This window comes from Prosopis cineraria, unplaced genomic scaffold (assembly GCF_029017545.1).
Source record: "Prosopis cineraria cultivar Desert tree isolate PC_DT_omini unplaced genomic scaffold, ASM2901754v1 PC1, whole genome shotgun sequence".
NCBI classification, from domain to species: Eukaryota; Viridiplantae; Streptophyta; class Magnoliopsida; order Fabales; family Fabaceae; genus Prosopis; species Prosopis cineraria.
The window spans coordinates 3,618,046-3,669,364 of record NW_026555332.1 but is presented as its reverse complement, the minus strand read 5'-3'; the positions used below and the strand labels follow the sequence as shown (position 1 = coordinate 3,669,364).

General features: G+C 32.9%; 5 protein-coding genes across 7 annotated transcripts in view; 2 read left to right on the top strand and 3 right to left on the bottom strand.

Moving 5' to 3' along the window:
* Window positions 1-354: 354 nt before the first annotated feature.
* On the bottom strand, window positions 355-9,798 carry LOC129313642 (CASP-like protein 5A2). The gene is made up of 3 exons (XM_054956921.1): window positions 9,325-9,798; window positions 8,041-8,173; window positions 355-679 (listed from the first exon to the last, which is right to left on the bottom strand). Exons 1-3 carry the CDS (start codon window positions 9,528-9,530, stop codon window positions 488-490), a joined length of 531 nt encoding a protein of 176 aa, XP_054812896.1. The 5' UTR covers window positions 9,531-9,798; the 3' UTR covers window positions 355-487.
* Window positions 9,799-12,354: 2,556 nt separating this feature from the next.
* LOC129314846 (uncharacterized) lies at window positions 12,355-24,301 on the top strand. 3 transcript variants are annotated; one of them, XM_054958308.1, is made up of 14 exons: window positions 12,355-12,477; window positions 13,084-13,449; window positions 14,566-14,804; window positions 16,119-16,275; window positions 16,771-16,848; window positions 17,835-17,909; window positions 18,027-18,146; window positions 19,238-19,402; window positions 19,563-20,085; window positions 20,171-20,327; window positions 20,659-20,768; window positions 21,745-21,857; window positions 23,021-23,381; window positions 23,699-24,301. In XM_054958308.1, exons 2-14 carry the CDS (start codon window positions 13,114-13,116, stop codon window positions 24,046-24,048), a joined length of 2,784 nt encoding a protein of 927 aa, XP_054814283.1. In that variant the 5' UTR covers window positions 12,355-12,477; window positions 13,084-13,113; the 3' UTR covers window positions 24,049-24,301. The 3 variants fall into 3 exon arrangements, with proteins under 3 accessions (XP_054814283.1, XP_054814274.1, XP_054814266.1); XM_054958299.1 differs by having other exon boundaries at window positions 12,358-12,514; XM_054958291.1 differs by having other exon boundaries at window positions 12,362-12,521.
* A 2,441-nt stretch (window positions 24,302-26,742) lies between these two features.
* LOC129309524 (uncharacterized) lies at window positions 26,743-29,780 on the top strand. Its single transcript, XM_054951131.1, has 3 exons — window positions 26,743-27,125; window positions 27,713-28,109; window positions 29,277-29,780. The coding sequence occupies exons 1-3, from the start codon at window positions 26,984-26,986 to the stop codon at window positions 29,563-29,565; spliced, it is 828 nt and encodes a 275-aa protein (XP_054807106.1). The 5' UTR covers window positions 26,743-26,983; the 3' UTR covers window positions 29,566-29,780.
* Window positions 29,781-35,637: 5,857 nt separating this feature from the next.
* Window positions 35,638-38,860, bottom strand: LOC129295362 (auxin response factor 18-like). The gene is made up of 2 exons (XM_054933878.1): window positions 37,363-38,860; window positions 35,638-36,784 (listed from the first exon to the last, which is right to left on the bottom strand). Exons 1-2 carry the CDS (start codon window positions 38,455-38,457, stop codon window positions 36,047-36,049), a joined length of 1,833 nt encoding a protein of 610 aa, XP_054789853.1. The 5' UTR covers window positions 38,458-38,860; the 3' UTR covers window positions 35,638-36,046.
* Window positions 38,861-50,768: 11,908 nt separating this feature from the next.
* The window catches only part of LOC129284995 (GATA transcription factor 8-like), a 2,574-nt gene continuing 2,023 nt past the window's right edge, over window positions 50,769-51,319 (bottom strand). Inside the window, exon 4 of the mRNA XM_054920563.1 lies at window positions 50,769-51,319. This exon is cut by the window's right edge and continues 674 nt beyond it. Coding sequence (XP_054776538.1) covers window positions 51,223-51,319 — 97 coding nt within the window. The 3' untranslated portion in view covers window positions 50,769-51,222.

Sequence of the window (51,319 nt, the reverse complement as noted above, 5' to 3'; positions counted from 1 at the left end):
AATAATAATAGGTAAAATGGGAAAAATGTGATGAAAGTAAGCAAGTCCTTTTTCATTTGTTCGAAGCTGCTTTATCTTTAACATGGACTCCTTTATTGGTCTTTTATTAGGTGCCTTCTCAGTTGTCATAATTTGTATAAATCACCATTTTTTTTTTAGTGGATATAAATCACCACTTTTCACCAATCCAATTGCCCCCCATTAAAAAGCTGCGTCCATTTTAGCGACAATGTACCCACAAAGACAATACCTCTCATTCTCAAACCTAGTTAACATTAAAAAGCAAACATCTATGGAGCCACGCTCACAGGTGCTATGCTATGTCAGAATCCAAAAGAGTTCCCACACGTAGAGTTTTCAAGTTCACATGTATTGAATCGAACAGAGGCTATAGTTCAAGGGATCGATGAGGGCCAGGAATGTGAATTATACATATGGCCAATCATTACACACAGTTCATACCATAAATACATGCAAAAGCCACCTACTACTTGGCAGCCAGTGTCCAGAAATTCAAAAGAAAGGAAGGGGAAGCAGCAAACCAACTCATAAATGCCATGGCTGTTGCTATCTCAAACCTGCTGCAGTGATTCTGTGCACAATCATTCAGATCGTTACCAATAAGGACTGTGATACCAGCAGAAGCACACGAGGCAGCAAAAGTGAGTGTTGAAGTAATCTGTAATAAAAGGAAAATTTCTCAGGTTAAACGTAAAGGTACGTATAATTCAATAAAATCATCACCAGATACCAAATAGGTAATTTTCTCAATTTTTCTCTCCATTTAGAATTCTTTTGAGGGAACTAAGGTACATATTCTCTTCATTTTTATCCTGTCATATTCACCTTAGTTTCCCAAACTAGGAAATGCGGATTTCACAGTAAATTTTCATGTTCCCCAAAAGGGTGTGAGAACATGTCTTTTTGGTTATGAAAACAACACATATATGAGGGTTCTGCATTGATTTCATGGCTTTTGGAGCCTGACAACAAAAGTCCTTCAACAATCTAAAAGACAATAATGGTTTCCAAATTAACTTCCATTTTACACAGATTATAGATATATATAGCTAATTTTAAGTTACTTCTACCAATATGCATTTTGACAAGGTAAAATTGTACACAAGTAATCTTGAGAAGCCAAAAGCTTAGTCATTTGGTTGTTTGTAACAAATAGAGGCTATGACCACCTTACCCGGTAGTAAATAAAGGGTTAATGGAGAATCTTATAATTATCTTAGAAGAGAATAATGAGTAATGTGTTCTGATAACTCAGGAATTATCATGCGCAAATCCATTGGAATGAAAAAGAGATGAAAGCTCATCATCGGTTCAGAGAATTGGATGAAAAGCTAGATCAAACTCACACTCATGTAGTTATGTTACAAAACTCTGAAATTTGATGACAAGAATGGGTAATATTGTAGCAAAGATCTTGGCAAAGGTTTTGCAAACAGGGGTGAGCATCAATGTTTAAGTTGCAGGTTCGTCCATGGATAAGATACACTAAGGGGAAAGAACCTATGGGCAATTCACGACAGGGTTATGGATTCTCAACAGATTTTACAAGCACTGACTCCTAATTTGATGGAAGTAATTTAGAAGTGTGGGTTTGTTGCTGCAAGCAATTTATTGATGTGGATGCTACACCAGATGATTAGAGGGTCATTTATTAGTATGCACTATGCATAAAAAAGGGAAAGCCAGAAAGCATTTCAGTGGCATCAAAACAAGACAAGAAAGAACTTCATGCTATATTGATTGGACCATAATGAGACCCAGCCAGAAAATACAGTATTAAGTGCAGAAATACAGTGACTGTTATATGAGTGGGGAAAATCCTGAGGTTTTGATATTAATGAACCAAAAGAGAACCGAATCAGTGTTACAAAGACACTCACTGACTCTAGCCAAAACCCTATCTCCCCTTACAGATAAATTACAGCAATAACAGACCCAAAACACATTCACAGTGGTCTCACTCTCTCTGGCATTCGAGGGCCAAGCTCTCCCTCACTATTCCATTATCAAAGACATGCCAGCCCAAAACAAGCAAAAGACTACTAATACCATAGTAAGGCTTACACACAGCCCCTACTACTAAAAATAGATTCTATATATAACATAGGATCATAATTTTACTGTTCCTTACAGCCAGGGACTGAAGGATAATCATCTTGACCAGTCAAAGCTTTTCCATCTAAGTCATTCTTCCTCTTTGACGTCCTCTTGTAGGTATGAGTAAAATTACAGGCTCTATCATCACCCTCCCCAAAAAGTTTTACCTTGTCCTCAAGGGAAAAGGCTGGAAATTGTTTACTAATCAGATCTGCATCTTCCCAAGAATTCTTGAAACTGAGTAAATCTTGCCATTTAACTAACAACTCTCGCTGTCCATTTAAAAGCTTGCGAACCCTTCTAATGTCTTGAGGCTGCACCTGTAACTCGAATTCATCAGAAAGTGTTGGAGGGATGGTAGGATTTATCACAGCAGAATGAACAGATTGCTTTAGCTGAGAAACATGAAACACCGGAAGGATGCAAGCAGTAGGTGGAAGTTCAAGTCTGTAAGCCACTATTCCAACCTTCTCAAAAACCTTGAAAGGACCATAAAAACACGGGATGAGCTTCTCATTAAACTTCCTAGCCAAGGTTTTCATCCTATAAGGTCAAAGTTCCACATAAACAAATCCCCAATCTCAAAATGCACATCTCTCCAATGCTCGTCCGCTTGTGCTTTCACTTTGCTTGGAGCCTTAGCCAAATTGTCCGTTAGAAGCGAAATGATCTGATTTCGAACATGAACATTCACATCTTCTATAGCAGAAGGTTCATCACTAAGCTTCAAGAATGTAAGGAGATCCCTACTATACATTGCTTTAAAGGGTGTCATGCCAACTGCACCATGATATGAAGTGTTATACCAATATTCAACTCATGATAACCATTTAGCACATTAAGTAGCCTTCTTGTTGGCAAAACAATGCAAATAAGTCTCCAAGCTCTTGTTTAGCACCTCAGTCTGTCCATCAGATTCTAGATGGTAAGATTAGCTAAGGCAAAGTTGAGATCCAGCCTATTTGAACAATTCTTGGCAAAAGTGGCTAATGATAACCTTGTCTCGGTCCAAAACTATCTTTTTAGGGAAACCATGTAATTTCAAAACCTTCGCTACAAACTTTTCAGCAACATCCTTCGTAAGAAAAGAATGAGCAGGAGGGAAAAAATGAGCATATTTTGTAAGTCTATCCACAACTACTAATATGGTATCATACCTCCTTGATTTGGGAAACCTAGTGATGAAATCCATGCTAATATCTTCCCAAATACTTTGTGGAATAATTAATGGTTGTAACAGGCCAGCAGGAGACAAAGCTTGGTACTTATTCTTTTGACACACCTCACAACTCGCCGCATGTTGCTGGACATCTCTTTTCATTCCCTCCCAATACACCGGATTGGACAGTCTCTGGTAGATGCGTAAATAGCTTGAATGCCCCCTGATTGGAGAGTCATGGTACTCCTTGAGTAACAAAGGAATTCTGGTGGAACCCTTTGGTAGCACTAACCTTGTTTTATAGTGTAGACAGCCATGTACTAAGTTGTACCCTTCCACCCTTTTTTTATGAGTGACGAGTTGCTGCAGAATTTTGCTCAAATTTGGATCAGTTTGCACTTCTTTCTCCCATTCTTCCACATCATTGTACTGCCATAAAGAAAATCCCATTAACTCCAGCGATTCTTCTTGTCCGAATAGAGCATTAGCAGCCCTATTCTCTTTGCCAGACTTATACACAATCTCAAATTTTGAATCCCATTAATTTAGAGACCCTTTTTTTTGGTTTTCATCAACTACCCTTTGCTCTAGCAAGTACTTCAAGGCCTTCTGATCAGTACGGATGATGAATTTGTGTCCCCAAAGATAATGTTGCCACTTCTTGATTGCCGTAACAATAGCTATGAGTTCCCTTTCATAAATAGAGCATTGTTGAGCCCTCTTTGAGAGTTTTTGGCTAAAATATGCCATAGGTCTGTTCCACTACAACAAGATTGCCCCTACACTAGTACCGGAGGCATTGGTTTCTAACTCAAAGGGGATGGTAAAATCAGGCATTACAAGCACAAGAAGTGTAGTCATTGTTGTCTTAAGTTGCTCAAAAGCCTATTCTGCTTCCAATGACCACTTAGAATCTTCCCATAATTCTTGACAAATCAAGAGTAGTACCTGGTCAGCCTTAGGAATCCCTTTAAGGATGTCACATTCTTAGGCTTTGGCCACTTCACCATGCTTTCTATCTTGGCCGGATCTACTTGAACCCCTTCCTTTGATATAAGATGACCTAGATACTCAATCTTTGGTTGCACCAAACTGCATTTCTTTAAATTAATCACAAGCTGGTTTTGTTTGAAAATAGAAAATACAGCCTCCAAATGTTTTAAATGTGAGGTTAGATCATTGCTATATATAAGAATATTATCAAAAAAATACTTATGCAAATTTGCGTAAGTATTCTATAAATACCTCATTCATCAAGGACTGAAAAGTTGAGGGGGCATTTGTTAATCCAAAGGGCATCATCTTAAACTCATAATGTCCCTCGTGTGTTCTAAATGCTGTTTTGTGCTCATCCCCGACCTTAATTCGAATCTAATGATACCCAGACTTCAAATCCAACTAGGAAAAAATTGTGACCCACTTCAATTCATCCAATAACTCATCAATGGCTGAAATGGGAAACTTATCCAGAACTATAATCTTGTTTAAAGCCCTGTAGTCAACACAGAACCTCCAAGTTCCAACTTTTTCTTCACCAGCAATATCAAGCTTAAGTAAGGGTTGTTGCTTGGTTGAATAATTCCAGCTTTCAATTTCACCATGTTTTTTGTTTCATTCCTCCACAAATGAGGGTACCGACAGCGTCCAATGTTCGGTGATTGTTCTCCTAACTTAATAATAATGGCATGATCCTTGGCACAGGGCGGAGGTAGAACCTCATGAACCTAGCAAACCATAGGGAATTTTTCCAGTAATTTCTGAATTTCCAGACTCAAAATTGTTGTGCCTTCATCGCTGCCCGTCAATCCATTATACTCAATCAAAAACCCTTTTCCTTTCTTCCCCACAGATCGAATCAAAGGTCTAAAAGTAGTTTGAGCCTGAGTAAGAGAACAATCGCCTTGCAAGCAAACTTTCTTTTCTTTATTGCCAATCTTCATTGTTAATTGGGTCCCATTAATCTTCACATCATCCAATAACCTCAGCCATTCCATTCCCAAGACTACATCAACATCTCTTAACCTAAAAGGCTAGAAGGTTTGAATTATATTGAGACCCTGAATGCTTAAACGAAGGTCCTTACATCGCTTCTTCCCTTTCACAGTAAACCCATCGCCTATTGTAATAGTATATTCAGAAATTTCATCAAAATGTAATTTTAGCTTACTCTACAAATCTTCCACAATAAATTTATGGGTGGCACTACTATCACCACCTTAATGCCCCTAATCTTCCCTTTTACCTTCATGGTGTGGTTATCACCAAACCTAGCCATGGAATTGAAAGATAATCCCATCTACATCCCCCCTTCAATAGTTTCAAAATTCCCTTCCTTGGCTTCAAGCACTGCATGTTCTTCTTCTTTGGCATTCTACCCATCTCCATTATCAACACTTGAAGAGTCTTTTTCCTACACTGGGGGGTTAGGCTATATTTGTCACCACATTTAAAGCATAGTCCAACCTCCCTTCATTGTGTGATTTCAGTGTTAGAAAGTCATTGGGAATTGCTGAATTTCTTTGTCACAGGTATAGAGTTCGAAGTGCTCCCTACTTTCGATTGATCTGTTCTTGTCTCCGTGCATTTTGCATTTCTTGTAGGCATCACTACACAAGAGGTCGCATTCTTGCTAGCTTCAGCCACGTGCATCACTCGTGCAAAATAAGTAGGAAACAAGTTGGGACGGTTTGTTTCTGGGCTCGAAATGAGTCTGTGGGTTTCAAGTAAACCTAGCCTCTTTGCATTCCACCAACATCTAAGTTCTCCCACCGATACAAACAGCCATCTCCATTAGTTTACGCAAAGTGGTGGTCTTGTTTAGCTGTAAATAACCTCTCATAGTCCCCTTGGTTAGAAGGAATGGAATCGGCATAACAGTTCTCTTTTAAACTCTACCCAGTTGCATAGAGGCGTTCTCGTGTCAAACCACTGATACCAATTCAACGCTTTGCCTCCCAAACATAACATAGCTATTTCAAGCTTCTCTTGCTCTGTTATGGAATTCATTTGGAAGTATCACTCCACTCGAAAAGGCCATCCAAGAGGATCTTCAACTGAGAAGATAGGTAACTCTAACTTCTTGTATTTACTCATCTCAAGTCCACCTCCTAGATCAATCTCAAAGGTCTCTTCATGATGAGTACCTTCCTATTCATCCCCTACCACTTTTTTCTGTATCTATTCCAAGGCGACATTTATACCTTTCAACACTTCTTCGATGTTGCTCACATCCTTTATCAACACTCCAACCATCTTCAATTCCCATACTTCCAGATCAAAATATTGTACTCTCTCTACCATAACCCCTTACTTCAACTACCCAAGAATCGTATTGCTCTGATACCAAATAATGAGACCCAACCAGGAAATATAGCATAAGTGCAGAAATATAGTGACAGCATCATATGAGAGGGGAAAATCCTGATGTTTTGATATTAGTGAACCAAAAGAGAATCAAATCAGTATTATGAAGACACTCACTGATTTTGGCCAAAATCTTATCTCTCCTTACAGATAAATTACAGCAATAATAGAACCAAAACACACTCACAGTGGTCTCACTCCCTCTGGCATTCGAGAGGCTAGGCCCTCCCTTTCTATTCCATTACCAAAGACATACCAGCCCAAACAAGCAAAAGACTACTAACACCATAGTAAGGCTTACACAAAGCCCCTGCTACTCAAAATATCTTCTGAATATAACATAGGATCATAATTTTACTATACCTTATGGTCAAGGACTGAAGGATAATCATCTTGACCAGTCAATGCCCTTCCATCTAAGTCATCCTTCCTCTCTATCCTCCTCTTATAGGTATGAGTAAATTTACGAGCTCTATCAAACCACATAATTGACAGGGAATTGTTAACAGGAGGGAAAAGTGACTGATTGTCAACAATTGATTTATTGATTAAAGTTGGTAGAGGAGCCGGCCATAAAATCCTCCTTGAGAGGACTAGAAAAATAGAAGCACCCATGAGGATGATTAACCCAAAAGGCCAATTAATTGCCATGTACTTGGTTAGATTACAAGCCACCGTTCCAACCATCTTTTAATGCCAGCCTTTTAGCCAACAATTCTCCCATTTGTCTCAAGAAACCAGGCTCTTGTTTTCATGCCAGCCTTCCAAAACCTAGGGTCTAACACCTTTCATAAATAACTATTCACCAAAATATTTCCAAGTGATTGATAACTTTCAGCAATAATACCTAAGAAACCCTCAACTAACCCTATTTTGAATGCAATACAAGAAAAACCACTAAACAGTTGACAAGATGGGAGATGGAGAGAAGTAGGAGGAAGGGGTTATACTATCCTGTTGGATTAACAGCATTAAGTTATTTAATTGGAAGTAACTAATAGAGGTTACAATTTGCTTAGCCTTGAGAGAGAGAAAAGGTTAAATGGAAATCCTGTAAATGTCTCAGAAGCAAAAAAAAAAAATGATAAGTCTATTCAGAAAGCTAAGGAGTTATCTTGTTCACTTCACTCTGTTCATTCTTTCTTTGACATGTCTTAGGTGTATCATAATTCATAATGTCCCAGGCTTTCTTCAACCAAACGAACAAGTGCAGAAAGTATCAGTGTTAATAAATTTTCTCCTTAGTGACATCTTGCATGGATAACAAATTAACCTAAATGGGAGCAATGCTCCAGACACCAGAGTACTGCTGGCAAGAATAGTGAGACACAAACGAGATACAAATCCTACAGAAACTTTAATTGCACAAGTTAACTAAGTTTGGCAGCATGTTGTCTTACTCCATCACCAATAGAGAATAAGCTGACAATTCTGGAATTTCGGAAGCTACGCTGCACTAAAATGGCATATACATCAGCAATCGCTAGAGTGAGGCTCCACAAGCTTTGCAAGCTCACAGCAGCAACTAGGTAGCTGGTACAGCAAATATCAGAAAGCCTGTCATGCTAAATGGAAAAAATGAAGACTCTAAGATAAACAAGGTTATCAGTCCCATGGATCACCTCCTTTTTTATTTCTTTTTTAGGCCAAAATGAATCACCTTCAATAACAGTACAATTAATAGGACAACTCATCCCAATGCCCCTCCCTTGTAGCCTTTTCCTTCCATAAAATTTTGCTCTTATCAGATAATTTGGCAATTAAAAGAACTTCTCCCAACCAATGGAAACATGAATAAAGCACACCTACAACACTTCTTGCATGGCTCGCTCAAAATACTAAGCTACTTCTGGCAAGCCCAAAATTCATCGAAGCATAATTTGTAGAGACAGAAATGTACAACAACGAAATAGGCACTCAATCAGAGGCAGAAGAAATAAAGCTATACGTTCAAACAAACAAAAACCAAGTAAAACAACATCAACAAGAGATTTGAACAACCAAAAAGTTCCTTTCCAGCACACTATTGCTAGCAGGTCAACACGGTTCCAAAAGGAGAAAAATAAAGAATTAAGCCATTAGCCCTTATAGAATTCATATTTTTTTTTTTTTGGCCTTTGCTCCAAACTACTACACCGTAAAAAAGTACAAGGATAACTGCTCCCATCAACATGTAAACAAGCAAGACATCCTTTGAAACTGAATTCAGTGTTTAAGAAAGTAGTAAGCAACATTTGAAACTGATGTTTTGGAGATTATAATCGAGCCATTATATTACAATTTTAAAAATGTTTTCCCCTACCATAAAACTCCTGTTAATATGGTATTAAATTCTACTCTCATGATATATGTTGTGTTGGCACTCTGCCTATGTATGATTGAATCACGCCAATTCACCGAAACCTCATCACACACCACACTAGGGTGATTTTTACTACGTATACTTTTATCTTTAATCCCTTTAGCAGCCATGAATTATGCATATTCCAAGTGTCTGACAGCGTAATTTACAATCATCGCGACCAGTTTAATGACAGAATCGAAAAGATAACAAAGACAGAGTCACTAACTTTTAAACGATATATATCGAATTAAAAATTGAATAAAATTCTGACTATGAACCAATTAAAACGCATATTGCAGACTAGCATAAAAAGTTAAGACAACAAAAACCATCGGAATACCGGAAAGCGGTGACAGAAGGGAAATCGCTGGTGGTGGCCATGACAACCAGGGCAAGGGCAGCGAAAACAAACTGAAGCAAGCGCAAGGCAAGACCTCCCAATGTGCCCGGCATGCCCTGTACGTCTTTCATCCTTGCCCTAGGCAAAGCATTATCTGTGAGCGGCGGGGCTTCAATTGGGTGAATTGAAGGGTGAACCATGGACATGATGATGAAGCTTCTGGCAAAACACAAACTACCATAAAAAAGGGGAAAATCAGAACTGTAGTCGAGTGCTAGAAGGAGAGGGAAAGGAGAGTGGAAGCTGAAGAGAATGATTCCTTTTGGCGTTTCCTGAGGAGAGAGAAAGAGGAACGGCTGGTACTGCTGAAGCTACTGGCAAACATTGGCAGAAGTAGAAGGCTAACGAAGGAGAGCTTCAAAAATGGTAAAATTGGGAAACAGAAATTCAGTTCTGCGTTATGCGTAGTTGCGCGCTGATCAATTTATGCATTAACACCGGACATTAACCCTTGTTTACTTTGGGGGTTGGCAGGAAAAATTAGAAAGAATTGGTTTTAGGGAAAACATCTAATGATATAGTTGTATGATCAATTCAACTCTACCTCAATTATAAAAAATTAAAATAATAATTTTAAATTATTAATGATGTTAAATTTTGTTAATAATACATGATTAATTTAATTATTAAATATATAAAGTTGTAATGATAAGATGTCAGTAATTGTAAATTATTAATAAGATTATTATATATAATTATATTAAATTTATAATGCATTATTAATTTTATTATCAAAAATGTAAAAATTATAATTATACAAAATTAAAATAATAATTATAAATTATTGATGATTTGATTGTAAATTATTTAATTGATATAATATATTTTTAATAAAAATATTATTTTTATATCATAATTTTAAGTTACAATTGAATTTTAAAAATTTTAATTATGATTTCTAAATTTTAAGAGTCTTAATTTTATATATAAAAAAAAGTATGATAAAGTATAATTGTTAACCTCATTTTTTTTAAATTTTTATCGAGATCAAAGTTATTAAAATTTGATTGACCTATCTTCCTTCCATTTTTCTCTAACCAAACATGGATAAAAATTAGTAGAAATTAAATATCAAGTCAATAAGATAATTCGCAACAAATGATAATATTTAGAAGATATAAATATAAACATTGCGTTGTGTATATTGATCCATTTATATACTAACACTGTACTATATTTTTTTTATAAAGCACTGTACTATATTTTAATATCACATTGCTTCCAATATCTTTTTACTATTGACACAACTTATTTTTTTTATCGTTTTTTATTTCCTGCACATGCTTTTATTGTTTAGAAGATAAAAATCAAGGAGAATGACCCAAAAAAAATCCTCGAAGTATGGAAATGATGATAAAGTATCACAGAATGTGAAAATTATTGTATAATCTCTGTGAACTTGTTTGGTATGTTGATTTTTGGCAAAATGAGAAATTTGCCCCCACAATTAAAAATTGAAATTAAATATGAGGAGGACAATAACTACTTAAAAATAGATAATGACAGTTTTTTTAGTGAATGATTAAAACCTAATAGTGAATTACAAGCACATTTCTATTATTTTTTTCATCAATAAAATGCAATGTGTGGAGAAGAATGACTACTTGAGAATATGAATACTTATATTGAGCATAACTAAGACACGATAGCAATTTTTTTTAATATCAATTGGATGACATTACTAAAGAAGAAGTCCAAATGAAAATTCTGTATATATCTACTTTTTATCATCATCCACCTACTCTTTTGCAGTAAAGTGGGAGTGGATTATAAGAGCAAAAAAGAGTTCTTATAATAGAGGACCAAATAGCAAATTGTAAATACATTTCTATCATCTTTTCATTTGATATTAAGTTTTAGTTATCTATTCAAAATAAATTATCATTCTCTATTCTTAAGAAATCACTATCTTCCATATATTGTATTTTATTGATGAAAAAATGACATAGAAGTACTTGTAATTTGTTATTAGGTTTTAGTTATGATGTAAGAAAAAATGCCATTCTCTATTTTTAAATAGTCACTGCTTCCATATGTTACATTTTTTTGATAAAAAAAATTAACAAGTTATAGTTCAATACTAACAAGTTATCATTTGACAAGTTTTTGAATATGCAATAATCAACATCCAATTGTTTAGTTTTAACAAATCAACTATAGAAAAATAATCATAGCATCTTTTAAATCAACAATTTTCATAAAATAACTTGAAAACTAAATTCACACCAGACACTTGCGCGCGCGCATTTTATAGCATAATATTTAGAACTTGTCAATATTTAAGAAATACACTATCAAACATCAAACAAGTTAGTCTTTTAATATTAACAAATTATTTCTTAAATATTTATTCATTGTATTTACATGTTAAAGTTCTGTTTTTTTTTTCTCTCTATAAAAGTTAAAGTTATAATTTTAACAAGTTATTACTTGATAGTAAGTTTTTTAAACATGTGATATAGTATCCACAAGAAATTGTTCAATTTTAACAACTCAACTATAGAGAACTAATAATATGTTGGAAACTGCTTTCATATAAAAGCATGGGATTTAAATTTATAATGTATATTTTATTTTAAATAATATAACTTAAAAATGTTTTACTAGCCATATGGTTATCAATATTTTGATGAACCAATGGATCATGAGTTTAAATCTCTTCTAAGAACATCAGCAGGGGTGATAATTTAAAAAAAATCTAGAGTATTTAAATAATTGACTCTTAAAACTTAATTACAATTATAATCAACCTTTTGCTTGCCTTCAGAAATTTTAAATAAAAAACTTAATTACAATCAAGGACTTTGGGCCCGCCATGAAATTGTTAGAATGCTTTGATTCCTTCCTGCTCTTATTATTCAATGCCTCACTTAAAAGGAAATTTATGATCCGGAATTTTTTTAATTAATAAATGTTATATTAATGATTATTCATCACTCCCTCACGTGATCACATCACATTCGCATTAAGCAGCAGTCTGCCGTCGTAGTAGAGGTCAAACTTCTTGATACGTGGGATAAACAGTTCCGCCGTTTGGAAGCTTAGCAATTTACGAGAAACAAATCCGAACATAGCAACGCCCAGTTCTCTCTTGTCCGTTTCATTCAATAACGTTCCCTCCAATTTACTGGTTTGATGTAGAAACTCGTGCTTTGTCTATATTCTTTCAAATTATATCATCTCTCGCTCTTTAGCTGCATCACGCATCCACTCTGTAAATTGTCTCTTCTAGCATTTTTTTGATGTTCGATTTGTTCAGCAATGATTAAACTATCGGTTTGCGACCAGATAATTGAGTTCGTGTTTGTTTTCTTGTCCATCACAATTCTAACTTGGAATTAACCCAATTGGGTAAAGTCTAAGTTTTTTCAGTGTAACTTGCATACAGCATGCTGGGTTCTACAAAACTTACTTTTCCTTTTGCATTTTTCATTACTTTTCGCACCACTTTTGAAAATTGTCTTGCCATCAATTGATAAGTTAATACTCTCCATCCTAGTTTTCTTTGTTTGTGGCTTTGGAGCAACGACACCGATAATTCATAATTTTGGGCTTCAGTTTTCCCCTCTTTTCAAGCTGCTTGCTCAGTTGATTTTGGATGCTTGAATCTAACAAAGACTTACTACTCCTGCTGCATACTGGATTAAATATTTTTTTTAATCTCCATTAGAAAATATTTTCCATTATTGCTTTCTTCAGAGGTTGCTTGCTCGGTTGAATTTGCACAAAATGCAAAGGAGGCATAAAACTCCGTCACCAGCTTTCCAATCATCGAGTAGTAGTGAAGGAAGTAGCAAGTCTACTGGTGGTGAAGATCTCCAAATCAATTTTCATCTTGGAAACCGAAGGAGGTCTTCTTATGTGTGGCTAACATTGTTCGTGATAATCACATATTGCTGTTCAACGATTTATAGATACCAATTTGAAAACATGCCCGTGCCTCTCACAGCAGAACAGGCAGGCAAGAGGGGTTTCTCAGAGGTTGAAGCAATGAAGCATGTCAAGGCCTTGACTGAGTTGGGCCCACATCCGATTGCTTCTAAGGCTCTGGATACTGCCCTGCAGGTTGGGTCCTCAACCCAGCTAATTTTGCCATATATCGAATTATCGATGCCTTCTCTCTTAGTTCATCTCACTATGTAGTTTAACTTGGACAAGTTGAAGGCACTGTTTTGTTATTGATACCTTCTTTCTCATTTCACCATACTGTATTGACATGTACAGATTGTTATTAAATATTTTAACATCTTGATTAAAATGTAGTGCAGTACGTGGAATAAGAAAATAACTCAGAGGTTTCATTGATTAGCTATTTTTCTTATTTTAGAAACACATGGATTGAAATTCTTTTCAAACTTGATGACAGTTTTTTTTTTTTTTGGGTAACAGACCATTCATTATTTGGTACTACCGTTTAATCTGGATTTGAACTGGGTCAGACCGAAAATAGGGGAAGGCTATTCCAATGCAGTTTTTTCCCCCATATACAAAACTTAAACTCGAAACTTTGCTCAAGGGGGTTTAGTATCTTTCTTTTGTTGCATTCTTTTAGTGTACAGGCCAATGGCTTCTTGTAAGAGGGGTTGAGAAAGGAAAAGCAATCAGATATCATGCCTTTCAGCATTTTTTTCATGATTAGGAAGTCAATAATGTTAGTTTCTCAATGTTCCAAGTCAAGTTGGGCCTGGAACTTAAGCACCAAAGGCTTAATGATAGAGTTAGGACTTGCCTGCTTGTTTGTACTATCCCTCATCTATTAAAAGCTATCTCATCATTAGTTTGAAGCAAATTGACTTATAAGTTGACCCAAATTACATTTGTAACACATTGTGGGCAGTGGGCTAGAACCTAATATGAGACAAATTAGTTGGTATTTTATTGTTATTTGGGTTGATTGTATGAGATCTCGACATTTGAGAACTAACTTTTATTTTATTTTATTTCAATATATTATTTCTCTCTTGAAGCTGGCTCCCTCTTGAGTGCATAGACTTGTGCTTGCTCTTGTCTTGTCTGTCCTTCATTTTCGTTTCTCCTTCTTTTTGCATATGATAAATTTGGTTGTTCCCTTCATTTCACATTATGGACTCAGGAATCAACAAGCTATTAAACTAATTTCAGTAATTAACTTTTCCATGTTATGTTAACTGTGCAATTTTATTAACATTCTCCCAACTTCAGTATGTTTTGGCAGCAAGTGAAACCATTAAGAAAACTGCTCACTGGGAGGTGGATGTTGAAGTGGATTTTTTCCATGCAAAGTCTGGTGCAAATCGTTTGGACAGTGGTTTATTTATGGGGAGAACACTTGTTTATTCAGATCTGAAACATGTTGTAATGAGGATCTCACCAAAATATGTTTCTGAAGCAAGAGAGCAATCTATTTTAGTTTCTTCTCATATTGATACTGTTTTCTCAACGTATGTTTTCTTTGTCTATTTGATCTTATTTATTATAGTGTTATATGCAATCATTATAACTTAAAGATTTCCTATTATTGAAACATGTTAGAGATTATGATGGAATTTATCCATGGGCCTTCATTTAATTGCTTTAAGATTGAGTTGAAATGGTCTTTGACAAGGTTTCAAAGCTTGTCAGGGATTTGATTCTTGCTACCTCTCATTCTCTTAATTAAAGTTACGGTTCAGAACAAGGCGTGGTTGGTTGTGCATTGTCTACGCTTAAAGGTGAGCCTAGAAAGCATTTGTGTGAGGGGATGCATTTGTGATTATAATAAAACAATCATAATAAAACCATCAGTGGATTGCTGCTCAACAACTTCAGATTTTGAGTTGAAATGTCCTTAACCAAAATAAATTGTGATCCCATATAATGATATGAATACATCATGCGTGTCAGCATGTGTATATTTGTATGTATGTATCTTTGAAAAACATATATGTACAACTAAGTAATTTTTAACTTTTTCTTACTTGCACTGAGAGATGGGAGAAAGAATCATGCTTAGGGATGCTGTTGAAATTCTTCCTTTCGTGGAGAAAGGTCAAAGAACATATACCTCATTACAAGTGTGAAGGTTTTGAGTGTTTGATACGTATCATATCCATGACTGGCTTAGTGTAGATACAAATAATTTTATAGTCCAGAATGTAGTCTTAAGCTTTTCTATCCAAAATACACAACTAAAAGAATGGCAGGCATTTTCATACAGGAATTTATTAAAACAATATTATAATATCTTTAAAGTGATTGCTGAAGGTTGTTTGATCTATTAACTGATATATTGTCCTGTCTGTGCTAATTGTAATTAATGTTATGGCATGTCGTACGTGGATTCATTTGTGGCCTTTATGTACAGTAACGTGCCTATTGAGTTGTGGATCATAACTGCAGTTTAAGAATGAAAAAATGACGAGTCCTTATAACATCACAAATGCAAAATTTCCAATTCTGCTTTGGTATGGCAATCTCTAATTGTAGTTTTGCACTACTTGTTAAAGATGAGTGTTTATCAAGCTCTGTGGAGCACCTCTTGCGATTCATTTATTGATTAATAACAGATGGTCTTGAGATAATGGGAAAAGTTGCTTGAATTAGAGTAGTTGGTTTCATCTTTTTCCTCCTTACCGAGAAGAGATCTGCTTTCTGTTTCTCAATTAGAAGTATTTGAGAGAAAACTTTGAATGTCACGTGCTTTTACCACATTTGATAATTTGAAATCTTGAACCCCATAATCACTTTCTGCTAAAGGTATAGCATGGTTGTAACAGAGAAGGCGCTGGAGATTGCAGTTCCTGCATAGCTGTTATGATGGAACTTGCTCGTGGGATTTCTCAATGGGCTCATGGATTGAAGAAAGCTATAATATTTGTATTTAATACTGGGGAGGAGGAGGGTCTGAATGGTGCTCACAGCTTCGTAACCCAGGTTTGGAATTATTTGTTACTGCAACCTTAACTTATCTATTTCTGTATCTGCTTCTCCGTCAGTTCGGACTTTTAACAGTATTCTGCTATAAAATTAAAGTGATGGCTGCATTTAAAAAAATATAAACTAAATGTATATTTATTGAGCATACAAAATCAAGGAACAAAATGGGAAACCAAGTTGACCCAGTCCCATGGAATCAGGCCATAAAGGCACCGATCTCTGAGGAATACAGACACAAATCTCCGAAGACAATGGGCCTAACAGCTAGAATAACAAATGCTCCTCCTCAAAATAGGGAGTAGATGTTCATTATCCCCAACTTGACTTCAAGTTCTTCACTTTCCTCTTCTGTTTTGATCTAGGACTTGCTCTTCCGTTTTTCAGAGTTTATTGGTGCTTCCCTTTTTTTTTTTTTTTTGTATTTTAATTTTCAAGCACATTTTTAAAGAAGTAATCATTATCTTGCCAGTAAGAAGAAATTTATGAATGCAGCATCCTTGGAGTGAAACTGTTCATATGGCTATTGATCTGGAGGCCATGGGCGTTGGAGGGAAATCTGGTATATTTCAGGTCTGTTTATTACTCATTAGTCACAATTTACTTGTATTTTTCATTTCGCACTGTCATACTGTATGACTATGTATGGTTGATTCCAACTGATGAAGTACTAACAGAAAAGGAAATGTCTTGGTAAAAGGATTTGAAACTGAAATTATCAAAAGATAGCACTATTCAAACGTCTCTATATAAGTTATTCAGTTAATTGAGCATGGCTGAAGAATCCTTTTTAAGCCCAACTGTTATTAGAACTGATGATATGGATAACTAGTAAACTTTTTCTAATATCATTCCTGTGTATACTTGAGTTACTTTGTAAGAGTGAGCTTTCTTTATTCTGTAATTTTTTTAATAATATTAATCAGTAAAATTTCAAGTGACTCTAGGAGAGAGGTTAAGGGTTTGTTGTTTATTATGCGTGTGCTGTATGCATTGTTCTGGTATTTGGTGGAGTAGAATTTAAAGCTGACATCGAGGCATTTCCAATTGAAACATATAGGATATAGATTGTCTCAATAGGTCTCATGGTTGTCCCAATTGATGCCAAATAAACTGCAATATCTTTGCCAAAACTCCTTTAGTCAATCTTCAACGTTTGAGATTTAGAAGAATCTGGATGCAAGAATATACTACTTAAAGGATGGTTGAGTTTTGAGTAACTATTTGTATTTCTATCTAATTTAATGAAGCATTATTCTTGCATAAATGCATATGACATGATTGCGCATCTTAAATTAGGATTTTTTATACCATAACGTTGCTTGAAAGAGGCTTCACTGTTGGGAACCTGAGCTGAATTTGCCAGTAGATCATATCTATTTTTCCCTTATTCTACCATTAATGAATGACATGTTTCTTAATTCATAGAATCTGAAAATATAAGTTTTTCAATTATTTGACATCAATATCTCATTCTTTCTGCCACTTATTTTTTTTCTTCCAAGTCCAATAAGAATGTCAAGTTCACTATTTGTTACCAAAGACTTTGAATTTCGTAGGCTGGTCCTCATCCATGGGCTATTGAGAGATTTGCTTCAGTAGCAAAATACCCATCTGGGCAGACTATAGCACAGGTTTTTTATGTTCATTTCCTAATAATCTGTATCATGTTACTTTTTTATCATTGATTGATTTACTTCTTCAATATTCTTTTGGATTTTTTTTAATTATCTTCAAAATTAATACTGCAGGATCTTTTTTCTTCAGGAGCCATAAAATCTGCAACAGATTTCCAAGTGTACAAAGAAGTTGCTGGCCTTTCTGGCCTTGATTTTGCATATGTAGATAATACTGCAGTATATCATACGAAGGTTTCTTTCTTTCTTACTTTTTAACAAAATTATTGGACCAGTGTCTGTTATGTATTTTATTTTTTTGACCAACCTGTTATGTATTTTATTATACCGAACATGTTCATGGAAAATCATAATGTGCTGGCCCAAAAAATGACTAAAGCAGCAATTGGATATTGATGTTAATTTATTGAGTTATTTTTATGGAATATGTTTTATTTAATTAAGGCTTTTTTTAATTTTCTTTTTAGCGTTTCAATATGTTTAGGATTATCCTGTGTTCTATCTAATTAGAATAAAATTATCTTATTTTTTGAGAGCTACTTCTTTTTGTTAGAATGGAAGTCTTTTCTCCCATTTATCGTCTATAAATGTAATTTTACTTGATTAAATAAATCAGGTGTCTGTTCTCGTGCTAAATTGTAAACAGTATTCATATTTTTGGTACATTGGAAAGTGGAAGAAGAAAAGGAAGATGCAATTTGAATAATTGTGACAGCAAGGAAATATGCATGTTTATTTTTTTTTATGTGCACCTATCTTTGCTGAAGGTCCTTTTTATCAGAAAGAGAAGAAACGTCAAATGTAAAAGAGAATCACCTCTTGCAGGTTGTTGCTGAGCAATCCATCTAATATTCTAACAATATTCAATTGAAGGAATGCCTTTGCATGGTTGGGGAGGGTAGACATGTGTCGTTTCAAGTTGATGTCTTTGTGATTTTATTTGAACTCCTGAGAGAAGGCATCAGATCATTAATAATAAGTCAACAATCTTAAAAAAAATACTTATCTTTCTCAGACCCTGTAAATATTTACTTCATGTCTGTATGTAGCTTTCTGCTCAAAATAATTCTGCAATTATGCATATCTGACTTTCTCTGGTAAAATATGTATGTATGTATGTATGGTTAAGAGTTTGAGTTAATTTGTTCCCAAAGATGGGCCGTTTTAAACTTGACAATTGAACAATTGCTAAAATATATTGATTCTGGTTTATAGTATTAAAACAAAGCAGGTGGCAGTGGATAGATATCTAGGAGGCATTATTATAGGACTTATACAAATATATTCATATCTAATGGTTAAAATATAATGTTTTCCTTTTGCAGAACGACAAGCTAGCACTCTTAAAGAAAGGATCTCTTCAACATTTAGGGGAAAATATGCTTGCTTTCCTGCTTCATATTGCTGCATCTCCTCAACTTCCCAAAGGCAATACAGCAGAAGCAGATGAAGAAATAAGTCAGAACAATGCCATATATTTTGACATTCTGGTACTTCATTGCTGCAACAGCTTTGTCAATCTTCTTCATTATTCCAATTACGTCTCTATTGTTGGCTTTATTATTTATAAATTGGTTCTTCTGATGTAGCTGTAGTAGTTTGCTGCTTTTTTAAAAAAATATTATTATGCTAATTATCTGAAATTTTCAGGGAACTTATATGGTTGTTTACCATCAAAAATTTGCAAATATGCTTCATAATTCAGTAATAATGCAGTCACTGCTAATTTGGACTACATCATTGCTCATGGGCGGTTTTCCAGCTGCTGCTTCATTGGCCTTGTCATGTTTGAGTGTTCTCCTGATGTGGGTGTTTGCCTTAGGTTTCAGTTTCCTTGCAGCCTTTTGTCTACCATTGATATCTTGGTCACCAGTGCCATATGTTTCAAACCCATGGTTGGTGGTTGGATTATTTGCTGCACCAGCTTTTATTGGAGCATTGACAGGTCAACATTTGGGATATCTTCTACTGCAAAAATATCTCTTGAGCGTACACTCTAGGAGAAAGAAACTGTCCCCTGCTATTCAAGTTGAAATTGTCAAGTTGGAGGCTGAAAGGTGGCTCTACAAAGCTGGGTCTTTTCAGTGGCTTATTCTTCTCATTTTGGGGAGCTATTATAAAATAGGCTCTTCTTACTTGGCTCTTGTTTGGTTAGTCTCGCCAGCATTCGCATGTAACCATCTCTGCTTCATCTTTGTACTTGTTTGAGTTGAGCCTTAACTTTTGGTCCTTTTACTAAATTTTGGTTGAAATTTCAGATGGCTTTTTTGAAGCAACTCTAACCCCATCCAGGTTGCCAAAGCCGCTCAAACTGGCAACCTTGCTTCTAGGGTTAGCCGTTCCAGTTTTAATTTCTGCTGGTACATTTATCCGGCTGGTTGGTACAGTCATAGGTGGTATGGTCCGTCTTGATAGGTAAATCTTAATCTTTTTCCTGATCAATGTAGAAATTTGATCTGCATGAGAGACATGTATATTTCTTAGAACTGTTGCTGGATCTTCCTTTTTTTGATGATCTGCCTGTCACATCAAATATCTGGTAAAGATTAGAACATTACAAAAAATTAAGTGAAAAGAGAAAAAGAAGAGCCACATTTTTTTAATGAAACTTTCATGTGTTGTTACATTTGAATTTTGGGGTAATCTCATGGTTATCTATTAGACTTTCTCATTTCAGGGAAAAGCATTGCTTATTGGAGAATAGATTCCGGGACACAATCTAAATGGCATTTTTGTTATGATGCAGGAATCCTGGTGGTACTCCTGAATGGCTGGGGAATTTTGTGATTGCTGGATTTATGGCTGCTCTCTTGTCCTTGACCCTTGTGTATCTCCTAGCCTATGTTCATATTTCAGGTTTTATATACTGCATAAATACTTTGCAATTAATGTTCATGTTTTATTGTAAATGATAATGGGATAGCAAATTTATTGGTTGAACTAAATGTTATAATTTTGAAGAATTACTCATAAAACATATTGATTGAGCTTATGGATTTTTAAAGTTTAAAAGAATGATTGGAGGGGGCAGTAAGGATGGGGAAGAGTTGATGTTTACAGCATGTGAAATGATTAAATTGAGATTAACTTACTGAGAGATTGCTTCTAGTTGGACTCTTGACATGTAACATATCTGTTAAAAATATGAAATGTAAAACTTAGTGTCCAAGAAGATTATGTGGCCTTCTAGAATTTTCAAGTGGTCCCGACTAATGAATGGACTAGATAGTTTTGTAAAGCAACCATGCAGAAAAATCCATCACCTTTAATCCAGTTGAAAACAATCCATTTAATTTAGGCTTCACAATGCTTGATCAAAACTAATAAAAAATGGGATTAAGTGGCATATAAGCATCTGCATTCATTGCCAATAGATTAATTGCCTTCTTGAGTCTTTTATTTAAATTTGTTAAGACTTTATTGCTTATTATTGAGGGATCTTGAAGTGCTCAACTTTGAAGTATCATTTATCTCATATATTATTTCAAAACCTTCCACTACTTATTTTGTAAAGGAAGAGTTGTAGAATAAAGTGCCTTGCTGCCTTTCCTTGAAAAGAAAGACGTTAATATGACAAGAATAGGTTGTTAGTGACCGTTAGTAGCAGGAGCCTATCAATACAATATTACCCCTATTATAATTCAGTTTTGATGGTTAATGACATATTAGCACTATCAAAACTCTCTCTCTCTCTTCTATCTCTCTGTTTCTCTGGTATCTCTCTCTTCTCTTTCTCTTTCCTACTGCATTTATATAACAGTACATATTTAAAAAAACAATCTGTGTTTTGTGATGTATGTTATGACATAACTTACTATCTATTCGTGTTCAGGTGCAAAAAGGGCAATCATCCTGGGAACTTTGACGCTGTTCAGCGTATCTTTTGCAGCTGTATTATCAGGTGTCGTTCCGCCATTTACTGAAGACACTGCCAGAGCTGTAAATGTAAATGCCCATTCTTACCTTTAAGCAGTCACCTTACTCAATTCTAATTTATGTGCAACTGTCCTGGCTTGCATGATTCATGATGCTTTTATACAACACCAAATCTTATCCCACTAGATGGGGTTAGCTACATCAATTGCACAACATCATTGTGCTCTATTCACGATGCTTCTGTGCTATCACTAATTTTAAATGACAAGCATAATGCTGGTTATATAACAGTTTGTCTTCTTCTGTGCATGTGAGCCGCTTGATTTCATTTATAACTCACCATAACTTACCTGTACTGAAAAGTAAAAGCATTAACTTTTTTGTAAAATCTCTTTCAACTATTGTTAAAATAGATAGTGAAAGGTAAAATTTGAAAACTTCTTTCTGCATTGACCCTGTATCATGACACTAAACAAACATTTCATGTGAAAACCCGTAGTTTCTCAATACCCATGATATTGTTATCGGACTACTTTATCACTTCTTTCTTTCTGGCCTATTAATGAGAAGATATTGCCGTACCATTTTTGGGAACTTGTTGACTACTGTTTCTATTTCTGGAAGTTCCAGGTTTTTACTCATTCCCTCATTACCTAGTCAAATTATTGCCACTAGGCAGAAAGCATTAGCAGGAGTAATTAGATCCCAAATTGTTTCTGTTTTAAGGGCGTTGAAGGATCTTAATTTACTTCTTGACGGTGTAGGCCCTCCCTAATCGGTGATTCTCGAAGTGTAAATTGTAACCCCCCCCCCCCTAATCGGGGGGAGTTTGACCTTCTATCAGTCTGTCCTTGGATAGTTTAAAGTGTCTTGTCCAACTCTCTTGTGGTTTGTTCAGGTACCATTAAACCACCATGATCCATGGCCTCTTTCAGTCTTAATTTCAACAAAATTAATCATGCGAAAACAAAAGGATGAGCAATTTCATTGTCAAAACTATACTTCACATATACTTTTTTTAAGGCTATTATTGGAATTTAGCTGAAGTTTTGAAATTTAAATTATCGACTTAGTCCTAACATTAGCCTCAGATATTAGTGAAACAGACATTTAACACAAGCTATTCATTGTTTAAACATAAGATTCAGGTGATTGTTTTAGTTAATATTTAAATGTAACGCCAAATATTCTCACACATGCTCTTCACATTGTACATTCGGGGTATATTTTAGGTTGTACATGTTGTAGATGCAACAGGAAACTTTGCTGAAGGGCAACAAAATATATCATCATATGTGTCATTATTTTCTACTACTCCTGGAAAATTGATAAAGGAGGTAGAACAGATTCAAGAAGGTTTTGTATGTGGGAGAGGCAAAGAAGTTGATTTTGTGACTTTCTCAGTCAAGTATGGTTGCTGGACTTCTAAGGACACTGAAAGTGACTGGAGTGAGTCAGAAATTCCTAAGCTTCATGTTGATAGTGATGCGAAAGGAGATGAAAGGATTACAAGAGTTTCAATTGATACAAAGGGTTCAGTCCGCTGGGTTATTGCAATCAATACAGAAGAAATAGAAGATTTCAAGTTTGTAGGTATAGTTCCTTTTGTTTTAAAAGCCTACTCTTTTATTTTTTATTTGTCTATATTACCTTTACATTCTTGAGTCTTGAGAAGTTGAGCCTTTCCGCTCTTGAATTTTTATCTTCATCTAGAAATTTTCAATATTTACAAGTTAGGTAAAATAGTATCCATTTTTCTCATAAAAACAGTATCCGCTTTAGACATAAACACTAGCTAGGAAAATAATAGGACATGTTTGTATGATATCTTTTAAGTCCTTTAGTGTTTCCTGTTTCTGGTTTGGTTCCTTATTAACGTCAATCTTTGTATCTCCCTCTTTCATACTCAGATACTGAAAACTCGGAAGAATTAATCCCGGTGGGCAAAAAGGGCAGCGTGGATGGTTGGCACATGATCCAGTTTTCAGGAGGAAGGAATGCACCAAAGTTGTTTGAGCTGACTCTGTTCTGGAGAAGAACAGGTTCAAGTTCAGCTCAGACATCTAAGGATGTTGTTGGTGGGGTTAAGAATGACCAAAGGCCTCTCGTGAAACTAAGGACAGATGTGGACAAAACGACAGCCATAACCAAAAGAATTCTGATGAAGCTTCCTCGTTGGTGTTCTTTGTTTGGGAAGTCTACTTCTCCTCATTACTTTGCCTTTTTAAGAGACCTTCCTGTTAACTTTAAGCTGCTCTGAGATTGAAGAGAGACTTTATTTAGTCCACATGCTACAGTCATGGCCGTGACATAAACTCTAATAAAATCCTCAGTTCAGTAGTCATGGGAATTTATTTTGTAATGTCTTTTTTTTTTTTTGGGATTTGTGTAGAAAGCAATTAAATTTTAATGTTGAAACAAACTGATGGATTTGAAGTTCACGTTTTGGCCAACTCAACTGATGAGTTAGGCTTGTTTTTTCCCTAGCATCAATAGATCTTGTTTGTGCTTAACTTTAAAGATTTAAATAGATAGATAGATTTCTTAAACATGTTGTCAGGGATTCGATCCCTAACCATATGTTATGTGATTTCTACATTTTAAAAAGGATTAGTCCTTGTCGGTTGGAGATATCATTGATGCACACCAAAAAAATAATTACAAAATTAAAGAGAAACCATTAACTATAATGAGTAATAAATATTTTCAAATCCTGGAACTAATTAATCTTTTTTAGGGCTTTTGCAGATATAATTCATGTTATAAGATCAAATCAAGTAAGCAGTCCAACATTTATTGTATTTTGCATTGTAGCTGGTTTATTATATTTGTCAATAATATACTGTTATATACTTCCTCCATTTAAAAATGTAAAATATTTTTAACTGAATTTTACACCCCAATAAAGTAGTTATCTACTTTCAAACTAACCCCATTTTTTATATTTACCTCTATTAAATACCTTACAATAAATATAAAGTCATTATCAATAGGGGTACTTTTAAAAAAAAGACAATGATTATATTTCAAGAGATTAAAAATGCTTTACATTTTTTAACATTCAACTCTTTTAAAAATGTCTTACATTTTTGAACGAAGAGAGTATCAATTATAAATCCTTTGTAAATTTTTGAGTTTTTAATTATAAATTATTTTTATATCAATGTAAAACGACTATACTTTTAAATTTTTTAAAATTTAATTTATATTTTTTAGGCGCAAGATTTTTTTTCAGCCAATGTACTACTAATTTATCTTTCTTTTATTTTTCTCTAAACTTCTATAACTAGTTTATCAAGATTAGGGAATACAGTTTAAATTAGTTAGAATTAATAAATATGTTACAAATATATTTTTTCTAAAAATAATTGAATGGTGGCTTTTAATAATTGATTTTATTAATGAATACTCCATTTTATATAAAAAAGATACGGATGATCAACGGGAGTTGGGATTAGCCTGCGACAGGATTCCTTCTAACTGAAAAATAACGGCAAGCAATCAAAAGAATATCAGAGATATTAACTCATTCCTCTGTTGCATATTCTGTTATTCATACTAAACGAGAGGGGCGAGAGGGGGGGAGGGAGTACATAGGGCCATGTTAGGGTTTGTTTGATTTTATTACTTTTAACATTTTAAAAATACTTTTTTATTTTTTAAAAATTAAATGTTGCTTGATTTTTAATTTTTTTTAAAAAGTTTATTTAAAATTTTTTTTGAATATTATTAAATGTGCTTTAGGTTAATTTAAAATAATGAAGCTTTTAAAAAGTGAATTTAAAAAATAAGATGTTATCTAATTATATTATTTTAAATTTAATCTCTCATTTTTATTTAAAAATAAGTCAATTCATTAAAAATAGAAATATCATTTCAATGACAATAATAATTAAGCATCAAATTTTTAACATTAAAAATTAAATAATTAATCATATTAATTTTTAGCATTAATATATAATACAAATTATAAATCTTTATCACATTCTTTAAAATTACAAATTAAAAAAGTAAAAATGACTAGAGGTCAAGTTTTTAGCATTATAGATCAAATGTTATATTATTTAAAATATTTATCATACTTTTTAAATATTTTAAATATATTATATTTGCATAATAAAAATTATAAATCATCATAAATTAATATTTTTTTTATAATTATACATTTAAAAACACATTTTATTATTATAATGTAAATAACTTTTAATGTACAAAACTGACTTTTAAAAAAATATATTTAAATACAAATTTCATTACAACAACTGGTTGTTATTAAATTAATTTTATTAAATAAGTTTTTATCAAATAAACTTTTAAAAAATTAAAATAAATTTTTGATAAATTAAAAATCAAACTCACACTTAGAGATCCAAGGCGCCGAGGCATAGAATAGAGCCGGTAATTTAGGCCAAGCCTGACGAGTTAGTCCGAATTGGCCCGAAAAATTTTAAGGCCGGCTTAGAAAAAAATATTTTTTATGTTCGGGTCTATTCGGGCCGTCTTGAATAGGCTCGAAAAAATTCAGGCCAAGCCCGATCGGGTTCGGGCTTGGCCCGAATACCCGAATAAAAAATTATATTTTTAAAAATTATATAAAATATAATAAATATTAATTAATTCTTTAAGTTTTAGATTATTTTATACTAAAATACCATGTATTTGAGTCCTAGACATCATTTAAGTATTAAAAAAATATATTTTATAATTTTTATAAAATAAAATAATTAATTTCAAAGAAAAAATAATTAAAAATAATTTTAAAAATTAAATTCTGGTATTCGGGCCGCCCGAAGGAATTCAAGCCGGAGTTGACTATTTGGGCCTTTTAAAAGAGTCAGGCCTATTTAAATTTGGGTTTATTTGGACCGAGTTTGAATAAATCCGGTCTGCCTGAATTCTCGGCTCTAGCATACAGAAGCAAAGCAAAACAAGGCAACGTCGGTCCAGTTGTGGTCACTAATGTGACCTCTCGTATCCACTAGCCACGGCCTGCAAGCCTCAAGGACAAGGGAGTCCAATTTGGATGCTTTGAGACTCCGTTTCATCGCCCTCCTTCTCTTTCTCCCTCTGGGTCCTGTCTCATGACTGGTAACTCTTGCTGTGTTAGTGGGTGGAGAATCCAGAGAAGAGAATCCTGGGATTCTATTTCTACTGAGTGAGGGACGTCCACTAGAATCAGATACACCCTTCGAGAAATGCGGACTATTCCTTTGGGAATTTTAGCATCCCCAACTCCTGCAAATAATTTCGCCAATTTCAGAAAACCAGCATCTTTCCCGTCAAGGGTTTCTCTTTCTTCTGCTAATGGATTCTCTCTCCTTTCCCTCTGCCAATCAGGTGCTTCTTCGCATAATCCCCTGTTCTGTGCTTGTCATTCACAATTAGCCTGGCGGGTTTCGTTTTCAAGTTTTCTTGTTAAGAAATGCTGTTGATAGTTAGCTGAATCTGTTGTTTTAGCATGTCTCTGATAAACCTTGTCATTCTGGGATGGGTCATAGGTCTTGAGAGATTTCAAAGGATTTGGTCAACTTGTGATATTGGCATGATTAGTTAGGGGGACAGCAAAACTGAATGGAGAAGATATAAAAAAGTAGACGTATTATAAATGAGTTGAAGGGAAAGCATGATTAGATAAATGAACTATAAAATATGCAATCAAGTTAATGCCTTTCCAGTGAAATGAAATATGAAATACCTCCTTCCATCCCCAAACTTGTCAAGAAATTTCACTTATTTATTTGGTGTAATTTTGATCTTATGCGGATTAAATTCTTTATAATGGGCTGCATCTTCTGTCAGTTTATATGTTATGTAGAAAATAATTACAGTAGGCTAGAATTAAAAGCTGTAGGTTAAAGGGTGAAATGTCTCCATATATACATATTAACTTGTGGGGTGGTTAAATTTCTGGTGTTGGGATGTAGGACTTTGCAGAGCTAGTCAAGTTGTTGATCTATTCCCAACTATGTCTCCGGAAATCATCGTTCGAGAGGCCAGATTAGAAGACTGTTGGGAAGTGGCAGAGACTCACTGCAGCTCCTTCTTCCCTGAATATTCATTCCCGCTGGACTTTGTGCTGAGGATGGACAGACTGGTGGCAATGTTAGCAGGATTCTCTTTACCCAGCGGTTGCAAAAGAACCTGTTTGGTTGCTGTTATAGGCAGGTCACTTAGTGAGACTTTCTTTATTGGGGGTGAAGATTTCAAGATTGGTGGGTTAGATGGGAGAGTCAGTCTCAACAAGGGATATGTGGCTGGTATATTAACAATAGATACTGTTGCAGACTTTCTCCCACGAAGAGGACCACTGAGACAGAGAAGGTGAGTGCAAAAATTAACGTTATTTGTCTTTAGGATTGATGATGCTAAAGATCTGGCTAATAAAATGTTGTCAAGTTTTGATTTGTGAATTTACCATTTTCCCTAAGGACGTTGTACGTCGGCAAATAAAATTACTGACTTCACCTGCAAAATCCTAATTTTGGGATGGAAAATGATGCTCTAACTCATGGTTCATGACTGACTAAAAATGGAATTCATTTTTATCATTTTAAATTTTAGTATTATGCAGTCTTTATCTTTTGTCAAATTTGTTTATGTTTACTGGAGTATATTTGGTTAAAGCATAATACTTAAACTTTATACTCCCTTTGGTTGAAGAGTTTGTTTTAATACTTAACTTTAAGACCTCAATCGCTTTTGTCTTCCGCGTTAATTGTTTTTATCCTAGACTGCCCCTATTTATTGCATAATTTGCAAAAGAAATTAGTAGTAAATAGATTGAATTAAATGGGAGGGGGAGTTTTAGGAAAAGTATCGCATATTAATGGAAAATAACTAGCCTAACTTATTTTCATAATATGTGTGAATTAGGTAGCAAGCTCCTACATTTAGGAACGGAGGGAGTATATGATTGTTGCCCTTTCATTTGATCATCCATGTATAGTACTTTACAAAGTATTGCGGCCAAAAAGACCATGAGCATCCCATTTTTCAGATCTCTTCTAATTCATTGGTAATTATGAAAAGGATATTTGAATTTAAACTAGATATGCACGAAATGCTATTTTCTGATTCATTGTATTCACCCTACATTCTTTGTCTTCATTTTATGGAGGCTTATAAAACCTCCATTGTCCCTCAAAAAGGTTGTTCTACATTTTACTTATTTTCTATGTGGGCATCAAAGAATGATAGTATTCTTGCTTCACATTTTATTTTGTTGAATTTAAGATAAGAACTGATAGTAGCCAGTAAGGTTTGCGTTGGCTTGTTCAATTCTTCAAAAATAGAGATTAACTGTAAGACAATGTCAAGAGATGAATGTAAGATTGCTAAACTGTAACAAACCCTATGGATTTTGACATGTTTGTGAACATCTTTTACCTATGAATCTTTTCTAAACCAACAATAAGTCTTATCTCATTAGATGAGATCGGCTACATAAATTTTTCCCAATAACCAAAGAAAAAATTGTTGATGTTGTAGGACTGGGATTGCATACATATCCAATGTAGCTGTCCGGGAAAAATTCAGACGCAAGGGGATAGCTAAAAGATTAGTAGAAAAAGCAGAATCTCAGGCCAGAACTTGGGGGTGTCGGGCAATTGCATTGCATTGTGATTCGAACAATATTGTAGCCACAAGGCTATACCAAGGCCATGGCTTCAAATGTATCAAGGTGCCGAAAGGAGCAAACTGGCCCCAGCCAAAGACCTCACCAAATATTAAGTTCAACTTCATGATGAAGCTTCTCAGTAATTCAACTGCCTCTTAGATATAGTTTTGCTTGCAGGTTATATTTATGCTGTCAAACAGGTTTTGTTGGAAAGAAATTTTAGGAAGGTTCTGTCTTTTACTAGAACTAATGTTGTTGTGTATATATTTTAGTTGCGCGCGACATGCTTCATGTGTCTGATTGATACTCACACTATATGACACTTCAAATTGTACAAGAACGGTGTATGTTTTTATTATTATTACTTTTTTTAATGTCTTGGTATTCCTGCTTCTTAGGTGTAAAACCAAGGAATCAGATGCAAAGTATCTTTTAGAATCTTTGACTGAACCGGTTGTAAACATTTGTATAGTTGTGATGATCCTTCTGTATGAAGGTAGACATCATCTTCTACAGCTGTTTCGTTTGGCTTTATTTCATCTCTCAGAAACTCTGTTACTTAGCTACCTTCAAGTTTGTTTTGAAAATCGATTCATCTATAGAGATGATTAGATGATTATGTAGTTTTTGCACCTGAGCACCTCTGCATTTCCCAACGATTGAGATGTTTTGATAGTGTTTAGTACTTGAATCAACTGGTAATAGAGTTATCCAACTTAATTAAAAGTTTTGAATTTGAACCTTAGGTGTGTAGTATTGGTTCGTGGGAGTTATATGTCTTCCAAGAGGTTTCTAAGTTACAAGCTATCGAGGATACTGTTCTGAAAAAAAAAAAAAAGCCTTTTGTACAACCTCAGAGAGTGGTGGAGACGAGAATATGATGTGTGGATAAGTGTGTTTGAGAAGGTTCAAGTTTTGAACTTCGGCTATTTCTTGAAGTCCAACTAATGTTTTATTTCTAGTTGTACCAAACAGAGTAGGTCTTGATAATGATGGCAATTAAATATCACTCCAAGTTGGCGGGTGAAGTTTGGCGAAGGGTAGTGTATTTGTGTGTGTGTGTGTGTGTGTGTTTTTTTTTTTTTTTCTTCTTTTCTAAATTAAATCATTAAATGTACTTGTCTTGTCAACAAAGTTTACATGCACTTAACCAATCACTAAATTGACTATGGACAATGCAATGTCGTATAAAGGCTTATCGATATATCAAAAAACTAGAGTGGATTCCAATTATTCAAAATTATGTTATAAAGAATATTTATTTATTATTTTCCCAAAAAAAAACTAAAAAAGTATGTCATTCTTTTGTTCCATCCATCGGACCCATGTTATGCCAATGCGGTCCAGTGTGTAACTATAAAATTAACGGAAAAAGAATCCAGCCCGTGAGGTATCCGGCTTATGGCCCACTAAATCTGTAGATTTTAGTTAATTATGTAATTATTACATTTTTAATATATTACTAATTTTCTTTAGAAAAAACTAGCAATACTCCATGCATTAGCAGGCACAATAATTCAGTCAATATAAAAAATTAGACTGGTGAATTATATTGTTCATATAATTCACAGAAGGAGTTGACTTTTTGTATGAAAACTGCATATAAAGCCCCTTCATGTTTAGTGAATAATGCTTTTGCCTGTATAAAATACTTTTTTTAAAAAAAATAGGGATCATAAATGAAACTCAGGATGTAGAGTTAGAGAAAAACTGGAAGGGGGCCAACCTCAACATTGTTTGATATTAATTCCTCCAATTCTATTTATAAAGTTAAAAGAAAATATGTTTTTATGGTAAGTTATTTCATTTATTTTTCATTTTTTCCCCCATTATATCTAACTCTTCTTGAAAAGGGTCCTGTACATTTGCATCACTCAAACACTTTACACAAAACACGCACATCACTTACCTATTCCACACACATACACCACATGGGAAATGAACTCAGAACCCTTGCTTCAGGGGAGAGTTTTTTACAAAATATTTAAAATATAATAAATATTTATAATTTTTAAGTTTTAGCTCATTTTATACTAAAATATCATATATTTAAGTCTCATACATTATTTAAATATCAAAAAATATATATTTATTTTTTTATAAAATAAAATTCGGGTACCTCAAAGCCCAAAGAAAATCAGGCCAAGCTTTGTTATTCTAGCTTTTTAAGGAGTCGGCCTGTTTGGAATTGGGTTTATTTTAGCCGAGCCTGAATAGATTCACCCCGCCCAAATTTTCAGTTTTAAACTAAAGATTGTCAGCACAAATTCTTTCCTTTATTTCCAACAAATGTTAGTAAAAGAAAGTGTATATATTATTAAAATATGTATATTTAATAGGAATAAAATTAAAAACTTCTTAAATTTTTTGATAAAGTTAATAAATTTTAAATTTTTTTGATAAAAATAAATTATAAGTGGCTTATAAATAAAATGACCGGGTAATTAATTAAGAATTCTCAATGTCCAACAGAGAAACAGTTCATAAGATCCAATGGCAAACCCAGAAGCCAAGAAGCGAAATCCGAGCGTTCGCGAAAGTGTTACTCTGAAATCTTTGACTTAAACCAGACAAGAACAGAGAAACTTGAGTTGAACGTGCAATCTGTCTTGGCTCCTAATCCATCAGAAAGCTTTTTCATTAAAAAAACCAAAAGTTGCAGACCCAAATACCTAACCAGTTGAACCCTCATGACATTCGACAATCCCCATGTGGCAAATCTGCTGTCTCTGTTGGGTTGACTTCACCATCCTCATAAAATAATTCCAGCTAAACCCCTTTATTTATTCTTAATTAATTACACTTTTAAACCATTTTGCAAATCAATTCAGTCCCTCTGGCTCTGGATCTGAACAGGACGGCTTTCTCTTTGCTCCATCCTAGTAACAAACCGTCACATTAAATTTCTTACTCTATAGAAATGTCAATGCATTTAAGATTTGGTTAAATTGTAATTTTTTTTTCTTGAATTATAAGTCCACAAGAGCTTGGGATTTTATTTTTCAATATGACTTTTCAACATTTAAAAATAATGTAATGTTGCCCATGCCAAACTTTAAATTTAAACGTTAGCTAATCATAAAATTATAGCAAAAAAGTTTTAAAAATTATAAAAAATGACCCGAAAAAATATAAATAAATATTTTATAAAAATAGCATCAATTAAGTATCCTAATTAACCTAAATTGGTTGTTGCCCAAAAAAAAAGTAACCTAAGGTAGTTGGTCAATGATAATGATTTAATAATCACCTAACAGTCAATCAAAGTAATTCATCAAGATGATATTTAGCTTTTTGCTTGAACAAGAAATAGAATTCATTTTTTAGTATTTATTTTTAATCTAATAAAACTAATCAATATTAATTTTTTATAAAATATTTATTTGTAATTTTTTGGAAAAACATAATTATTAGTTTCTGTGTCTTATTCTATTTTATTGTCTATAGTTTTTTTCAAAGTTTTCAGTCCCTACATTAAAACTACAGAGACTTGAGTAACAAACGTTGTTCAATCTTTATGAAATTATAAGAATTGAAAATACTAAAAAAAATTATAAGAACTAAAAACAAAACCCGATAAAAGTATAAGAATTGATGGTTGTGTTTTTCATAATTTTTTATATTTTTTAATTAACCAACAAATAAAATTAATTTTTATTAACAGTAGGATTAACATTGGCTAGTTTTTAATTATTGAATGAAACAATGAACCTAAAAAAGTTTAAAATTACATACCTTCCTCAATTTATAATTTAAAAATAAAATTGCTCTTTAACTCAATAATATTTGATTTGAACGATTCAGACTATATCAAAAACAGGCGGTGAAGAAAAACTGGAGTGGATGTGAAATGAAATGGGAAGAGAAAGCAGGGTTGGAGAATCACATGAAGCAACAAAGGCACGCAATTTGGTGAACACAACTTAGGATTAAACAAATGAAGAAACATTAAATCTTTGACCAACACAAACACACAGCTTGTGCCGATGTTTGGGGCATGGGATTGTTGAACTGAGCTGTATTCCTTGACTTTTGCGTATCTTGATGTCAATGCCATCCACACCTTCAACTTGCAATTATATTAATTTACTTATCTGCTATAAATGAACCTATTAATTACTGACTTTGATGCTTGAGCAAGTCAGAATCTGAAGCTACCTAAAATTACTAGAAGCACCAAAAATATAAAAAACAATTTCTAAAATAATTGATTAATTAATTAATTAAACTGAGATCCCAATGCGTTCATCTACAGTCTTCCTGTAACTGCGCCATTCTTGGGGACTGGAATGTGGATTGCAAAGTTATCCTTTTGTCATTTTAATTAATTATTTATTAGGAGGAACTTGCTTAGATACTAACGTTGCATTTATGTAGATATTTGGAAACGTTAACGTCACAGTTGTAGAGTTGTATCGTATAAAATTACAATTAGAATGTCTAAGTCATTATTAAAGTTGTCATGTTAATTATAAGGATTAGGGAAAAATAGATTAGTTCAGCGATTGAAAGAAAAAAATTAGAAATGATTTCTTTAAAAAAAAATGTAATGATTGACGTAATTTTAGATCTCTAAAAGGTCTTCACCAAAATAAATATATTTTACTAATGTAAATAAACAACTAGAGAAATGAAGCCCAAAAGGTATTTAAATATCCAACATTCTCAAATATTTACATTTTGACCCTGAATATTAAAAAGACAAAATTCATAAGTTGCTAAATTGGTCAAAAACGAAATTTCCATGTTTAAATATCATGTCACAACAAAATCTAATAATCAAGTTAAAATGACGGCATACCAAATTATGCATATGAAATATTCCATCAAATACATAAATCCTGCTTCTCTCCTATGCAGCTTTCCTTTTCACCTCTTTTGTGAAATCTGTATTATTCAAATTACATAAACACAGTTCAAATTTTCATATTCTATAACATTTAAAATTAAATAACTTTAAATAGTTAAAATTTGATTTGAATAGTATAATACTTTAAGAGGGGGAAGAAGAAAAAATGAAATGGAGAAAACGAAAAGTTGAAATATTTCTCATTTTTTTCATTCATGTTAATCATTTAGGATGTCATTATCACATTTTTAATGCCTTAATAATAAAACAAAAGTAAATGGTGAACAAAGAGTTGATAGTGTTTGGGGACAAAGGTTTAGTGGTGAAGCTATGTAGTATCTCGCTAGACTAGATGCTCTAAAACCAAAGCCGCACGCTTCAATCCCTTCATAGTGTCCAAAAGTAGAGTTTTATAAATAACTTCAAATAAAATAAAGCACAACGGAGTCTGCAACCAGGTGTTGCGTACTTATAGCCTCTCTTGTGATCATCAACTTGATATTATATTAAACCTAACCCTAACCCTAAATCAATCTATGTTTTAATCTTTACTCCTCATATTTACAGGGCAAAGATTGGCAGATTTTTTTAATTATATTTATAAGGCATGTCATTAATTTTTTATTACGAATTTCTCTTTTTACCCCCATTAAATATTGGTGAAAAAAGGTACTCACTCCCATCCCTATTATAGGACACCTTATAAAAAAATTCTTTGATAATTAATATAAAATACTTGATCAGATATTAATTTTATTTTTTAATATTACTCTTATATAAACTTATCAACTATGAGGGAATATGCCATGTAAGTTTAAAAATATTTTAGTTAAATAAGAATAAAATTAAAAGTTTATTATATTTTCAAACAAAATTAATGACTTAACCACTCATTCTTAATTCCAATAAAATAGTTGGGAACTTAATATGAATAATTAATAAAAGTGAAATTGAAAATTAAATCAAATTTTTAGATTGAATAAATAAGTTTTGAAATTTTCTTTAACTTCAATGAAACATGTTAAAAGTGATTTATAAAAATATTAAAATTAATTTATAAATATGTTCAGAATGTGTATAAAACTATAGGAGTTAAATAATCCATTCACCTATTAAGTCCTCTGTGAAGGTTAGAGAAGAAAAGACCAGAAATGGAGCAGCTTCTTTGTTTTATTTGGTACAGCAGTTTCTGCCTTTCCGATTAGTTGCTCCTTCCTTGAGTAACTCCAATAAACAGACTTTTTGCATAAACACCAATAGTTCTTCACAAAACCTTGAATTTGTAATTTTTTTTTTTTGGCTAGTATTTCTCAATTCTGTAGATGCTAAAGTAGGCGGCAAAGAAGGAAGAACACTTTACTTTGAGGGTCAAGAGGGTCATCTCATCACAGAATGAAATGGAAATATAGCATTCTTAAACAAAATACTAATGAGTTACAACATTCCGAGATTGGAAGAAGTGGGATTTTCCCCCCATCTTCTACTGACAAAAATACAAAATACAACCTCTGTTGATTGCAAGTTAACGAAAATATTACCAATATAGTTTCGTCGGAGTGGTCATTCAGCTGCAGTAACAGTTGGTGGTTATGAACCAAATAACAAATATTTTGGTTAACTTGCAACTTATGGCCTGACTAGATTTACGACAATCAAAATCCAGCACTATACAACAAAGGAAAACTTATGCTATGAGTGACAGCTTGGATCTGCAAGAATTGTTTGCCTCCTTGCTGTCTAAATCAAAGAACTCACTGGCACCACAACAACAACTAAAACAATTTTCATGAATTATAAAGCCAAACACAAGAGGTTAACGTTTTCGGCTCCAATATCAGAATTATGCTGATCTTTGTACCAGGGAGACCCTCCTTCAGAAGAATTCTCAGTTGGACTGTTTCGGTGCAAAGCAGATCCGGAGCCATCGGAAACGACATTGAACGCCTTCTGGGAATTCCCTTCTGATGAACTATTCCCAGTTGTGCTAGCAGAGGTACTGTTTGAACTCTGCTGCTCAGTGTGAATGCGTTGGCCAAACAACAAGATGTGCGGTGTTTTGGCATCAACCGGTTCCTTCAAGATCGGGCTGGGATTTCCCATGGTCAACAAGCACGATATCTCAGCATTGTTTTTCAGGCTGCTGTTGTAGGAGCTACGAGGTCTTGGAGGCTGGACAGCATGGTCAAGCCTGGGAATTCTGCCCAGAAGCATATCTGATTGCAGCTTGTTGAAAGGGAAATCACATGGAGAGAGACCATATTGAGCATGCCTGGCTCCCTGTATGCCTGCAGGACTGTAACTGTCATGAACTCTACACGGGGAGTTAGTTTGATTGAGGAGATTTGCGGGGAATGGTGGCATAGGAAGCTGATTGAGGAGAGGAAATTCCGGATGCTGAAGAAACCGTGACTTCTTTCTTGGCGGTGAGAATGGAGAGAGATGGAAGGTTGGCATATTTGAGACTAGTTCAACCAACCAAGGGTTCACACTCTTAACATTCTGAAGCAAATCTGGTTCATCCCACGCCACCTGAAACATGAAAACAACAAAAAAAATTATATTAAGCATATTTATGTGATATGGATGAACTGGGTATATTCTAGCATTGATTTGGCACACAGGTAATGTGAAATAATAAGTAGTCGTGCTTGATTTGCAATCTAAGTACATGAAGGTTGTATAACAGTTAATACAATTAATGAGTGTTACTAATCTGAAGTCAAATCTCGTAAATTCTATATAAAGCAAAAAACAATCCAGCACATTTTCAAGTAGTACTCGACTGATACAGATGACAAGAAAAATCAGCTCAACCTGACAAACTTTTAACTCTTTCATCTTTTTTCCGGCATTCATTATAGCTTTGTAAAGTACACAATAAGTTGGAAAGATTAAAAGTAAAACAGGGTTCAACGTGGAAGAAGTACAAGAAATAAATATAGGTTCATCACAGTTTTATAACAAATAATTCAAGATGGACGCTAACATTAGAACCAATTTAGCCTACAGGAAATGGGATCTACATAATAGTTAGAGAATCCATTCAGTTGCAAGATTCAAGCAAGTGAATATCGGAAACGAGGAATGAAACTCCAAATGGTGTGTACCTGTAGAAGACGCCATGGAGAATCAGGCCAGCGAATGGGATCTGCAACCTGAACAGAAGATATTGTTCCCATGAACCAGCTTATCCTGGATGAATCCTCAGTTTCAAAGGGCATTTTGAATCTCATCCCAGAACACCACTGTATTTGCATTGCAGCCCTCACCGACGAGGCCTTAACGCAGAATTCCGGCGTGCTAGCTCGCGGATAGTACACAACCTCAAAAGGCCTGCCATTAACGGCAGAAGTTACAGCTTCAACAACGGATTCAGCAGTCACTCTTCCCTTCATCTCCTCCTGATATTTTCTTCTCAACAATGAGTTTTCATCTTCTCGCATGAAACCTGAATTCCCACCAAATAGTGGGACTGCCTGATTCCAGCCAGTTGGATACTCAATTCCACCTCCAATCTCCTTCTTAGCCCTCCTTATTCCAACGCAAAGATCCCCGTTTTCAGCCCTCAAGAACACAATGGAATCCCCAGCAACAAGCCTCTTCTGGTTCACAAAATTGCTCCATCCAGTTGTTAAGAGGTGCCGGCGAGGGGTCCCTCGATAGATATGCCTAAACTTCCAGTTCTGTCCGTGCACATCCTTGGCAATAATGGTCTGAACCGGAGGCTCAGCAGAATAATCCAACCTAGGAAAGATGGTCTCTGCACAGTAACGAGGCACAGAGAAACCCCCACCATTATTGGCGTCAGATTGAGTCAATGTCTTTGCAAAAGAAGCCGGCTTTTCTTGACCATCAACGCCATGGTTCCCCAGAAAAGCATCATCTTCAAGACCCATTTCATTATCCCTCAGAGGTGTCAGCCTCATTTTCACAAACACCTCATCTGTGTCAGGGTCTGCCATGTATTTCATACCAGAAATCCTGCAAGGAATGAAGGAAGGAATTCGGGTGGACCCGAAATCTGCCTTCCCCTGGGCGTGCTCTGCATGGCCCTGAGGGAAGTAGAAAACCTTGGAATTGATGGGTGGCATTTGAACCATCGCACCGGCACAGGCGTGCCATAATTGAGAATCTAAGCACTTTTCCGAGGAAGAATCTAAGCACTTTTCCGAGGAAACCCTCTCGTCCATAACCAGAAACATCTTGAATCAGATGAAAAGGACAAAATCCTTTCTTCAAAGAGATGCTGTACTGCAATTCGAAGCAGTTATAATAGGAAAAACCAACAATAAATGAAATCTGAAAATACCCAGAAAGGAATTGAAGTAAATAACATATATACTAGGGATTTGACGTGGAGGGATAGAAATCAAATTCGCAGGTAGAGAAAAAGGGTTATGAACTAAGTAACAGGAGGGGAAGGGGATGTATGGAGAAGAAAGAAAGGGTACGACTGTGATCGAGAGGAAGAGGAACAAGAGGAAGGCAGATAAAAAGGAGAGGAGCTAGGAGTGAGAGTCGGAGAGTTTAGAGAGCATAAGGACAGGCAGTGGTCACTGAGTCACGCGTCAAAGGTTCTTTAACTTGCCGACCACAATGTGAAGCGGACGGTATTGACAGAGAAGGACAAATACGAAGTTCGTGCCCCTCTTTTTTCTTTTTATGTTAAAAGAAAAAAAGACCGTCCTTTCAGCTTTCTTTACCTGTTATTCATTTGTCGGTATATTATCCTAATTCCTGGCTTCTTTTATCATGTTTAGTTTTTTGTTTCCGCTCCTCAGATCCTTTCTACAAAGCAGAGAAAGGAAAAAAAAAAAAAATTATTTACAAAACATTTATCAATTCTCAATATTTCTCTTTACATTTTTATTTTTATTAAATATTTAAATAAAAATATTAATAATAAAATTTAAAAATATTTATTAAAAATTAGGTAAAAACTTATTAAATTTTAAAATTTTTTTAATTTTAATAAAATATATTAAAAGTAACTTATAAATAAAATTATAAAGAGTATTTAATATTTTTGATATGTTCAATTCAATTATTCAACGTGAAGGGCTCCCATCGTCCCAATGTATACAATACTTTTAATAAAAATTTAACATATCAAACAAAATATAAAATATTTTAATAAAAATAAAATTTTATTAATAATATTTTTATAATATTATCCTTTTAATTTTATTTCAAAAATAGAATATTAAATGAAGAGAATTTTAAAATTTATACTTTAATTTTAAAAAATAAGATTGTGAAGAATATTTAATTAGCATTGTTAGCATATATAAATTTTTTTTAGAATATCTTATAAATTAAGATAGATAGAGTATTATCAAACTTTAAATTGGAGTAAATTTATAAAATTATATTAGACAAATCTCATATCATGCATAATTTTTAACCAAGAAATAATACCATATTCTCAATTGAAAATTTGAAATGCTCCCTCTAATTTTATTTATATGATAAAAAGAGAATAATTTACTTTATTTATAAATCATGTTATTAATTTTTTATGATAAGGTTCCCTTCTACCTCCCATTAAATGCTAGTGATAAAAAGTATGTTATTAAAAGCAAGCATGTTTGCAAAGAGCGAGGTTTATTAAATTTACAGATAAGGTTAATAAAAATTAAAATTTTCCTTAATTATGATTAGAAACAGTGAAAAGAACTTTGATGAGAGAGAAAATGGGTAAAAGTTGTGTGTTGGGGCGGTTAAAGAAGAAAAAGAGAAAGGGTAGGGGCAGAGAGGGAGCAGAAATAATAAAAGATCACATGAAAGGGCAAAAAAGGGAGGGGGGAGGGGGGCAGTAGTAGTAAATAGAGACAGGCTTTAGGAACAGGACAATAGTTGGTGGGAGAAATTAAGAAAGAGGGACTCAATTTTTGTGGTTGCAAATTAATAGAGAGAGAAACACAAGTGAACCGAAGAGATGAGGGAGATTAGTTGTCTGATGAGGTCAAATTTTGGGGAAACAAGAAATTTAAGAAACTAGAATATTCTAACCCGTTTCAGAGACTTCAGAACGGAACCATCCAAGAATCTCTGTGCCAGTTATGTACTTTCTCTTAACTTTACTTTTCAATACTTTCTTCATTAACAAAACGTACAGTATTTTTTAAAAGTTAAATATTTAAAAATATAAAATATTTTAATTTTTTTTAAATATAATTATTATATTTTTAAAAATACTTCTATTAATTAATGACTTTATATTTATTATAAAATATTTAATAAAAATAAATATAAAATAATAAAATTAATTTAAAAGAAAGTAACTACTTTATTGAGGATAACATTCAATTAAAAATATTTTATATTTTTAAATAAATAGAGCATACTTCTTCCATTTTGAATTATAAAATATTTTTAAACAAGATTTAACATTTTAAAATATAAAATATTTTAATAAAAATAAATTATATTAATATTATTATTTTCATTATATTTTCTCTCTTCAATACTTTTTCATAAATAAAATAAAGATATTTTTAAAAATTTATATTTTTATTTTTAAAAAATAAAATTTTAAAGTATATTTAATAAATTTTATTAATATATGTAAATATTTAAAAATATTTTATAATTTAAAATGAAAGAAGTTTTTTTTTCTTTTCCATCGGCACTTGACAGGGATAAATGGCATGACTTATAAGAAGGGTTACGGTGAATTAATTCCTTCGTATAAAAAGATAAAGCATTAATCAGCTTGCTTTTTCCCCCAAAACCATCCCTGTTTACAAATTTTCAGAATTCTTTTTTTTTTAGATGGATGATTTTAAATAAGAGTGATTGTGAAAAATCATTTCATTCTCAGACTATTCTAATGATTTTTTGTCATTCATACTCTCACTTCAGTTATTAGTCCTCTAGAAGAAAATGGTTCACCAGAACTTTAATTATAATTATGAAGGCACTTGCGTAAGATATTGGACAAGAATATGATTGAAAATATGTACTCTTACCATCTAAAAATGGAAAATATTTTTAAAATTTTAAAATATAATTATTGTGTTTTTTTAAAATATCTTTAAAGAATAGATCACTTTATATTTATTATAAAATAAAAAATTTTATTAAATAAAAATAAATATAAAAAGATGATATTATTTTGAAAACAAGTAACCACTTTATTAAGTGATGAGATTTAATTTAAAATATAAATTTAATAGAGGGAGGATAATTTTATAAAATATGAACAAAAGTAAATAACTACTTTTTGATAAAATAATTAGAAGTGTCTTACTCCCTTAATTCCTATAGATAAGGTATTTTTTTTAAAAAATTATTTTATCTTTAAATATAAAGGGTGTTATAATTTTTTTAATAATTAAACAATTTTACTGTTGTTTTAAAAAATAAAAAATATTAATTATGTATTTTATTCATCACCACTATAATATTAATTGTGATGTTATTAACAGCAGCGCTGGAAAAATTGCAATTAAAAATATTTTGCCTCTGAAATGAAGACCGGTAAAGTACAGATCCATGCCGCCCCTAACACTTCGGTTCTAAATGCCTGCCTCAACCATCCCACTTTCTATCCTTATTATCAAATTACTCTCTCTGATTTTTAATCAAACACAAATTTAAATGTTCTTTTCATCTTCAATATAAAATATAGTTAAAATAATCAATACTTTTTTCTATTTTAAAATAAAAGATATTTATCAGTGAAGAAGGGGAGGGCTTGCAGGCGTGGATTATTTATAAATGTTGGGGGAAAAGTGTACAAAAACAAGGACGGTGATAATATTTTTGTTTTTGTGACGTGACTAAACAACAAAAACTAAGGTGACACCTACAAACATTTCATGCAAAAGCCACATTATCCGGCTGCTTTATCCCCTTGCTTCTCTACCATTCTGTTCTGGTTTTTTTTTTTTTAATAAACCGTTATTATATTGACTGTACCAATTTTTGTTGGCATTGTATTATTATTATATTTTTCTCATCAAATTTCACTTGTTTCATATTCATCCATAACCCTGCTCTGCCCTACTTTTTAATTCCCCAAGCTACCCATCATGTTTACACTTGGTGTGTGTTTGTGTGTCAACACTACAACCTTGTCCTTGAAAAAAAAGACAATAAATAATAATGACGAGGAAGGGAACTTGTGGAAATGAATGGAACACGAACATAATGTCGTTTTTTCACACTCATAAAAATCAACAAGTGTGTTGTGAGTTGTGACCCCATTTGTAACAATATTTATTTAATTTGTTAATCATTTTGGACCCAGAGCACCACCACCATTTTCTATTCTATATTACTTTTCCCCCACTCCGTGCTTGTTAGTTTTCACCCATGTGGGCCATACCATGCACCCCTGGGCCCTTTGTTTTTATGATTATATGGGTCCCTCATCACTCATCAATGCCATGTAAATTACCTTCTCCATCTTTTCCGTCATAATTACTTGTGCTTTTTGATGTCCACACATCCTATTTTTATGACTTTTTTCATTTTTACCACCTTTATTTTATTCCCCATACTACTTTTTTTTTCATGACTTTTAGTATCTTAAATTTTGACCAAACTAATCCGATCAATTAAGGATACAGCTTTTCGGAACTCTGATATCTCCATTTACTTATAATTATATTCTTCATGTCTAAAAATATAAAATATTTTTTGTAAAGTTTAATGTTAAAAAATATAAAATATTTTTAATTTTTTGATATGTAATCATTATTTTTTTCAAAAGTATCCCTATTGATAGCAACTTTATATTTATTATAGGGTATTTACTAAGAATAAATATTAAAAAATAGGGTTAGTTTGAAAATAGATAACTACTTTATTGAAAAAATAAAATTCGATTAAAAATATTTCATATTTTTAGATAGAAGAAGTATTATTTTTTTTATTTTATTTTGAGCTCGGCATGGCAAGCCTTTGATTTTAATTGATTTGATCAGCAATTGAGAACACTTTTTTTGAAGGGTATATCTTCCATCAACAATTTAATTGTTGCTGCATACTCATGATTTGAATTTAGGATCTTTAATTAAGCTGAATCTTTCATACTATTTTTTTTTTTTGTATGAACTTCAATATCTCATGTTTTTAACCCAAACTAATTCTGTCAGCAATTGATGATATTTTTTTTGGAACATACCTCTCACCAAGAACTTAATCATTGCTGCACGTCTAGGTTCCACTTCATTATTAATTTCTCCTTTGTTTTATTTTGGGCTCGGTATGGCAAGCCTTTGATTTAAATTGATCTAATCAGCTATTGAGAACATGAAGGGCATATTCTCCATCAAGAATTTAGTTGTTACTGCATACTCATAGTTTGAACTAGGACTGTGCAGAAAAACTTTAAATTCGGTCTGTTTGGTCTGACCCGGTTTTAAAAAATTCAACCTGAACAAAAGACTGGACTGAACGGGTCAGACTGCACATACGGGTCAAACCAGACTAGAGACTGCTCTTTCGGACCAATCAGTCCGGCCCGGTCTAGGTTGTTTTTTTAATATTAAATATTGAATAATTATATTATTTACAAAAAAAAAGATCTTACTTAGTTGAGCCCAGTAACAGTACCCTCACACCTCACGTGCATGCTTCAGACTCGGTCTCTGAATTTTGAAGTCTGATAGCCTCATTTGTCATTTCTCCATTTCTCCATACTGCATGAAAATATGATTATAGGGTAATTTAAACAAAAATAAAATATAAGAGACAAAAAAAATGAAAATCTTACATTTATAATTAACACAAATCTCTAACTAGCTCTTTGACACTTGCAAGAATAAAAAAACAGTAGTAATATTTATAGGTATTGAATAGTATGACACTTTTTTTGTACTTCATATAATACGCGAGAAAGATGATTATTTATACTCTAAAAAACTGAAAGAAACATAATTAATCTCATAATAAGGATTATGTGTAATTAAATAGTGCTTGTTTTGAAACTCAAACGGTAGTAAGCTTATGATATTGATACAAGTGAATAGGAAAGGGGATATGAGGGCCTTTTTTTTTTGAGAGAGTTGGATTCAAAAAATTGGACTGGTCCAGTAACTCGGTGGACCAAGTCCAACCCGGTCCAGGTCCCGGGTCCAACAAGACTAGACCAGTCTTTGGACTGAAAATTCTAACCCAGTCTCCATTCAGACTAGACTTCAGGTCGACATCCAATCCGGTCCAATCCGGTATTTGTGCAGCCCTAGTTTGAACTTAAAATCTTTAATTAAACTAAATCTTTCATACTATCTTTTTTGTATGAACTTTAATATCTCATGTGTTTAACCCAGACTAATTCTGTCAGGAATTGATGGCATCTTTTTTGGGACATTCCTTTTATCAAGAATTTAATCATCGCTGCATGTCTGGGTTCGACCTCATTATCTTTGGTTAAGTTAAATCCATCCTTTACGAATTGATTCAAAAATCCGGTGGCAGTACTTTAAAAAAAAAAAAATAGAATAGCATCAACTTCAAGTTAAATAACTTAGGATTAACTAAACTCTTCCTAACTCATAAAACTACAAGAACACAACATATACAATAACATAAAGAAAATGGAAATATAATACATACGTTCATACACACACTAGCAACATTGATGGGGTAACCAGCTTTTCTTTTCAAACTAACCAACATCTTTAACCTCTAGTTTTATGAAATATTTATCATATGAATCACACAACTCGAGATAAATCGTATCACTCTAAATACAGGACACACACAATATTAAGAGTCTCGCACAAATCTCTAAAGATGTTCATGTAACTGAGTAGTGATACATGTATCTCTTTTTTTGGGTTAATTTTGGTTGCTTTTGGTTAATAATGATACATGTATCTATTTATTATGAAAATTAATTGAATTAATTAGATTCATGAATGGCCGAAAAGATTTTCAAGTTTTATTAATGATAAATTTTATCTTTTTTAAAATATTTACACGTGATATCTAAAAAACTGTAATATTCATAACTTATTAATAATATAGCTTATCATATTATAAATATTATATTATATTAATTATTGTATCAACACCCACATTTACCCAACACAATTTTTTTATACCCACAGGTCACAAGATTCAAACCATCAATCTTATTTACAAAAAGATCATGGTAATGATAGGGGTTAGGTCTAATGAAAGGTTAGCCTATCAAAACATGTTGAATTAATATCTAAATTTTTATTAAGAGAAATGATTATATTTAATTCTATATTTTAAACAGTATTCTCTCTAATAAAAAAATATTTATGATCAATAAAAAAATGGAGATAAGATCGTATCAAATAACTGTGTAAAATCGTCCAAAAAAAATGATTGTGTAAAAAAATGAAAAAATAGTATCAAGGAGAATAATCGGCAGTGCAAGAAGATAGAGGTACCTTGGACGCAATTGAATCTGAGCCGTACGTGTTGGTCCCGCGAACTGTGGAACACCGTCAGGGACGTCACCGGCGGACCCACAATGATGGGTCCCACAGGAATCTCTGTCGTGACTTCTGTCCCCACTTCCAAACGTCAAATTCAACCCCATCCCATTTCTCTCTCTTCTCTTATCGCTACGGTATAGACACCGTTATTTTATTTAAAGCAGTTATTTAAAAAAGCCGTTGAATCGTATGGAAGACATTTATATTCCGCTTTATTATTTATTTAGATATTATTGAGATTCATTTATAAAATTACCTGCAATTAAAGAAAACCAACATTTAAAAAATATTTACCCGGTGAAATCATCAACTACCAGAAACTTACGTTCACCAAAACACAACTTATATTTGAAGTTGACTGCAAAATTATAAAAGGAGGAAATAAATCTTGAAATAAAATAAATCACTCTTTTCATTTTAAATTATAAAATAATTGAAGACAAGATTACACATAATAATAAATATAATAATGACACTTTACATACTCATCCTCTTAAAAGAAAATAAAATTTTTTTCAAAAATACTCTTAAACACTAAATCAGTATGTTATAATATCATTTTAATTATCTCTTTATTTGAGATATAACGTTAGAAAAATATTATAAATAAAATTTTATTTTTTTCAAATTATCGGATGACACAATTTTTGTAAAATTATTTTATAATTTGAGATAGAGGGACTAATTAATTAAAATTTAGATTATAATAAAAGCATTACATCTCAGCATTAATCAAGGGACAATATTATAATCACAATTAAAATCATTTAACCTGACGGTGCTAGTATTAAGAGGGTTTTACCAAGAAGCATTTAATTTGACTAATTGATGGAATTGAATTAAGTTATCTTAAAATATAAAGCTCAAGTTTTGTGAAAGCATTATTGAGATATTTATAAAGCTATCACTAATAATAACAGTTTCAAGAGTTTGATTAAACTAGGGAAGACACAATAGCGTGGACATTTTTGTTTCTGATATACATTTAAAAAGAAAGAAAGAATTTTTAAGAATCAGTGTAGAAAATACTTTCTACACCAATTTTATGAGAACTCTCTATACAGAATTGATGTAAAAAATGTTTTATTGAGTCCTTTTATTTATGAAAATGTCACTATTCATAGTTTTTATACTGATTTCTTTTTAATCAGTGTAAAAACATGTGTAAAAAGTATTTTTTTGTAATAATGATGATTGGAGATGAAATGTAAAAGAATTAAGAAGGCTTTATTGATAATGTCATGTATAAATTAAATTAAAGTAGTATATAATCAATAGTAATACATAGTTAAATTCCTTGCTTTAATCCCGGAAAAATAAAGTGCATTCAACTCAAAAAAATAGAAATACGAAAAAAAAAAAGAAGAGTTGATCCAGTGTTTGTTAACGGGAATCCCAAACATTTATGAAAAATATATCTAAATTTAAAATCAAAATGGAAGATCCAAATTTTATTTTAAACATTTTCACACTTGCTATTTTTCTTGAAGCATAATGTAAAATAAAGATGATATTTCAAAATAAAATAAAGTTATCTCATTAAAAAAAAAAACATGAGAATGAAAACATATTTTGGAGACAGTCAACGATAAATGTAAAATGGGCCGAATCTCATATAAAAGTAAAACACCCAGCCCTTGTGCGTCCATGGTGCTGCTGATGTGTTTACAGACAATTATCGATTTTTTTTTAAAAAAAAAAAAACGAGAAAAAGGGATACACAAACCCCACCATAGCAATAATAGGTGAGGAGGGATTGGCTCAGCATCAAGTGGAAGAAATTTGTTTTTTTTTTTTAATGAACTTGAAGATTCTAACCTTATGAATAAAATTTAAAAAAAATCCTATTACAAGCTCACATTAATTTTCAAGCAAGTCATCAAGGTTTTGAAATTTTTTCCCCCTAACCCAATACTAACGTAATATTTTTTTATAGGAAAAGCAGACACACAATTACAAACATGTTAACGTTCTATCTGAATCGAGGACCCCTTGGTAAAAAAAAATTATGGGAGAACGCGTTTCAACTAGATCTAATTATATTTGAATCTAATCTGATAATACCAAAGACCAGATAATTACTCATTCTAGTCCTATATAAACTATTTCCAACTATCTCAAGCATTTTAAGTATGATATATTTGTTAAATTTGTCATAAAAAAAGCCAACATTTCATATTAATAAAAGAAATGTAAACGTTATAAAACCTGCCGCTGCTTCAGATGAGACAATTAACAATCTAGAACATAACTCAATTTTTGCTTTGTTTGTTTAAAATTTAAAAATAAAGTAATTTTTTATAATCCAGAAATTTTATAAAAATATATTTATGATTTTATATATATTATATAAAAAGTAAATATTATTTATATTTAGTTACATAATAAAAAAAATAATTATTGATTAGTTATTTTTCAATTTTATGATATTTTATTTGATTTTTTTATAAAAATAATTTATTATTCAATTATTTTAAAAATTTGTGATGTTTTTGTGTATTCTGCTTTTTTAAAACATTCTTTCTTATCTACATTATCAAATTGTTTTTAAACACTTAAAGTAACTTTTTAAAATGAAAAAAAATTTAAAATTTTGATTATTTATAAAAATTTAAATAAATATCATAAAAATTCATAAAGAATTTTTTTTCCAAAAAAAATAAACAAGCATAATTTTAAAGTCTAAAAAAGGCGAAAGCACATAATGATTAAATTATACTCCCTCCGCTTCAAATTATAAGACACTTTTTGAGAGAGATTTGTCATTTTAAAATATAAGACACTTTAAAAAGATTAAAATTTTATTAATAGACTTATTTTAACATTATCCTTTCTCTCTCTCTATTTAATACTATTTAGGTATGGATTTAAGGTTATTAAATGAAGAATATTTTTAAAAGCTTATATTTTTATTTTTTAAATATAAAATTATTAAATATATTTAATAAAAATTATTAATACATAAGATTTTATTTAAAGGTATTTTATAATTTAAAATAGAAAGACTATTAAACAATTACAGTCTGACAAAAGAAATTAGATTATATCACGAGAGAGAGAAAAGGATGATAAATGCACAACGTGGGAATACGTTGGCGGAGGCTGCTCCAGTGGCGATCCCAGAGGCGTGCTCTTCGCCCTCACTTCGCTTCTTTTCTCTCTTTTTTTTCCTTATTTCTCATTCCATCTTCCTCCTTTTTTTATATCTCACATGTATCTCCTCACTCCTCGCCCAACAAATTAACCATTTTTTTATAACATGAATTTGGTTTCAAGATTTACTAGAACTAGGTCATGTATCTGGATTCCAAAAAACGCATATAAAAATACTTATAATCACCCACAACAAGGTCATTATAGTGGCAATAGAATTTCAATTTGAACTCATAACCATATGAGTTAAGGGTTAAATCTTCAATAACTAGAACAATCTTGGTTGACAAAATCACATAGACAACATGAGAAAATTGTGAACGTATGAAAATTTCATTCCTTTGTCCAAAGCAAACGGCCCTGTTTTGTTTACACTGGGCCCCCAAGGCTTTAGCTCTCAAATCATCCATTGGGCTTGTTTGGTCCTTTTTTAAACACACAGTCTCATTTTTTTTTAATCTCGAATGGACCTTAGAGGACTACTATAATTAGTAGACAGAACAAAACAGAGCCCAACTATGGCTCCAAAAAAAAAAAGCCGAAGAGAACCTTAGAGTCGAAAAGATCAGGGGAAATCAGACAAGGACATGTTGCTAATATCTTTTTCTTTCGTAGTAACAGAGAAAAGATATCAATGTACCACAAAAGGGTATTAGAAAAGCAATGCATGATTCATAATATCAGAAAGGGAAGGCTGGGAAGAAGACTTGATTAAGGCGCAATTAATTCTGCATTAAGAGTTGGAATAAGTTGCTCTCTCTCTCACAGTCGTAAGAACCTACCCTAGTTTGACAGAAACCTCCCAAAAAAGGCTGATCTATGAGCAGAAACAGGAAGAAGGAGTTAGTTAGACCTACGAAGTTGGTGATGAAACTGACCCTATTCCTGCTCGTACACTACAGCAAGCAACAACTACAACAACATGGCCCTGTTTTGAGAAATCACAGTACAAACCAATACTAATAAAGGGGTGAGAAGGAAGGAGGAGGAGAAGGAGAAAGAAAAAGCCTTTTGCCCTTCTGGAGTCTCTATCATATTAGTTAATGATCAAAACCATTACTTAAAACATGGGTTATGTCTTCCTCTTTTTGTCTATTTCCCTGAGGTAGACAATGGTGGTGTCTCTGTTCTGATAGGGAATGAATGGTACAATGTAAGTATCGTTTATGTCTCTTCTTCTTCTTTTTACTCATGTCATGACAGAGTGGTAATGAAAGGATTTTAAATATTTTTCAAAAATAGTAGCAGAAAACAGAAACCATTTATGCAATCCATTGGGTTTGTGTTTAACAGAAAAATCATTAATTTTTTTTTAATATATTGTTTGGTTATAAAGGTGAGTGGCAGATCATGACATGTCTCCAAATTCTTCTTGAAATAGCAGAGTCATGATTAGATCTGCATATATAAGCATTGCCCCGACCTTTCGTGGCATGAAGATGAGTTTTACCAGCAATAATCATTGTTCTCCTCTCTACCTTTTCAAGTTTTGTTTTTTAGTGCACATGTCAAACCATTTGATTGTTTCTAAACTAATTTATTCCTCATCAAAGCTTGGACTTGATTTCATTTTAAAAATGCCCCCCCCCCCCCCGCCCTTTTTTTTAATATCTTCTGGTAAATGTATAAAAGACTTTTAGTTAAACACTAGGCTAAAATTCATCATCAGTTTCAGCATCACCTCATGTCTCAGAAAAACTCTTAATCACAGTGTACGTTGAATCAGTCACATGACTTTCACAAAAAAAAAAAAACTCACGGTGATGAGTGTTCATTGACTTTTGAATATGCAATCAGTAAAAGGAATTATGCAGAGAATGTGATTTCTGGTTAGTTACAAACAAGTCATGAAGAATTTGTCCTGTTTCTGATTGACTTCATAATGAAGTGGTACTGAAAACAACAATACGTTCAAGCAAAGAAGGCAAATGGGAAAATGAGGCATAACAAAATATATAAAGCTCCTTACTCAACTCAGAAGTTTTGCTACAAATGAACTGCAAAAAGAATTCCCAGATAGGATTTTTTTAGAAGGAAAAAAAAATGAAAAGAATGCAGGAAAAAAAAAAAGGAAGAGACAAGACGACTCCAACTCCTATTGACCTCAAACACCTAAAATTACCAGAACTAAAACTCTACCCTTTTGACTTGCATATCTGAAATATCTCTTCTCTACCCCTTTTTTTATCAGCTCTCATTACAATCCTCCTCTAATAGCTAAATATGATCATCATCGTCTTCTTCTTCTTCATCATCTATGGTTCCTACTCCCACTGCCCATTTCATCCCTGTACAAAAAACCAATGAACAAAGAAATGAAATTTTCATTAAGTAAACAGATTCATATAACTCTAGATAAGACTTGGATCATTCCTTCCTCTCTTCTTCACTTCATATGTATTCCAGGGTAATACTGCTGTTAGTGTTTGGAATGAGCTCCGGTGAAGCATCAGTAAGTGGTGTTTTGCTTCTCATTTCAAGCACCTTC

Bases quoted from the DNA above. Each gene is read 5' to 3' on its own strand.
- LOC129313642 (XM_054956921.1), bottom strand. From the start codon at position 9,530: ATGTCCATGGTTCACCCTTCAATTCACCCAATTGAAGCCCCGCCGCTC. The intron at 8,174-9,324 runs GTATTCCGATGG...TTGCTGTACCAG, and splicing joins CCTTCTGTCACCGCTTTCCG to CTACCTAGTTGCTGCTGTGA. The intron at 680-8,040 runs GTAAGACAACAT...CTTTTATTACAG, and splicing joins TATTCTCTATTGGTGATGGA to ATTACTTCAACACTCACTTT.
- LOC129314846 (XM_054958308.1), top strand. From the start codon at position 13,114: ATGCAAAGGAGGCATAAAACTCCGTCACCAGCTTTCCAATCATCGAGT. The intron at 13,450-14,565 runs GTTGGGTCCTCA...TCCCAACTTCAG, and splicing joins CTCTGGATACTGCCCTGCAG to TATGTTTTGGCAGCAAGTGA. The intron at 17,910-18,026 runs GTTTTTTATGTT...TTAATACTGCAG, and splicing joins CTGGGCAGACTATAGCACAG to GATCTTTTTTCTTCAGGAGC.
- LOC129309524 (XM_054951131.1), top strand. From the start codon at position 26,984: ATGCGGACTATTCCTTTGGGAATTTTAGCATCCCCAACTCCTGCAAAT. The intron at 27,126-27,712 runs GTGCTTCTTCGC...GTTGGGATGTAG, and splicing joins CCTTTCCCTCTGCCAATCAG to GACTTTGCAGAGCTAGTCAA. The intron at 28,110-29,276 runs GTGAGTGCAAAA...TTGATGTTGTAG, and splicing joins GGACCACTGAGACAGAGAAG to GACTGGGATTGCATACATAT.
- LOC129295362 (XM_054933878.1), bottom strand. From the start codon at position 38,457: ATGTTTCTGGTTATGGACGAGAGGGTTTCCTCGGAAAAGTGCTTAGAT. The intron at 36,785-37,362 runs GTACACACCATT...TTCATGTTTCAG, and splicing joins CTCCATGGCGTCTTCTACAG to GTGGCGTGGGATGAACCAGA.